Here is a 70,867-nt window from a genome sequence, read left to right on the forward strand (position 1 = left end):
TGTGCCTGCCTGCTGCCCTCAGGGGCCCCACACAAGCAAGGAAAAAAGATAAAAGAAATAGTTAAACTCTTCAGGATGAAGAGTTTAAGTTAGCCTGGGTGTAATTTCATTTTGAAAGAGAGAGCCATCTTGACTGGGAGCTGAACCTGATCAGGTACCAGGAAATATCACAGAATGTACACTTGGCAGCAACAGCTTCCAGGAAATATCACACAATAAACACTTAATAGAAAACAGAGACAATCTCCCTAGCAATAATCAATGAGAATCGGCTGGGAAAATTCTCCCCGAGGTTTCAGATATAGTTTAGAAGAATAGCCATTGTGATCATATGCCTTAGTAACTATGTTTATGTGATTATGTGCCAGAGAAGGTCACCTCGCCCCTTTTACTTAATCCTGTAACGTCAAGGCATGTGCCCCCTGCTTGCTGTCATAGAAACATATGCCCGTTTGCTGTCATGGAAACCCCAATCACAGACTTTCCCTTTAAGAGCCTTGCTCACTCAGGGCTTGGGGCCCCAATTCTCTACTGCTGTGTCAGGGAGACTTGGGTCCCGAGTTCGATCACTCTCATGATGAAGCTCTCTTGTTCTTGCATGGAGTCGTCTCTCCCAGTGGTCTCTGAGGGTCCTGTGATCCTGGCATTACAAGATGTCAGAAATCTAGAAGCTTTTCTCTCATGGTTTAAAGACACAAAGTAGCAATTTGTTCACTAAATAAATTTCTACCTAGACCAGGATCAATGGTTTAGATGGTTTGACTTAAAAAAAACATTAAAAAAAAAAGATTTATTATATATACAGTATTCTGTCTGCACACACACATGCATGCCAGAAGAGGGCACCAGATCTCATTATGAATGGTTGTGAGACACCTCATGGTTTCTGGGAATTGTACTCAGGACCTTTGGAAGAACAGTCAGTACTCTTAACCTCTGAGCCATCTCTTCATTCCCTTAAAAAAAACAGTTTTTAAAAAATTTTTATGTGCAGGAATGTGCTCTGCCCGTGTGCCTGGCACCTATTAGTTGGATAGGATGTCAGAATCTCTGGAACTGGAATCACTGGCAGGTTAGTCTCCAAGTGGGTGCTGGAACTGAAGAACTCTGGTTCTCTCAGGAGCGGCCAGTGCTCTCATCTCTCCACATGCTGGACAGGTTTGACAAGGGTCGAATAAGACTTCTGTGTCCAAGGTTAACTAGTGAACCTGATTTTGATTGTGTGACCGGCAGGTAAACTACAATGTTTTAAAATAATGTATTTAGTTTATGTGCACAGGTGTGAGGCTGTCGGATCCCCTGGAACTGGAGTTACAGACAGTATATAAACACTGTCTAAATAAGTAAATAAGACACTGTCTAAAAAAGTAAATAAATCTTTACAAAAAAGATCTTGAGAGATGTTGTGTGAGCAGGGCCTGGTGGCTCACACCTCTAATCCCTGCACTTGGGAGGCAGAGGCAGGTGGGTCTTTGAGTTCCAGAACAGCCAGGGCTATAGAGAGACATCCTATCTCAACTCTCCCATACCTACTGGGGTGGTTTGAATAATAATAGCTCCAGCAGATGAATATTTGAATTACTTAGGGAGAGGCATGAGGAGGCCTTCCTGGAGGAAGTGTGTTACTGAGGGTGGACTTTGGGGTTCCAAACGCCCAGGCCAGGCCCAGACATAGCTCTCCAGAGCCATGTCTGTCTGTATGCTGCCATGCTTCCCACTGTAACAATAGTGGACTTATTCTTTTTTAAAAAGATTTATTTATTTACGATGTATACAGTGTTGTGCCTGCAGGCCAGAAGAAGGTGCCAGATCTCATTATAGATGGTTGTAAGCCACCGTGTGGTTGCTGGGAATTGAACTCAGGACGTCTGGAAGGGCAGCCAGTGCTCTCACCCTGAGCCAACTGTCCAGCCCCGATAATGGACTTGTTAAATAAACCTCTGAACCTGGGCACAGCCCCACTTGACCGTGCTCCTCCACAAGAGCAGCCATGGCCACGGTGCTTCCTCACAGCAGCAGAGACCCAGCTGACCCCCGTCTGGGGTTACAGATGCTCCCTCCACATTCAGCGTTTCTTCTGGGTTCCGGGCGCTGAACTCGGGTCAACAGGCTTGTGAAGCAAATGCTCCTTCAGTCTCCTTCCCTGCCTCCCACTCTCTGCTCCTCAGGTTTAAAATGTCGGGGTTTAGCCAGGGTGTGGTGACACATACCTTTCTACTGTAAGTCACCAAACGCGATGGGAAGTTTGTTGTTTCAACAAATGAAAATGGAGGAGTTAGGGGGCACCTTTAGGATGTAAAGTAAATAAGCTGAAATTTAAAAAAATCCCAATCTTTTGATTTTACCAAAAAGACTCAGGAGCCAGATGCTGGGGTTGAACTTTGTAACCTATATTTCTTCTAAAGTCTATAGTTTTGAGTTTTAGGTCCAGGTTAAGCTAAAGCCTCTTAGTACCTTTCCAGAGAACGGAGGAATGTGACCCTATCTGTGAGGACAGATATAAAAAAGCGAGTGAGCAATGACTTTCACTCAGTAAAAAGAATGACCAGAGCCTTGTCTTCGAGATAGTGTTTCTTAGCAACCAACCCAGATGGCCTCAATCCTTCTTCTGAGTAGACCTGACCTCCAGCCAAAAGCCCGCAGCCCCAATCTTCAAGGATGAGCTAACCACCCCCACCTTTAATTGCAGCTGCATCCACACTTGGCAGGACTCGCCAAGCTTGGGCACCTAAGACTAACCAATTATCTTACTTTATAGCTTCCTCATCCAATCCTGAATTGCCAAGACTGCAACCTCAAAAGTTCCCCGCTTTATCCTTTAAAAACCCAAGGGCTTTGTCTCCCAGTGCGACTCCTTGCTGACCAGCAGGGGTGACCCCATTGCTCAATGGTCAAAATAAACCTCTTGCGATTTGCATCGGGACTCCCGAGTTCTCTTCATTCCTTCTCAAAATTAGGCTCATGCTGGGCCTAACAGGGTGAAAAGTTCCTAGCTTAGTGAAGCAGAGAAAGCTCCCAGCTGACCTTCCTACTCAGCTGACATCCCAGAAGCAAAAAGCCAAAGCCAAAAGCCCTTTCTTCTTCTCCATGCTGTTCTAAATGCCCTTCTCTTTCTCTTCCCCTCCCAAGACACAGTTTCTCTGTGTAGCCTTGGCTGTTCTGGACTCACAGAGATCTGCCTGCCCCTGCCTCCCTTGGTGCTGGGGTTAAAGGCCTGTTAGCCCACACCTGGCTTAAATACCCTTTTTTCCAGGTCCCTCCTTTTTATTGAGGCCCTTTCAGCTGGATTCTTGTTTTACCTCTTGACCTGGGGTTGACTTTATTTAGCTCTCAGATTAAAGGTGTGTACAAGGGCCTAGTCATACCTAGTCACCTGTTTACAATAAACAAAAGGTTCTTGGATTAAAGATGTGTGCTGGGCTGAGCCAGCCCACTAGTAGAAACAGGTTTTTACAGCTCATAATCTAAGGATCAAATATCCCACAACAAAAGTTCTTTAGTACAAAGCCAGACTGCCTGCCTTTGCCTATGTGCTGGCATTAAAGGTGAGTGCCACTACTGTCCAGCAAGCTGTATTTTATTTTACTTTCATTTTGTTTCTTTGAGACAAGGTTTCTCTATATAACTGCCTGGCTGTTTTGAACTTGCTTTGTAGAAAGGCCGGCCTCGAACTCACACAGATCTGACTGCACCTCCCATCTGAGTGCTGGGATCAAAGGCCTGTGCCACCATGCCCGGCTGCAAGCTTGAATTCTTAAATTTTCTCTTGGAGACCGGAGAAAGAAATCACTCATTGGTTAGGAGTACTTTCTTGGTGCTCTCGTAGAGGCCCGGCTTTGGTGCCCAGCATATAAATCACAACTGCCTGTGACCCTAGCTCGAGGGATTCCAGCACCCTCCCTGGGCCTCTGCAGACACACACATGTCACTTAGTCATATATAAAAATGCCTTGTTAAAAGTTAAAAATTTATTTGGAGCTGGGCCTGAGGCAGAGGCAGGCAGAGCTCTGTGAGGTCAAGGCTAGCCTGGTCTGCACAGTGAGTCCCAGGAGGATTAAAAACTAAAGCAGTATGTAGCTAAGTGTGGTGGTGTGCCCGCATACCCACATGTGTGGACACACACGTGTGCAATTACACATATATGTGTTTGCAGGGTGGACAGAAGTTAGAGGTTGCAATTGTAAGCCTCCTAGCTGTCTCCACTCTGTTCCTGAGACAGGGCTCCTGCTGGACCCGGGGCCGATTCCAGTGATTCCAGCTTGTGTTACAGTTGAATGTAACACAAATCCAGTGTGTGTGTGTGTGTGTGTGTATTATATTTGTATGTAAAAACAAGGTTTTCCTGCCCTGACTGAACTGGAACTCACAGCCTCCTGATTGCTGGGATTACCGCTGGGGAAATAGAAACACTAGGAAGGCGATTTGAGAGTATGATCATTTAAGCAGCACAGAATGGATTGCAGGCGAGACTCTTCCCAAAAAGCAATCTAGGGTGAGTAACTGGACAACAACAATCCATGTCTGTCTCCTGGCAAGTACGGGCGGAAAGGGCTTGTTTCCGCAACTTCAGGCCATCACCGAAAGAAACCAGGAAGAAAAAAACGATATGGTTTCCTTAGGAAAACTGAGCTAAGAAGAAAATTCTGTCATTGACCATCACAGACAGGGGAGAGCGCGAACGCAGTCCCCCACTACCACAAATTATGCAGTCGAGTTTCCCGCATTTGGGGAAATCGCAGGGGTCAGCACATCCGGAGTGCAATGGATAAGCCTCGCCCTGGGAAAACCACCTTCGTGATCATGGTATCTCCCCTGCCAGGTAAGTATGAGTTGCTTTCGCCATATGTAGGCTCTCCATGGTTTTCCACTTTCTTCTGGGTTACGGTCGTTCCTTTCATGCCTTCCTGTATACCACCTTCCCTTTTTCTTACAGTGCCTCCTAAAGCACACTCTTCTCCATGTAACTCTTAGGCAATCAACGGTGTGAAAAATTTGTGTGTGGGGAAACCGGCAGCCTCTGCGAGCATGCTCATCTACATACACCACGCCTCTGTGGGGACGAGAGCCAACGAGTGTTGAGCCCTCATTGCGACTCCGCCCACTGCGGCGGAGAAAGGGCGGAGCGGGCTGGGCGTGGCGTGGCGTGGCGTGGCGGGTCTAGGCGGGGCGGGACGTGGCGTGGCGACGGATAGTTGCGAATGCGGACTCTCAAGTTTGGAAATCGAGAGCTACCTACCTAGCCTGGAGCTCCCGGGCCGTCCAGGAGACGCCGCACAGACTCTGGGCAAAAGGAAGTTCTCGCTCCTTGTGTTTCTGCCGGCGGAGGGAACTTACCCTCCTAGAACACAATTCTAGGAGAGTCACCCTGGTTAACAGAAAATCTTTTTTTTTCCCCCTGTGGTGTTTTACCACATACTACTTATTTGCACACAACCACTAAACCCAGTAAGAACCCCGGGGAGAAAGGCCTAGAACAACTCTGAAAAATAAACGAGGCGGGAAAGGGGCCCCGACTGTAGTCTCAGCTCCCCGCAGGTCAGCGGAGCGAAGTCAGCTGGGCTACACGGCCAGCTGCAGGCCACCCTGGGCCAGGGAGGCCGTCTCAAGAACTACATCAAAGGAAGAAAAAGGAACCCCATGAAAAGACAACTGCTGTTTTCAGGGGAAAAGAAAACACGCGCAGGCGTGGAAACATGACCCTCCTCGGCTCCCGTCCTCCGCAGCCTGTCCCTGGCACGGCCTGCGCATGCGCACAGGAAGGACTGAGGACACGGGCGGAAGTGGCGTCCCGGGGACGCTTTAGGGAAGGTGCCTGCGGAGTGCGCGGACACTCGCGGCGAGTAGGCCTCTCGGGGCCGCCATGAGCCGCCTCCGGGATGACTACGACCCCTACGCGGTGGAGGAGCCGAGCGACGAGGAGCCGGCTCTGAGCAGGTGGGCCGCTGCCCCTCGGTGTCCGGCCGGCCCTGGCCGGCCGTTGCGCTCCCCGCGTCAGTCAGCGGAGCCTGGGCCCGCTGTCGCCCGCTGCGCTTGCAGGGGCCTCGGGATGCCTGGTGGAACTGCCCCGTCTCTGGGGACCCGGGACTGGCCAGCAGTGCGGGAGGAGGGGATGTTCCGGAATAACGGGGCCCGAGGCGTAAATCTTCAGATGGAACCCTGCTTCTTACTGTTTAATAGCACTGAGACCGAAGGCAAGTCAGTTATCCTCGGCTTCGCATTTTTACACGGAAATTCAAGTGCGTGACAGTGTCCTGAGTTAGTGAGGACCACAGCACTTGGCATGAACTGCTCATCTTTAAGACTGTCAAATAGAAATAAGGGAATACTGAATGGACATTTTTTTTTTTTGGTTATGATAGCGATAAATACAAAATTCTTGTCTTTCATAAGTTTACTTTATAATGGGGGAGATGAAGTGCATATCTTCGAAGGCCATCGTAGATGATGACCTGTGATCGGCGCTGACGAGTTCCATGATGTGATAATATAAAACAGTATGAAAATAAAAAGTGATAATTGTGGAAAGGAAGTATTTACCCTTTTGAGGGAACTTGTAGTGTTTATACATATGTGTAAAACACATCCATTTCTTCTTTTTTCTTTGCTGGGTAGTCAACCCGCAGTTAAAAAAGAAATCTCTGTTTTTGTTTTTTGAGATAGGGTTTCTCTGGGTGGCCTTGACTGTCATGGAACTGTAGACCAGGCTGGCGTCGAATTCACAGTGATCCTCCTGCCTCTGCCTCCTTGAATGCTGGGACCAAAGTGTGCACCTGGTGCGCTGCTCAACAGTTTTAGTTTTTTGAGTCAGGGTTTCAGTTGGTAGTTCTGCCTGGTCTAGACCTCACTCTGTAGACCATGCCTCTGCTTCCAAGTGCCGGGGTTGAAGGTGTGGGGCCCTCTGTCTGTTTTGTTTCTTCCTATGTTAACCTAACTTTTAGAGCAGTGGTTCTCAACCTTCCTAATGCTGTGGCCATTTAATACAGTTCCTCATGTTGTGGTGACCCCCAACTGTAAAATTATCTCATTGCTATTTCATAACTGTAATTTGCTATGTTATGAATTGTAATGTAAATATATGATATGGAATGCTTTGGGGGTCGAGACCCACTATTGAGAACCACTTTAGAAGAGTTATCTTTTGGGGCCTGGGACGATGGCTTAGCTTGTAAAAAGCACTTGCAGTGTGCAAGCCTGAGGCCCCGAGTCCTATTCCCCTGAGCTCATGTAAAAAGCTCGATGTGTTACCATGTGTCTTTAATCCTGGCACTCCTTTGGTGAGATGGGAGGTGGAGACAGGAGACAAGAAGCTGGCGGACCAACCAGCCTGCACTGCACTGCCAGAAACAAGAAAGACCCTTCCTCAGCAAGGCAGAAGGCAAGAACCAGTTTCTCAAAGTTGTAGTCTGACTTCCAAATGCAGGTGCACACATAAATACAAATGCTATATGAATACTAAAACAGTGGAGATACAGAACATTGTAGCATTACGAGATCCCTCTTACTGCCTACAAGGATGCTAGTCTCCTTTTTCTCTGCTCTTGGTACTCATGTGGCTGGCCTCAAACTCACTGCACTCTCTCTGCCTTGGCCCTTTTTAACCTTCCTGTCTTCTGAGTATTGGGGTTAGAACTGTGCATTGTCACTTAGCTCCCCTCTTGATGCTCTTTAGTAGTCACTCTCAGTTCTTTATTGCCCTTGTATCCTGCTGGACCCTGTGATATCATTAGTCTTTTCTCCCCTCGCCATTGTTAGGAATGTATATAAGCAATGTCCTCCAACCTCTGACATGGGTTTTTTCCTGGAGATTTAGCTGGGTGGTGTATATAGTAAAGCCCCCTCCCCTTTTCTGTGCTCAGGATCAGACCCAGGGCTTTGTACCTGCTAGGCAAGTGCTCTGTCACTAAGTTACATTCCAGAGTATTGGGGTTCTCTCTGTTTTTTCTTTCTCTTTGGTCTGTAGAGGCAGGATTTCTCTGTGTAGCCTTGGCCGTTTCTGAACTAACTGTAGACCAGGCTGGCCTTGAACTCCCTGCACTGGGACTAAAGGTGTGTGCTGCCACCCTCCCTGCTGAATCTGTTATCATTCCTGATACAGGGTCTCATGTGTCTCAGGCTGGTGGCTTCTGATCCCCCTGCTTCTACTTCTCAAGTGCAGGGATTACGGATACATCACATCTGTTGTGATGTTGGTGCTCGCACCAGCCTGTGCCTACCAGCCAATCATTCTATCAACTCAGTAACAGCTTCAGCCTTTAATTATTAGGTACATAGTACATCTTGCATTAGAAATGTCATGGACATTTAATTTGTTCTTGTTTTGCGTGCCTGAGGATGTTCTTGAACTCTTCACCCTCTGGCCTCTTAAATTCTAGGATTGCAGGTGTGTACCACCATAGCTGGTTTAATTCATTTAAATACTGTAAATCACATTTTAAAAATTTTGTGAAGCCAGGCACAGAGGTGTGCCCCTGTAATCCCAGCACTCAGGGAGGCAGAGGCAGGCAGATCTCTGTGTGGGTTCAAGGCCAGCCTGGTCTACAAAGCCAGTCCAGGACAGCCAGCGCTACACAGAGAAACCATGTCTCTGGGAAATTGGGAGCACATGGGTGCCATGGCACATGTGGAGGTCTGTCCTCCCATGTGGGTCCCAGGGATTGAATCCTGGTCATCAGGTTTGGCGACAGGCACTTTACCTGCCACTGAGCTGTCTTTCTGGCCCTGACTTAATTATTTTTTGTTTGATTTCTCCTAATTACTTACTTATTTTATTTTTAAATTTATTACAGTTCATTCACTCTCCTAATTATTGTTATAATTCTGTGGGTAAGAAACTGACAGAAGTTAGTTAGGAGAATTTGAGTGTAATTTTCTTAGGGCTAGTGATGCAGCTCAGTGGTAGAAGAAGTCCTTAGCGTGCATGAGGCCTTGGGTTCAGTTACTAGCGCAGGAAAACAATCACTGTACATAGTCTCTGTAGTCACAGTTTTCTGTAGTACTGTGTCCTTTAAATTATGATATTTAATTGTTAACTAACATTTTATACTGATGTAGTAACTGTATTTTTTGTTTGTTTTGTTTTTCAGGACAGGGTTTCTTTGTGTATCCCTAGCTGTTCTAGACTCACTTTGTAGATCAGGCTGGCTGCAGACTCATAGAGATCTGTTTGCTTTTGCTTCCTGAGGGCCAGGATTAAAGTTGTGTACCCCCAGGCCCGGCTAAGTATATATGTGTGTGTGTGTGTGTGTGTGTGTGTGTGTGTGTGTGTGTATTATTTGTTTATTTGTTTTACTTAGATGAGTGCTCTATCTGCATGTACACCTTCATGCTAGAAGAGGGCATCAGATCCCAGTAGAGATGGTTGTGAGCCACCATGTAGATGCTGGGAATTGAACTCAGGTTCTCTGGAAGAGCAGACAGTGCTCTCAACCACTGAGCCACCTCTCTAGCCTCCATATTTTTTTTTTATTTTGTTGTAGTCCAAGAATAGTTGCACAAACTATTCAGACAACTGATCTCAGTCAGCTATGGGTGGTTTATTGAACACAACACCTCAAGATTGACCATGGTCAGGAACACAGAGGACTCAGGAGCCAAACTGTGACACTGGTCTGCTCCTCAGGCTTTTTATAAGGAAAACTGCAGCCAAGTAACAACCAGGTAACAAATCCATAACCAGGTGTAGGAAACAAACTATAACTAGATAACAACCAGGTAGCAAAGGGAGGGCAGCAGTACATCATTTTGAGTAGCTAGACAAAGCAGGTCTAACTGACCTTCAATTTGATTGGTTCTGCAGTTGAGGGACTTTACAGAGTGTCCAGGTAACAAAGTATACAAAGTTTAAGAAATAAAACCGTAGAGCCATAATCATTGGAAGGCAGAGCCTGAAAACTTGAACTTAATTTCACCTTATAATCAAGATGGAGACTAAAAACAAAATGGCTGCTATTATGCTAAAGACTGAAGCAGGTCTCAACAATTTAAGTAAATTCTCAGTTCTGTGAAGTTAGCTTTTTAGTTGCTAGAATTATGAATTGGTAACATGGTATTGGAAAGCAGTGTGATAACACAAGACAGCAGAAAGAGCTGGAAAGATGGCTCAATGGCTAAGAGCATTGGTGGTTCTTCCAGAGCACCTGGGTTAGCTTCCCAGCACTCACATTGTAAGTCACAACCATCTGATTGTAGCTCTGGGGGATCCAGTGCCCTTTGCTGGCCTGTGTGGCCCCAGGCAACACAACTGATACACAGTTACACATACAAGCAGAACACATACACACAGACAGAAGATTAGGCTGCACTTGTGGCTCATGTCTGTAACGCAATGTCCAGGAAGTAGAGTTAGGAGGATTGCTGCAGGTTTGAGGTCAGCTTGTTTCTATAGTGAGTTTCAGGTTATCCAGACCTATGTAGTGAAATCACCCCTGTCTCAAAAACCCAAAACCCAAAACAAACAAACAAAACAAAAACCCCCCAAAACCAGAACTGAAAATAATAAGGATTAGGTGATCTGTCTCCTGTTAATGACCATTTTTGTTTGTAATATGATAGGTGTATCAGATGTAAATTTGTAAAACCTAAAAAATTGCTGTTGAGCAGTAAGATGATAGAAGTTTTTAGTGATTGTGTTTTATTTTGTGGTGTTATATTTCAAACTTAGGACCGCACATGCTACATGAGTGCTCTACCACTGAGCCATATCCCAGCCCTGGTTCTAATTTTTTTTTTTTTTTTTTTAAGACAGGGTTTCTCTCTGTACCATTGGCTAGACTCACTTTTGTGGACCAGGCTGGCCTCAAACTCACAGTGATATGCCTGCTTCTGCCTTCCTGAGTGCTGGGATTAAGGGTGTGTGCCATCACACCCAGTAATATTTTTATATTTTCTGTGCTAGTTCTGAAGATGAAGTGGATGTGCTTTTACATGGAACTCCAGACCAAAAACGAAAACTCATCAGGGAATGTCTTACTGGAGAAAGTGAATCATCAAGTGAGGATGAATTTGAAAAAGAAATGGAAGCTGAGTTAAACTCCACCATGAAAACAATGGAGGACAAGTTATCCTCTCTGGGAACAGGTATACTTTGCACTTAATTTTCAGAGATATCCTGTAAAGGATTTCGTTCTTTTGAGTCTCTAGAATTTTGTATAGGTGCTTAAGAATCTCTCTCTCTCTCTCTCTCTCTGTGTGTGTGTGTGTATGTGAATGGTGCTGGTGTTGGGGTTAAACCTGGGTCTTAATGTTTGCTTGGTAAATTGTTGTACCACTGAGGTAGAGCCTCACTTCTTTTAAATTTTTGAGACAAGTTCTGGGTGAGTTACCCAGTCTGGCTTGAACTCACTGTAGCCTCTGTGATCCTTCTGCCTCAGCCTCCTGAGTGACAGATCCTCACCACCAAATTTGACTAATACTGCACTGTTAAATGAAGGGATGAATGTGCTTGGCAGTCTGCCAGTTTTCTTTGATGACTAACCTGTTATATATTATTAATTAGGTACTATTTAATAGCAAGTCCTGGTATTATTTCCTTCTGTAGTTAGAATAAAAACCACAGCTGGGTGAGGTGGCACATGCCTTCAGTCCCAATACTTCAGAGAGATCAGGGCTAGCCTGGTCTACAAAACAAGTTCCAGGTCAGGCAGTGTTACATACAGAGAAACCCTGCCTGGAACAAACAAACAAACAATTTAAAAAAAACCCAAAAGGCATACAAAAATAATTTTAGGTTGTGATGGCAGATTTAATGGTGTATCACTACAAATTCCTGTGTCTTTGCAGTGGGTAGTAAATAAACATTTTGTTCATAGATTTTTTTAAGTTTTATTTATTTATTTTATGTATATGAACACTCTGTTTTCATGGACACCAGAAGAGAAATCAGATTCCATTGCAGATGGCTGTGAGCCACCATGTTGTTACCGGGAATTGAACTCGGGACCTCTGGAAGAGCAGTCAGTGCTCTTAACCGCCGAGCTATTTCTCCAGCCCCTTGTTTTTAGATCTTTATATATGATTTCCTTGACTTGAAATTGGTTTGTGAAAGCAAGACTGGTTAGAATTGATTTTTGTATTGGTCTGTGCTGTAACCTGAAGAACTGGAAGGTGTAATTGAGGCACAGGAAGAGTCAGGGCCACAGGTGTGTGATGATGTAAGCTGGAGGAGGAAGTGTGTACTCTTGGCTCATCTCACTGCTTACTGCCCCTTACTGATTCAAGACATCCTTTCCTGTTCTCCATGCTGTATTGTGTCCTTAAAAGGTAGCAATACGTATGCTGAAAACCTGGAAATATGCATTTAAACCTCAGTTAGGTCTATGGGAAGGGAAAAAGAATGCTTTTCCCCTAATTTGGTAAACTCATCAGGGAGTGATTCCCTGTAGGTACATAGGGCACAGAAATCAAGTAAGTTACTGGGATAAATAAGAATATTTTACTATACAAATGAGTTATGAATAAATTAACACTATTTGAAGTGGTGGAAGTATATGTGGAGGTTTTTTGTGTGCATGTGTGTATCATCTGTGGTTGAGTTTGTAAATTTCACTTCTGGTTTGGTAGGGTCTTCCTCAGGAGTTGGCCAAGTGGGAGGAGTTACAGCAAAGTACTACGATGAGGTATATTTTGATTCTGATTCTGAGGATGAAGACAAAGCAGGTAAGAAACATTTTGTTTAGCAGGTGTATTTTATGAATAATATTTGCCATAACATTTATTTGATTCTAGATTTTCCCCTCAGTTTTGTATTTGAAACTTCTATGTTAATGGTGTTTTGCCTGCATGGTTATCTGTGTGCACCATGTGCGTGCCTGGTGCAGGCCAGGAAAGGGTATTGAATTCCCTAAAAATGGAGTGATAGAAGTTTGTGAGCTGCCGTGTTGATGCTGGAAATCCAATCTGCGTCCTTTGGAAGAACAGCCAGTGTCCTAACTACTGACCCATCTCTTCAGCCCCTCTTAATTTTATGTTTAAGAAACTGAAATTATAGCCTAAGCCAAGTGTGATGGTGCACACCTTTAATCCCAGCACTCAGGGAGGCAGAGGCAGGCAGATCTCTGTGAGTTTGAGGCCAGCCTGGTCTTGTAGCACATTCAAGGTCTATGTAGTAAGTTTAAGTCCAGAGCGACACAGTATGACTCTGTCTCAGAAGGAGATTGGATGCTATTGATGGGGTATGTGTTGTGGGAGTGGAACACAACAGGACTGATAAGAAAGGCGAGGGGTACAGATATGAGCATTCATTTACAATAGCACTTCTCAACATGTGGGTCTCGACCCTTGTGGGTCGACCGATCCTTTCACAGGGTCGCCTAAGACCGTCGGAAAACACCTATTTCCTGTGGTCTTAGGAACTAAGATACACTCCTCTGTCCATCTCCAGGCAGGTCGGCCCACATACGAGTACCCGGTGTGAAGACATCATCGGGCCAACCCCATCATGTACACGCAGATAGAGGTGTATGTGACAGGGCTGGCGCCATGTTGTGCTTATGCCGACCAGTGTAGAGAACAGCTACTGTGCTGAAAGCAGCAGTATTGGAGGTAAAACGACACTTCATGAATTAGGATTACTGGGTTAATGTAAAATCATCAACTATTGCCAAAAAAAAAAAAAAAAAAAAAAAAAGATTCTGAACCAGGGGAACTTTATCTGGATTGGTTTTTATATTCAGCTGTGGTTGATGTGAATACTGCCCCCTTGTGACAGCAACAGGTATGGTAAAAAACAAAACAATGGTAAATCCTAGGAAACTTTATGAATTGTGTTGACCAAACTATGCCATTTATGTTTTGTGTTAGTAAAGCTATTGTGATATCTTATTTTCATTAGAAAACTATCCCATGACAATGGATCACATAGAGAAAAACATTAGGAAAATACAGTGAAGATTTTTTACAGTATGGTTTTACTTTAATAATTACAACAGGAGTTGAAAAACTACATGTTATTTGTTGTGAAATTCTATCAGCAGAATCTATGAAACCAAACAAACTAAAATGCCATTTTGATAGCAAGCATTGGAGCTTTGCCTACAGGTGTACCCACTATTTTAGAAGGAAAGCTGGTGGACTCTAGAAAGCCTTATCTAGCCAGGCAGTGGCGGCACACACCTGCAATCCCAGTACTCAGGAGGTAGAGGCAGGCAGGTCTATGTGAGCTTGAGGCCAGCCTGGTCTACACAGAGCTCTAGTTCTAGGACAGCCAAAGCTATACAAACTCTGTCTCAAAAAGAAAATTCATATTTGGTGGCACTCAGAATCGCCAGAGTGATGAAACCTCATATCTTTGCTCACATCTTTGCGGATTTCCTGTTGCCATTGTTGGAGTTATGATCAGAGTAGAATTTGTTACAAGGTCGAGTGCAGTAGCTTTATCTAATGACACTGTCCATGGAAGAATAGATGACATGGCATGACATGGCTGCTGTTATTCTTGATCAGGTAGCCCAGGAAATGAGATCTGCTCCACTTCCAGTACTTCAGCTTGTTGATGCTACAGATGTTGTAGTTCACAGTTACTGGTTTACATGAGGTTATTAATGATGGCGACTTTAAAGAGAAACAACACCTGTTGCACACGGTGTGTTTGACACAATTGATTCGTTTCTGAAAGTGTGTAAGATCTCTTGGGAAATATTTGTTGTGTTTGCGCGCAAGGTGCTAGGATGTCCATCTGGATTTCCCAGTGAATGAGTCACCAAAAGTCATCAGAACTCACTGATTCATCAGCAGGTCTAGCAGCGAAGATGCTGTCGCCATGGGAGTTCCCAGAGGAGAAGTGTCTTTAGCTCTGTCAGTTTTGTAAACAGTTTTATAAAAGTTTTATAAACAGTCGACTGTTTTCTCAGCTGCAAAAGTTGGATACACTGGACAAAGCTCTGATAGTTCATACTGAAGTGACATGGCTATTGAGAGGAAAAGTTTTTGAGCTTTATGAGGCACTCAGGATGTTTTTAAATCAGAAAACAAAACCACAGTTGGAAGCACTTTTCGGCAATCGTAGTGAATTGCAGAAAATAGCTTACCGGGTTAACATCTTTGCCATCTTGAAGGTGTTAACTTTATCACTGATGCAAGGACCAAATGCAGCATGCCTTGATTTGTCTGAAAAGATCTAATCATTCCAAATGAAATTTTAGCTTTAGCAAAAAAAAAAAAAAAAAAAAAAAAAGGGATAAAAAGAAAATGTACCTGTTGAGTGTCTTATCTGCTTTCTTTGAGGAACATGACCTTAAACCGGACGAAAGGATTGGGATGATAATTTCTCTGAAAGAACCCTTGTACATGCTTGCAGACAAAATTTTATCATATTTTCCAAATCTACCTGATAACCCCATTTGCCCTTGCCAGAAGCCCATTCATAGTAAGTTGAAGGTATTCCTGAGACAGCACAAGAAGGGTTCATTGAATCTACCAGCAGCAATGTAGCAAGCACTGATTTTTCCACAATACCAGTTACAAAACTCTGGATCAAGTGTTTGCAAGTGATCAAGTAATCCTGTTCTGTCTGAGACTGTATTGTGCCTTCTTTCATTCCCAACAACATATCTTTGTGAAACAGGGTTTTCCATCTTATTGCTTATCAAATCTAAATACAGAAGACTTGTGAAAAAAACTGTTCCCCCTTCACCCCCTAGACAAGGTTTCTCTGTTTAGCCCTGACTATCCTGGATCTTGTTTTGTAGACCAGGCTAACTGCAAACTCAGAGATCTACCTGCCTCTGCTTCCCCAGAGCTGGGATTTAAGGTGTGACACCACCACCCCCAATTCACCAGGGAAAGAAGCAGTCTTAACCTTCACACTGATACACTGGATTTTTATGCAAACTGTCACAAAACATATCAATGTAGTTTACTGTTGTTATACTAACACTGTTACCCATCGCTACACCATACTTCAAGACAAATTTCACTTATTTGTAATTAGAAATAAATATTTCACAATATATAGTTACATATTGTTTTTGTGATTAATCACTATGCTTTAATTATGTTCAGTTTATAACAATGAAAATACATCCTGCATATCATATATAAATACACACACACACGTTATGATTCATAACAGTAGCAAAATTGTAGTTACGAAGTAGCAATGACAGTAATTTTTTGGTTAGGGTCACTACAACATGAGGAACTGTATTAAAGGGTTGAATGAAGCATTAGGAAAGTTGAGAACCACTGGATTAAAGGCATGTATCACCATATCTGGCTGGACATATACATGTATATAAACATATACATTATGTGTAAACATACACATTTTTATACATATATAAAATGTATTACATACTTTTTTCCTTTTTCAAGATAGGGTTTCTTTGTGCAGCCCTTGGCTGTCCTGGAACTTGCTCTGTAGACCAGGCTGGCCTTGAATCAGAGATCCACCTGCCTGTGCCTTCCTGGTGCTAGGATTAAAGGTGTTTGACACCACTGTCTGGCTCTTATGTTTTTATATTTACCTCTACCTATTTGTTCTATATCAGGGTGCCCTCCACTCATGGAGATCCAGCTGCCTTTGTCCTGCCATACCCCCCATTCCACAGTGTGTTGTGGGTTATTAATATTTAATATTGATTTATCTTTTAGTTAAACAGCAGTTGTTCCTAAATCAGCTGTATACCCAAATCGCCACACAGAGACTAGGATTTATTTAATTAACCTAGAGGACAGTGCTGGGCAGTAGTTACTCCATTCTAAACCTCGAGGCCCTCTCATTCAGATTTCCCACATTATACTTGCTTTTAGTTATATCTTAGGTCTGGTTCATTTTTCCTCAAAAGTTTGAAGCCTTTCCCTGACTCCTCCCACTTGCTTCTTTCCCTTCCCCCTCGGGGCCCTGTTCTCTCCATTGCTCCGAATTGGCTGGTTGTTTTATTGACAATACAGAGAACAAATGGTGGGATGTTTACACAAACTTGAGACAGGCAATGCTCAGAATAAACATAACAATGCAGTGTCCAGATTGAAGCCAGATAGTGGGATAGAGAAATCAGCATTTGAATGAACAAGGGTAAATTGTATACTTTCCACAAGAACATTATACCAACAGCAGTGCTGGGATTAAATGTGTGTACCACCATATCTGGCCTAAAAGCACATTATTTTTTTCAAGACAGGGTTTCTCTGTGTAGCCCTGATTGTCCTGGACTTCACTTAACTCTATGGACCAGGCTGGCCTCAAACTCAGAGATCCACCTGCTTCTGCCTTCCAAGTGCGGGGATTAAAGGTGCCCGCCACCATCACAGCCCAGCTAAAAGCACATCTTGTAAGTCTACTCTTTTTGTTTTACATATTCTGGGTACTCCAGAATGTTAGACAAGGGGCTAGAGCAATGGTTCTCAACTTTCGTGTTACCGTGACCCCTTAATACAGTTCTCATGTTCTCCAGCCATAAAAATTGTTGTTGTTGATACTTTGTAACTGTAGTTTTGCAATGTTATGAATCATAATGTAAATATTTGAGTTTTCTGATGGTTTTGGTGACCCCTGTGAAAGGGTCGTTCAACTTTCAAAGGGGACACAACCCACAGGTTGAGAACCACTGGGCTAGAGCAATGGCCCAGAGGTTAAGAGTACTTGCTTTTCTTGCAGAGGGCTTGGGTTCAATTCCTAGAACTCAACACTGCCCTAACAGCTGTCTGTAACTCTAGTTCCAGAGGATCTGGGGTCCTTTTTTGGCTTCAGCAAGTACTAGGCATTCATGTACTTACATAATTCAGGCAAAATACTCACATATATTAAGTAAAAAACAATAAACCTTAACAATTACCATTTGGTTTTAAAATATTCTTTGCTCTGATTTTAGTATTGATTTGAGAGATGGTCTTAGAGTGTAGCCCCGTCTGACGTGGAATTCAGTGTGTAGCACAGGTTGGCCTCAAAGTTGTGACATTTTCATGCTTCTGCATTGCAAATGGTAGGATTATAGGTGGGAACCACCATCGTCTAGTTTAGTAATGTTTCATGTTTGAGAACTTGTGATGAGCTTATATGTGAAAAGTAGTTCATAGGACTAAGGGTGGAGCTCACCTGGTATGCACAAAGCCCCAGATGTGATCCCTAGCAGTGAATAAGCTGGGTGCAGTGGCACACACCTAAAATCCAGTATGTGGGAAGTGAAGGCCGGAGTTTCAGAAGTACAGGATTATCCCAGGTTACATAGTGAATTTGAGGCCAGCTTAGGCTACGCAAGACCCAAATCACATTCTTAACAGTCTTTTTTTTCTTAATTAAAAAATTATTCTGTATGTGTATGTGTTTATGGGAACTTATTCTACAATTTATGTGTGGCTGTAGAACTTGTGAGAGTCATTTCTCTTCTACCATGTGAGTCCCAGGGATTGAACTCAGATTGTCAGGCAGGGTGGTAGACACCTTTACCCAATGAGTCATCTTGACCTTCTTCCTTGTGTTTTTCACAGGGTCTCATATAGGGTAGGCTGATCTCAGACTTGTTCTGTAGCCAAGGATGACCTTGAGCTCAAGATCCACCTGTCTCAGGTTCCCAGGCACTGGGGTGACAGATGTGCCCAGGTAGTTTTAAGTGTTTTTTTTTTTTTGTTTGTTTGTTTGTTTGTTTTTTTGACAGGGTTTCTCTGTGTGTAGTCTTGGCTATCCTGGACTTGCTTTTGTAGACCAAACTGGCCTTGAACTCACAGAGATCTGATTCCCTGAGCCCAGGGATTACAGGTGTGCACCACCACGCCCAGCTGAAGTGCGTTTTTTTGAGACTGAATTTTCATTATTTGAATTTAGCCCTTTGGCCTCCTTTATCTTTTATTTTAGTGTCTTAATTGGACAAGACTCTTATTTGAGGATAGCTTTATTTAATTTTATGCATTTTGGGGAGTAGGGCGCTACTGTTGTGGCCAGGGTGCTCTCTCATTGAGTGGCCCAGGCATGGCAGTCCTACTGCCTCAGCCTTCCAAGTGCTGGGAGTGCTGGCTAAAGAGACGCTTTAGGCATCTTTAAAAGATAATGTACATAGAATAAATACACAGTATGGGAAACAGGAGCATCATTTTGTATAAACTTTAGACATACTGATCCATATTCTTAACCTTTTAAAAATTAGCACAAGTGACTAAGAAAAAGAAGAAACAACACAGGATTCCAACAAACGATGAGTTGCTCTATGATCCTGAGAAAGATAACAGAGACCAGGCCTGGGTTGATGCACAGAGAAGAGGGTAAGAATTTAAGTCTATTTTGACAATCTTTTTTTTTTTTTTAAATATTTGTTTATTATATCTATAATATTCTGTCTGCATGTACACCTGAATGCCAGAAGAGGGCAACAGATCTCATTATAAATGGTTGTGAGCCACCACATGGTTTCTGGGAATTGAATTCAGGACCTTTGGAAGAGCAGTCAGTGCTCTTAACCTCTGAGCCATCTCTCCAGCCCTTTAGACTCTTTTTGAGAAGGTCAGAGTGGCTTTTTCAGTACTTTCCCCTTTACTCTATGTGTACTTGTTTTCATGCAAACACACCAAAAAGTTGGAGGAGAAAACTTGAATGCCTTATTTGAAAATAAACAGCAAATTTCAGTTAGACAATTTTATGTATGTATGTATGTATGTATGTATCTTTTTAATTTATTTTTTATTTATTATAGTTTATTCACTTTGTATCCCAGCTGTAGCTCCCTCCTTTATCCCCCCCCAACCTCCTTCTCCCTCCCTCATCTTTTCCCATGCCGCTCCCCAAGTCCATTGATAGGGGAGGTCCTTCTCCCCTTCCCTCTGACCCTAACCTATCAGGTCTCATTAGGACTGGCTACCTTGTCTTCCTCTGTGGCTTGGTAAGGCTACTCGCCCCCTCAGGGGAGGTGATCAAAGAGCCAGCCACTGAATTTGTGTCAGAGACAGCCCCTGTTCCCATTACTATGAAACCCACTTGGAAACTTAGCTGCCATGTGCTACATCTGTGCAGGGGTTCTAGGTTATCTCCATGCATGGTCGTTGGTTGGAGTATCAGTCTCAGAAAAGATCCCTGTGCCCAGATTTTTTTTTTGTTCTGTTGCTCTCCTTGTGGAGCTCCTGTCCCCTCCAGGTCTTTCTATCTCCCTCTTCTTTCATAAGATTCCCTGTATTCTGCCCAAAGGTTGGCTATGAGTCCTAGCATATGTTTTGATACCCTGCTGGGTAGAGTCTTTCAGAGGCCCTCTGTGGTAGGCTCCTGTCCTGTTCCCTGTTTTCTCCCTCTTCCGATGTCTATCCTGTTTTCCTTTCTGAATGAGGATTGATTATCTTACCCAGGGTCCTCCTCCTTGCTTAGCTTCTTTAGGTGTACAGATTTTAGTATGTTTATCCTATATTACATGTCTAATGTCCACTTATAAGTGAGTATATACCATGTGTGTCTTTCTGCTTCTGGGATACCTCACTTAGGATGATCTTTTCTAGTTCCTACCAATTGCCTTCAGATTTCATGAGTTCCTTGTTATACTGGGTAGTATTCCATTGTGTAAAAGTACCACAATTTCTGTATCCATTCCCCAAAAGAGGGACATCCGGGTTGTTTCCAGATTCTGGGTATTACGAATCCTTTTTGTATACTTGAGCATCTTTTGGATATATGTGTAGGAGTGGTATAGCTGGATATTGAGGTAGCACTATTCCTAATTTTCTGAGAAAGCGCCAGATTGATTGCCAAAGTGGTTGTACAATTATACATTCCCACCAGCAATGGAGGAGGGTTCCCTTTTCTCCACATCCTCACCAGAATGTGTTGTCACTTGAGTTTTTTATCTTAGCCATTCTGATGGGTGTAAAGTGAAATCTCAGGGTCATTTTGATTTGCATTTTCCTGATAACTAAGGACGTTGAACATTTCTTTTAAGTGTTTCTCTGCCATTCGATGTTCCTCTATTGAGAGTTCTTTGTTTAGCTCTGTACACCATTTGTTGATTGGATTACTTGATTTGTTGCTGTTTAACTTGAGTTCTGTATATATTCTGGATGTTAGTCCTCTGTTAGATACAGGGTTGGTAAAGATCCTTTCCCAGTTGTTCTGTTCTGATGACAGTGTCCTTTGCTTTACGGAAGCTTTTCAGTTTCATGAGGTCCCGTTTATTGATTGTTGATCTTAGAGCCTGTGCTGTTGGTGTTCTGTTCAGGAAGTTGTCTCCTGTGTCAGTGAGTTCAAGGCTCTTCCCCAATTTTTTTTCTAACAGATTTAGTGTCTGGTTTTATGTTGAGGTCTTTGATCGGTATATATGTATTTAAGAAAGGGTTTCTCTGTGTAACTTTGGCTGTCCTGGGACTTGCTCTGTAGACCAGGCTGGCCTCCAACTCCAAGATCTGCCTGCCTCTGCCTCCCTGAGTGCTGGGATTAAAGACACATGGCACCACCACCCGGCTGAATAAACAGATTCTCATGTAACCCACACTGGCTTCAAAACGTAATATGTAGTTGGGGCTGGCCTTAAATTCCAGCTCATGCTGCCTCCACCTTCTAAATGCTGTCTACAGTGACAGGTGTGTCTCACCACAACAATTAGCTGTTGGGTTATTGATGAATCTAAACTGTTATAGTCAGTCTCTTCACTTAAGAAATGAAATAACTTTTTATTGTTCTTGTGAGACAGGCTCTTGCTATGTAGCTCTGGCTGGCCTGGTACTCATTCGTGTTGTCCTGGCTAATTTACAGCAATCCTGCCTCAGCCTCCTACAAGCTGGGATTACAGGTATGTGCCACTATGCCTGGCCTTCCCTCTCAACCCTACCCCCATGGTACTAGGGATTGTTTGAACCTAGGCTCTTAAGCATGCTGGGCAAATGGATCACTGAGCTGTATCCTTAACCCCCATTTTCCTTTTTAAAACAAAGTCTCAGGAAGTTGTTCAGACTGGCCTTGAAGTAACTCTGTAGACTAGTGGGTCTGGAACTCGCAATTCTTCTTCCTTAGTCTCCTGGGAAGCAGGAATTATGGGCCTGTACTGATAAACTAAGTCCGTCCTTCCTTCCTTCCTCCCTCCCTCCCTTCCCTCCCTCCCTCCCTCTCTTCCTTCCTTCCTTCTTTCCTCCCTCCCTTTTTTTCCAGACAGGGTTTCTTTGTGTGTAGACCAGGCTATCCTGGAACTCCCAAGCACTAGGATTAAAGGTGTGTGTCACCTTGCCCAGCTAAACTAACTTTAGTGTTTGGTTTGGTTTGGTTTCTTTTTGGTCTTTTCAAATTAACTTTTCCCATGTAGACAGGTTTTAACTTTTTGTTGTTGTTGTTGTTGTTGTTATTGTTGTGAAGCTAGGGCCTTGAAGTCCCAGGGCTACTCCTGCCTCAGCCTCCCAAATGCTGGGATTATGCATGTGCACTAACATGCTTATTTTATAATTTTAAGTTACTTTGAGCATCTAAATTGTTAATTTTATTTTATTTTGGCTGCTGTGGAACTATGTAGACCAGGCTGGCTTTGAGTACACAGAGATCTATCTACCTCTGCCTCCCAAATGATTGTTGTTGTTGTTTTTTTTTAATCCCAGATGCTGGGATTAAAGGCTTGCCTCACCTTACAGGCCCAAGAGCAAAATGTGTTTGAGGTTCATTTACATCTGAGGTTCAACTTCTTTTTATGGCTGAGCAATGCCATTGAATGTATGTATCTCAGTGTTTTGTCCACTTGTCCACCAAGGGACATTTGTGTGGTGTCTGCCTGTGGCTGCCATGAACAGTGCTATCAGCACAGGTATTGGGCTGAGTCCCTCGTTCTGTCTTTGGTTACAAACCTGGGAGGGGCATGACAGGATCTGGTGGTGATCCTGTATTTTTACTTTTGTGTGTGGTGCTGGAGAGGGAATTTATGCTGTTGTGCGTGCTAGGCAAGTGCTGTGCTGCTGAGCGTCACTCTCAGTGCCCAGCAAGTCTAGAGGATCCACGTTGCTGTGGGGTCCTTCAGCTTCTTTTCTTCCAGTGTCCTTTCCCTCTTCCTGATTGACTCCTGCGATGCTTTCCCCAGTGTCTCCTGGTGTTCAGTTCCTGAAGCTTCCTTCATTTTGTTTTCTGAGGCAGGATCTCCTAGGAAGCGTAGGTTGGCCTGGGATTTGCTGTGTTAGCCCAGCCTGGCATTAGGAGCTTTTGCTCTTCTTGCCTTAGCTTTCTGGATTCATTTTACTTTTCTTTCGTTCGTTCCTTCATTCATTCATTTTTTTGGTTTTTCAAGACAGAATTTCACTTTTTAGCCCTGGCTGTCCTGGACTCAATTTGTAGACCAGGCTACCTTGAACTCACAGAGATTCACCTGCATCTGCCTCCCAGAGTGCTGGGATTACAGATGTGCATCAGCACATCTGGCCATTTATTTATTTTTAATTGGTTATTGGTCTGTGTATCCACGCAGGCATGCTTGCTCAGGTTAGTGGACAACTTGTAGGGATCATGTGAGTTCTCCAGCTTGAACTGGAGAACTGGGTTAGTGCCAGCATCTTTACCTGTTAGGCCATCTTACAAAATCCTGCACCTTTACATTCTGAGACATGCTGTCGCCTGAACCTTGAGCTCTGCTCAGCTGGCCAGTGACCTCCAGTTATCTGCCTGTGTCCATCCTGTGTCCCTGCAGCACTGCCATGGGCTCGTGCTCTGTGCCCCTGTACATTTTATGTGGGTGCTGGAATCTTAGCTTAGCTCCTCACATTTGCACAGCAGCACTTTTCTGACTAAGTCATTCCCCAGCCTCCTGCCTCTCCTTTTGTGTGTTTTGAGACAGGGTATTTCTTTCAGACTGGTCTGGAGCTCACTGTGTGGTCCAGGCTGTCTTTGAATTTGTGGTCTTCCTGTGTTGTCTCACTAGTGCTAGGATTACTGGTCTGGGCTGCCTTGCCTGGCCAACTGAAGTTCTTGACTGCAAAGGTGAAAATAGTTTCTTAGAGTCTCCTTGTTTTTGGCATCTGAAGTATTTTGAAGAGTCAGGTGTGAGAAACTTAGCTTCCTGTTAGCATTCACCTGAGATTTTCCTCACAATCACAGTAACTTTATGGTTTGTTAGGTTTAGCTTTTATGAGACAGATCTCATTTTAGCTCGCACTGGCCTTGAACTCTGGAACCTCCTGCCTCTGTCTCTAGAGTGCTGGGATTATAACATCCCACCAAACTTTCTTCTTTGGAAGAAAGCTACTGTGTCTATTTCAGACTTGAGTGAGGAGTTAGCTTCCTTGAGATTTGATTCGTCTTTTTTTTTTTTTTTTTTTCTTTTTTGAACCACCCCCTTCACTTTCTGTTTCTGCAGGATGTTTCAGATAGATCTTGTAAACCATATCCCTAGAGTTAGCCATTTCTGTTAGAGAGATGGCTCAGTGGTTAAGAACACTCGTTTCTCTTGTAGAGGACCTGAGTTTGGTTTCCAGCATCCACATGGTGGCTCATCACCGTCCTTAACTCCAGTCCCTAGAGATCCCACACTTTCCCACACCAGACATGCATGTAGTACACTTAGACACATGCAGACAAAACATACTTAAAATACATCAAAGATGTAAGTAATAATAATGAAGCAGTTAGCCATTTCTCTGATTCCTTCTCTGCACAGTGACATTAGAAACCAAGATTTGGTTGATTAATGTATTTTTCCTTCTCAATTTTATTTTTCTGTTTTAGCTATCATGCTTTGGGATTACAGAGAGCATGTCAGAAACAACAGCCTGTTCCGAACAGTGATGCTGTTTTGAATTGCCCTGCCTGTATGACCACACTGTGCCTTGATTGCCAAAGGTAAACGTATCACATACACACTAGTGAGTGTGCCCCACCCTAAAGCAGACCTTCCTGAAAACCAAACAGCTTCGTGGCCCTCTGCTTAAGTCATGTTCAAGTAAAAATTTATTTGACAAAAATGTAGAAAAAGTGATAGCTATGATATGTGATATAGTTGCAGGAATCTAAAGAGCAGAATTGGTTTTATTCAAGTGTATAGTTTGCTAAAAGTTCCTCTCTCTGTGATGCCTAAAAAAACAGGAGTGAGAGCAGGGGTTCAGCTAAGTCAGAAACAGGGTGATTGAGCAGAGAGCTAAGGTTGAGTTGGCTCCATACCACGTGGGTATGTGGCGTGTTCCAGTCTGATGTTAACTGAGAAAGCAGAACTAGCCAGGTGGTGGTGACACACATCCTTAATCCGAGCACTTGGGAGGCAGAGGCAGGCCTGGTCTATAGAGCGAGTTCCAGGACAGTTAGGCTACACAGAGAACTCTGTCTCAAAAAGTCAAGAGAGCGTGACAGAGAGCAAAACTGCAGCAAAGCCCCCCCCCCCCAAAAAAAAGCAGTTTCCACTTACACAGAACTCCTTATCCAGCTCAAGCAGGAGCTTCTTAGTCTTTTATTAGTGTTAATCCAGAAGGAATTCAAGGCCTTGCAGAGTAAATTTCTATTTTCCATTCCCTGAATAATGGAAATGAAGCTGAGCCAATTTCTCAGTCTGTCACTGCTCTGTTGCTGGAGGGACCCTTTTTGTCCAGTTTTTGCCGATAAGACCATTTGCACAGTGTAGTGATGACAGTGTGTTCCTTTGAGATGGGTTCTCACTGTGCAGCCCTGACTGGTCTCTAACTGTCTTTGCACACCAGGCTGGCCTTGCACGCCCACCTGCCTCTTAGGTGGCGTGACCGCAGGCCACTACTAGACTGCGGGTTTTTTCAGTCAGAGCCTCACCATGTAACAGCCTTGCCCTTCCTGCCTCAGCCTTTTTGAGTGCTGGGGTCATAGGCATACTGCACATGCCCAGTGAGCTGGAGCGCTGTGGCTCCCAGCAACAATTCTAGATTTATGTTAGTGCGTGCATGTGTGTGCACCATGAGTGCTCCTTAGAAGGCAGAAGAAGATGGTTGGAACACCTAGAACTGGAAATTAACAGACAGTTGTGAGCTGCCACCTTGGTGGGAAGCAAGCCTGGCTTCTCTGAGAGAATGAGTGCTCCTAGTGGCTGAGCCTTCTCCATAGTCTGTTCTTTTGTTCATTTACTTAGTGTGCGCGTGTTTGCACACGTGCTGTGGCATATGTGGAGGTCAGATGACAATTTGTGGGGAGTTGGTTCTTTCCACCATGTAGGTTCTGGGGATTGAAATCATAACCAAGCTCAGGCCATCACGTTTGAAGCAAGCGCTGTACCACTGAGCTGTGCTCAGGGGACTATTTTTTATTTTATTTTTTAATATGGAATGCTTCAGAAGTGTACATGTCATTGCCAGGCATGGTGCTACAGGCCTTTAATTACAGCACTTTCAAGGTAGGGGCAGGAGGATCTCTCTGAGTTCAAAGCCAGTCTGGTTTACATAGAGAGTTCCAGGACATCTAGAGCTGCCTAGAAAAACTGTTTCTCAGAAAAGAAAAAAAAATTTCATGTCATCCTTGCACAGGGGAGATGCTAATTTTCTCTGTATTGTTCCAGTTTTAATATATGTGCTCAAGGGACAGTTGTTAAAATTTGTAATTATTAGTGTAATTATTAATTAATAGTATTTCAAACTTTTGCTGGCATAGCGGTTCAGGCCTATAACCCCAGCATTTGTGGATTGAAGCTGGATGGTTGTTGTAGGTTGGCTACAAAGTGAGAACTTGCTTCAAAAAACCAAAATGGAGGCTAGAGAGATGGCTCAGAGAGGTTAAGAGCACTGGCTGTTCTTCCAGAGATCCTGAGTTCAATTCCTAGCAACCACATGGTGGCTCACAACCATCTATAATGAGATCCGATGCCCTCTTTGGGCATGCAGGTGTACATGCAGATAGAGCATTAAATGAATGAATGAATCTTTTAAAAAATGGTCTGGGAAGATGGCTTAGTGGTTAAGAACACTTGTTGCTCTTATAGAGGACTCAGATTCGAATGAATGAATGAATAATAAATCTTTTAAAAAATGGGCTGGGAAGATGGCTCAGTGGTTAACGATAGTTGTTGCTCCTGTGGAGGACTCAGATTCATTCCCCAGCACCCCGAAGCCAGGTAATCCAACAACCTCTTCTGACTGCTGTAGGTATCAGGCCTGCCTGTCATGTACATACATACAGGCAAACACTTAGACACATAAAGATAAATTGTTTTTTTGCAAACAAAACAATATAAACATCAAATAATTCAAGACAGAAGATTAAGTTTCTGATTTTAATTGAAGTGTCTGGGTATGGTGGTGTTACCTTAATTTATACTACTTCCTCCAATTTGATTTTAGATTTGATCCAGTTAAGTTTGTCTGTATATATAGAAAGTTGTTGTTTTTGTTGTTGAGGTTTTTGTTGTTGTTGTATTGTTTGTTTTATGAAACAGAATATCACTATGTAGAGTAAGCAGTCCTCAAACTTTGGGCAGTCCTTTCTCATCTCTAATGTAGTGGGATTCCTGAATCCTGTAAAAGTTCTCTAGAGTTTGGTTCAAACTGAACAGAACAGCACATGCCTGTAATGTCAGTATTTGAAAGATGGAGAGAAGGATCTTGAATTCTTTTTCTTTTCCTTTTTTTTTTTTTTTTTCTTCAGTTTTTTGCAAGTCAAGGTTTCTTTGTGTAGTCTTGGCTATTCTGGCCTTGTAGACACTAGGCTGGTTCCCTCCCTGAGTGCTGGGATTAAAGGCAGACACCACCACGCCTGGCTCAGAGTCCTGAATTCTAAACTTACTGTAGCTACATATCAAGTTCAAGCTCAGTTTGGACTGTATAACAAGACCTTGTTTTGAAAAGATAAACTTTGAGGTCTGGCTCCATCATCTAGGTCTGGCCTAGATGATGAAGGTGTGACTAAGCCTGACAGTCTGAGCTCACCTCCACTCCAACAGCCACATCATAGAAGAGAGCAGGCTCCCTCTCAGTTCCACAGAGACTGTGATGGCTGCCCGCCTTTCCAGCTCCCACCTCCACAGATCCAGAACTGGCATGATGGTGCACACCTGCTGTCCCAGACTAGGAAAGGCAGAGGCAGGAGAATCAGGAGTTACATAGCAGATTTGAGGCCAGCCCAGGTTATGTAAAGACCTGCCTCAAAAAAATCTTAAATAGTATCCATCAAGTTCCAGCAACTTTTTTTTTTTTGTCTAAGTTTAAAAAACAAATTTAAAAACTTTTGTAGAAATAATTTTTTTATGGGATACAAATTGTTTTTCCCACTTTATTTTATTTTATTTTATTTTATTTTATTTTATTTTTCAAGATAGGGTTTCTCTGTGTAGGTATGCATCACCACTGTCCAGCTTTTCCTCTTGATTTTTGTTGTGATGGGTATAAATGTTTTGCTTGCATATGTATGTCTGCGCATCATATGCGTGCAGTAACCACAGAGGCCAGAACAGGTGAGCTGCCGTGTGGGCAGTGGAAATCGAATCCAAATTTGCAAGAGCAGCCAGTGTTCTTAACAGCCAAGCCACCTCTCCAGCCCCTAAAAATTGTTTTTAAAGCAATAGAAAAAGAATCCAGAGCTGGAGAGATGGCTCAGAGGTTAAGAGCACTGGCTGTTCAGTGGCTCATAACTATCTATGATGATATCTGGTGCCCTTTTCTGGCCTGCAGGCTACATGTAGGTAGAACACTGTATAAGTAATAGATAAATCTTTAAAAAAAGAAAAAGAATCCAGTTTTATACTCAGGTGGCAGAGGCAGGTGGGCCTCTGAGAGTTCCAAGAACACATAGTGAAATGTATCCTGTCTTAAAAGAAGGAAAAAAAAAAGTATATTTAAAAACCCTTCAGGGTTGGAGCCAGGCATGGTGGCATATGCTTTTGAGCCTGGTAGTCAGGAAGCAGAAGCAGGTGATTCTCAGTGAGTATGAGGCCAGCCTAGTTTACATATGGAGTTCCAGGCCAGTCAGGGCTACATAGGGAGACCCTGTCTAAAAAAAAAAAAAAAAAAAAAAAAAAAAAAAATTTCAGTGCTGGAGATTAAATCTCAATTGTGTATTCTTTTTCATTGAACTATATCCCTAGCCCAGCAATACATTTCTACTTTATTTATTTATTTGTTTGTTTGTTTATGTTTTTTTTTTGAGGCAGAGTCACTCTATGTAACCCTGGTTGTCCTAGAACTCACTATGTAGACCAGGCTGGCCATGAAATCACAGGAGATCCTCCTGGCTCTGCCTCCCAAGTGTCGGAGTCGAAGTTGTGTGCCACTGTGCCCCACTGACATTCCATTTAAGGAATTATTTCTCCGTAGAGTGGTGCTACGTGCCTGCAGTCTCATTATTGAGTGGTTGAGACAGGAGGATTGTGAGTTCCAGGTTTTAGCTTTGGCTGCTCCATCTCAAAAAATAAAAAAGATGCTCCACTTTGTAACAACCTTTTCAAATTTCCTTAAATTTATATTTCATTCCCTTATCCTTCCTTTGGTGGATATTCATGTAGGTTTTGGTGTTCAAAGTCAATCTAAAATTGACAGCTGTTAAATACAAACTCTCTGTTTCATTCTGCTTCTAGGCATGAATCCTACAAGACTCAGTACAGAGCAATGTTTGTGATGAATTGTTCTGTCAACAGAGAGGAGGTTCTAAGATATAAGAATCCAGAAAACAGGAAGAAAAAGCGAGGCACAAAGAAGATGAGGTCTAACCCCGAAGATCCCCCAGAAACAGAAGTGGAAGAAATCTATCACCCTGTCATGTGCACAGAGTGTTCAACTGAAGTGGCAGTCTATGACAAGGATGAAGTCTTCCATTTTTTCAATGTTTTAGCAAGCCATTCTTGAACAGTATGACAAGTAACTGTTCAGCGCTGTGTAGAGGGCAAATATGGACTCTTGTTTTCCTCTTTCTACTCGTATCATTCAGTGACATTGCGTTATTAAAACAGTATTTCATCTTTAGGAAAAGGAATGGTTATCAACCTCTATCTCTTCTCCCTTTTTTCTTTTTAATTTTCTCATGAGTGATGATGGGACTGATTATCCAATCCATTTCTGATGATTATTTGGAGACTTCTGGGTTTCTTATTTATTAAATTAGCTTCCTAGAATTAAACAGTTTTGCAATAAGTTTTTGTTTCTTAATGTTTGGTCCTTTTTTTATTGTTATAAATAAAATACTAGAGGTTGGATGTCTAGCTTGTCTTTGCTACTTTGTGGGTTCTTCTTTTTTCCACCTTTTATCACCCCCTACCTCCACCACCACCCATGGTCTCAGCCCATCACTAGATAGGAGAGAAAGAAGGATAGAGGGGAGAGACAGATCTCTGAATCTAAAATCTTTCTTTCTTTCTTTCTTTCTTTCTTTCTTTCTTTCTTTCTTTCTTTCTTTCTCTCACTCTCTTTCTTTTCTTTGTTTTTTCTTTTTCTTTCTCTCTCTTTCTTTCTCTTTTCTTGTAGCTGGTCTTTGCTACTTTGTAAGTTCTTCTTTTTCCCACCAGTTATCCCCCTGGTTTCCCCCTATCACCAGATAGGAGAGAAAGATCGGGGAAGGGAGAGAAAGAGATCTCTGAATCTGATTTCTTTCTTACTGTTTCTTCTTTGATTGTGATTACTAATAAACTGCAGACAAGCCCCTGAAAGACCTACAACCACCAATCCTGCCTCTTGGGGCCTAGCATTTATATACCCTCTGAAAAGTTCCCAGCATTCCAAACGTCACAGAGTCAGAGGAACTTTCTCCATCTGCCTCTGCTAGAGCATGAGGTGGATCATAGTCAGCTGTTAAAAGCAGCCACATACCCCACACCTGGGATGGAAACAAAAACATATATTACGAAGCAGCCGCATATCCCCATGCCTGGGATGAAAATGAAAACATGTATTTACGATATTCACCAAAATTCCAGAATTCTCCCCAAGTGGCTGCTTACAGAGAAATGAGTTTTTATGTTTGGCAAGATGGCTCTGCACTTGGCATGCAAGCCCGACAGCCTGACTTCAGTCCCTGCATCCATTTGTGGAAAGAGAGAATCGAATCTTGAAAATCTTTCCTATGACGTAAACACATGCTTCAAATACCTGTAATTCAAGAACTTGAGAAAGACGAGGAGGGAAGGAAGTTAGTTTCAGTGTGTTCGTTTTTAGAATATGTTGGTGTGTATATGGAAGCAATATAGGGGCCAAGTTTAATATATGCGTAACATTTTTAGTTTCAAATTAGCACATGGTACTATGTTACAGAGCAGCACTGCCAGTCTGAGGAGTGTAACCTTGTCTTACCATATTCTAGCTTTGTAAGATTTTGTTATTTTTATTGCAAGCCCTACTTCCTTCTCAGATTCTGTAACCACCCTCCAGTGCACCTCATCCTCCCATTTAGTGGGATGTTCTCAGTGTCCTATAAAATCACCTGGAGAAAATATTAAAAGCCTGCTGTTGGGGATGATCTTTTTATGCACTGTGTAAGGATTGTATATTCAAATACTGACTTACGTACCACCAGAGAGCTGAGTACAGGCAGAACTTTGTAATGTTATTTTTTGGCTACATCATATTTTGTAAACACCTGATTGGTTTAATATAAAGCTGAGCGGTCAGTAGCTAAGGCAGGAGGGGAAGGGCAGGACATCCGGCAGAGATAGGAACAGAGGAGGAATTGGAGGAAGAAACAGGGTGCTGGGACTGAGAGACTCAGGAGAGGTAAAGAGCCACGTGGTAGTTGTAGATTAACATAAATGGAATAATTTAAGAGCTGGTTGGGGAACCAGTCTAAGCTAAGGCCAGTTTAATAATAAAAGGTCTCTGGCCAGGCGGTGATGGCCCACACCTTTAACCCCAGCACTTGGTAGGCAGAGGCAGGTGGATCTTTGTGAGGCTAGCCTGGTCAGCAGTTAAGAGCACTGGCTGCTCTTCCAGAGGACCTGGGTTCAAGTCCAAGCAAACACATAGTAGCTCCCTTCTGACACCCTAACACAGACATACATCCAGGCAAAACACCATAAAAGAAATTATTATTATTTTTAAAAAGCCTGCTTTTGGTTTCCTTTGAAAGTTTGACTCTGTAACAAGCAGGAACCCACAACATATAAATATGTAATTTGATGGTAACAATGTGTGGTTCTGCCTAGGGGCTGCCTCCACCAGCCCATGAAGTCAGGAGGGGCACAAGACAAGGAGCATGTCTAAAATGGCCGAGGAGCACTGTGCAGGGACACCCCCGGAACCACTTCAGGGACCTAGTTTAATTCCTGAGAACAAAGGCTGTATGCTCCTTGGGGAGTGGATGGGGCTCCAAGGATAGGTATACATAATTGGTTAAAACTAGGCACTTCAAGGATGCTTGATTTGCATTATACAGCACACTCCTATCCTCTGAACAGGAACACAGAGTACCTAATTATCCTATAGACAAAGGGAGGAGAGAGCTGAGAAGGGAGCTGTGTCAAAGGCCATATATCAAATGTAGTTTAGGGGCATCTGTGTATAGACACACTCTCCAGATGAAGTCAGGTAGAGAGCAGGAGGAACTGCTGGGGAGAGGGAGTCCTGCACCTAAACGACGAGCTCAGAATGGCTCTCTGGACTTCGAGGACTGCAGCCTCCAACAGCAGGGTCCTCCCAACATCAAGGGAGAAGAACAGAGCTATCGAGAGAATTTCATATACTATTTGTGCTAAGTTGATACTAATTGGAGCTACTTTAGGATGATATTTGCAAATCCCCAGGAGAACCATGGCAATATTACCAGACAAAAACATGGAAAATGAGGGGTTGGAGAGATGGCTCAGCAGCTGCAACACTGCTCTTTCAGAGGACCTCGAGCATCTGGTTGTCTTGCTTCTGTCTTCCCTGCTGCCATTATAGGTGGCCAGCACATCTACCTCTGACTCCATTGTAAGTGGAGCACAAAATATTTGTTTAAAGGGGTTTAAAAAGATTTGGATCTGGAGTTATATTTGCTGATCTCACTGAAGTTAATTGTTCCTTTATCAGCTTGGCTCAGTGTAGCAAGTCCTATTGCTAAGTAGCTTGATCACAGACACACAATAGCACACATTCATGGCCTCTTTGTGTTTTTATAAGTTAGGAGCTTGGCCTCAGTTAAGCAGTGTATTTACTCAACCTGAGCTCACAAAAGCTGTCAACAACCTGGTTAGGTCATACTCTCACTGAGAGATGTGGCCAGCCAGGTGTCTGTTCCCAGTGTTTCAGGTTGTTGTCAGAATGTGTGTCTTTGTAGCCACAGGACTGAAGTGCCTTTCCCCCGTGCTGTTTGTTGGTCAGGAGAGATTAATGTTTCCACTTTGTGTGTGTGAGTATGTGTGCGTGTGTATTGATTAGCCAGGAGCTACTCTCAGCTCCCAGAGGCTACTTGCCTGCAGTTGTAGGAATACACAAAATATTAAATGTCTCTTGTTAAGTATTTCATTTATGTTTCAAAGGAACACACACACACACACACACACACACACACACACACACACACACACTTCTGTGCTATGTGTTTCCTATGGTAGATGTTGGCTTTGCTTTGTTTTGTTTTTTCTTCTCAGTTCCTAACCTGAACTCCTAGACCCTTGCCTGTCCTTTCCCACAGTTCTGGGAGGGGGCATTGTCTTAGGCATTCTGAACTCTTAACATGGTTTGGAACAGAAAGAGCAGCTAAGGGGAAGAGGCACACTATTATGAACAGTGGCTTGCACCACATCCCCATCTGAATGCTCTTTATTTTTTGTAAATGATTTTTTAGTAACTTCTTCTCATTCTCCATATTTGACTATCACCGACTCACCGATTTGCTGTTTTATTTTAAGCTTTTTTATTACTTTGCAAATTTCACGTCATGCATCACACTCCCACTCATCTCCCCATCTTTTTGTATCTGCCCTTGCAACCTCCCCCCACCTTCAAAAACAAAGCAAAACAAAACATCCTGTCATGGAAGCTGAAGTATATACCCTTTGTCCACACAATTTTACTTACAAATGTTCATGCATCACTGGTCTGGTTGGAGGCCTCTGGCTTCTGCTACACTATCAGTACTGGAGCCTCACGGACTCCTCTCAGATGTCCTGATAATGCCCTCTGTCCTGGAGATCCTGCAGCTTTGGCTCTGCAGGACCAGACCTTCACGCACCCCAGCAGCTCATAAATAGGGTAGATGTTGGAGTGAGCCAACTCAAAGCCCTGGGTGTGGTCTGGGTGGTAGCTGAGTGGGTCGCCTGCCAGCTCTCCTGCACACATGCCACCAGGGCTGGCTCTCCAGCACTGCCTGGCTAGCTCACCCAGTGCCTCTGCTGGCAAGGGGCAGGGACAGCTCTTCTGTTCTCATGGCCAGCTCTCCCACCTGCTGCAGGTGGCCAGGGGCTAGGAGAGGGGAGGGCATCTCCCTCAACCATGCTCTCCTGAGCTCACACAGGGCAGCCAACGGGTCAGTTCTACTGTGCTGCCCGGGTGGGGTGAGGTGTGGGACCTACTCTCCTGAGTGCTGCAGCCAGCAAGGGTCGGGGCCAGCTCTGCACAGCCCTTGGACATCCACATGATCCCAGACAGCAGCCCAGACCATCTGAATGGCTCTTGGTAATGTGAGCGATGGACATCTTCACAGATCTCTGCTGCTGCATGCCACAGACCAGACATGTCCCTCAGGAGCAGCACAGTGACTTCACCGTGGCTTCAGCTGGAGGTGGCCGGGCAGGCTACTCACATCGCTGCTCCTCTCCACTCTTGTATCTCCAGTTCCACCTCTTCATAGTGTGCAAACCGTTCCTCTTCTGCTATCCATGGTTCCGCAAGAAGAGGAAGAGAGACATCGCGGCAGTTGCTCTGTCTTGCCATGTAATGGCGTTACGTTATGATACTGGCAGAAGACCTTCATCAGATGCAAGCAGATGATGATTCAAAGTTTTCCCCACTGTCACGCCTCAGTCCTCAGAATATGGGCCCCAGAGTCCAACTGTGACTCAGAGTAGGAAAGTGTAACAAAGGAAAAACCATCATTCCCAGGGACAGACCTCGTTCTGGTCGGTCACTGCATTAATCTTGCAGTTTGTCTGGACGGGAAGTTGTAAAGACACTTGCGAACCTCGTCTAAAGGAGGAAGTGACTGCCACCACAGGGCTGTGATGTGCTAACACTGTGAGAGGAGTCTTTAGTTTGTTTTATATTGAAAGCCCATCTGAAATCCAGGTAGCATGACCATTTGAAGATGACTATTTTTTTTTTTTAAAGTTTAGTGGTCAAAAATAGCCCCGAATGTGGTGTATTTTTAGCCTAATGTGTAAGAGGTCTGAAAAATCAGATCTCATGGCTCCATGACTACACAGTTTTATAATTTTGTAGTGGAAGAGTTTGAGAGACATACTGCCTATGGAGTCTCTCCAGGGGACCAAATGTCTGAAACGGTGAGTTCGGAGTGGCATTTGAGATGCAGAGTTGAAGGCTTTCTGTATCATGAAGTCTTGAGAGTGGCAGTAGAAGCTGAGAAGCCACAGTAAAGGTGTGGGGAGTGGAGATCCTGGATGAATATTTAAAGATGACTGTCCACACTGGGCGTAGAACTCCCTCAAGGGTTAGAAATGTGCCAGTCTACCAGGGCCATCTGGGATGCTTGGGGTCTAGGGAGGTCTAGAAGCTGGCTCATTCAAAATATTTTGTGAGACAGGATCTCTCTACATAGCCCTGACTGTCCTGGAACTCATTATACAGACCAGGCTATCCCTGAACTCATCGAGATTTACCTGCCTCTGCCTCCAGGGCGCTTGGATCAAAGATGTGCACCACTGTGATCAGCCAATTTCACTTGTAATCATGTTTCTGCATCTCTGTGTGGGTATGTACATGTATTTACAGGTGCTTGAGGAGGCCAAAGGCATTGAATGGCCCTGGAGCTAGAGTCACAGGCTGCTGCGAACTGCCTGAACTCTGGTCCTCTGGAAAAGCAGTACATGCTCTGAACTGCTTAGCCATTTCTCTAGTTCCCCACTCCCCCATTTTTTTTTTTTTAATTTACTTTTGGGGCTGGACCACGACCATCCATAACTCTAGTTCCAGGGGATCCCATGCTCTCCTCTGCTCTTCACAGATACCAGGCATGAATGTGGTATACATGCATTCATGCAGACAAAACACCCATATGCAAAAGCAAGATTTAGTTAGAGAGAGAGAGAGAGAGAGAGAGAAAGTATGTGTGTGTGTGCCTGTGTGCCATGTGTGTGCAAGTGGCCTAGGAGTCCAGAAGAAGGCTTTGGATCCTTCAGAGCTGGAGTTACAAGCAGTTCCTTTGGAAGATCAGGAAGTTCTCTTACCCTCTGAGCCATCTCTCCAGCCCTTCATTAGGAAATGTTAAATTGCCGATGGGACAGTTGGGATGTAGCTCAGTTGGCAGCGCGCATGGTCAACACCCCTGAAGCCCTGGCTTAGATGCTTAGCACAACATCATGGAACAGAGGAGACTTTTCCTTGGGAAAACTGTTAACTGTCTTCATAATCATGGTGGCTCCTCTTCCAGGCAAGCATTTCCTTCCAGGTCTCACTTGCCATTTTTCTATTATTATTTCTTTGGGGTCAGCTACTGTATAGTTGCTCTTCATTGTCAAAATGGCTGAATTTAGAGCCACCATGGAAACACCCTTGGGTGTGTCTGTGAGTGTGCTTCCAAAAAGATTTAGATGAGGGAAGGCCTAGCTTGAATGTAGAGGCACTATCTCATAGGCGGGGGTTTGGGAATGAACAAAAAAGAGAAAGCAAGTTAAGTACCCCTATTCATCTTTCTCTGATGCCTGATTGCAGATGTAACATGACCAGCTATCTCACACATCTGCCCCCATGCCTTCCCTGCCCCGGTGGGCTGTGTCCTAAGGAAGGAAGGAAGGAAGGAAGGAAGGAAGGAAGGAAGGAAGGGAGCCTTTCCTTTCTTGAGTTGGCTTTTATCATGTTCAGTATGGTCTGGTGCTTTGTATTTAACTAATCGCCCCGTAGCCCCCAGATTCTTACTGTTCTAAGAGCAGACCTTCACATATATCAAAGTGACTTTGTATAACCCTGCCTCTAAATAATCCCCAATTAGCTAAATAAAATTGCCTGAATACCTGGGTTGGGCAGAGTGAGGTAGGTTATCGGACTTGTAGGACAGAGGATCATGGGAGGGAGAGGAGGGAGGGAGAGGAGAAAAAAGGGGGCAGAACTGCTATTGGTTAGCATGAACAAATAGCAGATGGCCAGGAGGAGCCTGCTCTGAGGGTCAGTGGTGGAGGAACGCAGCCCAGAGGAGAAACGTGCAACTGTTTATGAAGGTTGGATGGGAAGTAGTCCAGGAATTTATTTATTTCTAATTAATTAATTATTTATTTATTTTTTTAGACAGGGTTTTTCTGTGTAGCCTTGTCTGTCCTGGATTCACTTTATAGGCCAGGCTGGCCTCAAACTCACAGTTATCTGCCTGCTTCTGCCTCCCTGAGTTCTGGGATTAAAGGCGAATGCCACCACGCCCAGCTTAGCTAGGAATTATTAGAGCAATTGGCATGAATGTGGGGCTGGGAAGTAAAAGGTAGCTTAGGGGGATAGTTTCTGCCCAGCCCCAGGTTTAAGGCCTATTAAAAATCTAACAAGTGTCTATGTCTTTCATTGATGTGGTAGAGGGTTACATAATAACCACCATAATAATCTATGGATTAATTGTAAACATGAATAACTTTACTTACCACGATGTTATCAGATACTTTGTTACAACAAGAAAAATAACTAACCGGAGGAAATGGATCAACCTAACTCTGTGGTTCTTAGGCTTTTAGACTAGTTTGTAGGGGAGATGGAGAGGAGTTTGGAGCTGCAGGCTAGAGAGGCCTTAGAATGCTGTTAGGCTTAGATCCTGTTAGGCTCTGTTTATCCCCTTCGAGGCAGAGTCTCTCCCTACATCTGGTTTTCTTGGGCAGGCTGAAAATCAGCAAGCCCCAGCTATCTTCCTGTCTTTTCCTCTCTTGAAGCTGGGGTAACAGGCATTTTTCAGCAACACCCAGATCCAAACTCAGGTCCTCATGATTACAGAGTAATTGCTCTTGACCACTGAGCCGTTTTTCCAGCTCCCTGACTTGTTTTGAAGCCCATAGAACGGGCCCCTCAGGTTGGATTTTCAGTTGCAGAAGTGTTTTATTCTCCTACAACTATTCTTTTCGTTAGGCTCTGTTCTTTCTTTGGATCTGTTTGAAGTAGAGCCTTCTAACTCTATGCTCATGCTTTTAGGTTTCCCGAAGAAAAGCTTATGGTTGGTGGGGGGTGGAAACAGTCTCATGAGGCCAGTATTCTCCGCATCCAGAGCAGCGGTTCTCAGCCTTCCTAAATCGGCCACCCTTTAATACAGTTCCCCGGGCTGTGGTGACTCCCTAACCATAAAATTACTTTGTTGCTCCTTCATAACTGTAATTTTGCTACTGTTGTGAATCGTAATGTGAATGTCTGTTTTCTGATGGTCTTAGGTGACTCATTTGAAAGAATTGTTTGACCTCCAAAGGGGTCGCGACACACAGGTTGAGAACCGCTGCTCTAGAGGCTGAGGCCGGAGTGTAGGCTAGTTTACGCTACGCAGTGAGCTCCAGGATGGCCTGGGACTTTGTTTGGAGTGCTCCAGACGGAATCATGACATGGATGTGGCCCCGAGTCTCCCAGGAGGTCCAGATGCCACTGAGGCAGCAGTGACCTCTCAGACAGAAGGTCTGCGCACCGTGGGTCACAGAGTCCTGAGTGACACAGAACGGTTGTCACAGGGTATCTGGTCCAGCCAGGGGTGCAGGAAAAGGAGATTTTTCTCTGCAAGAAGTGTTACTGCACTTTCAGCTGGGCTACCAGCGGCAGGCCAGGGGCAGCGGGCAGCTCGGGGCTCTGAGACTGAGTCAGGTGACAAATTGGGCAGCTGCTTTGGGACGGACAGCTGGTAGCTGTTGTTCCTGTAGATCTGCACGGAGGCAGGCAGAACAGCAGAAGCTCCAGGCAGGCAGGCGAGCAGGTGGTTCTGAGGGGATTGCCAGGCAGGAGAGACCGGGGGTCCAGCGATGAAGGGGAGCCCTTCTGTCCCCCAGTGTTATAGCTCTGAATTAACAGCAAGTCTCAGAGCCCTTGGATGAAGTAGATGGCGCTCACCACTTTATTTAATGTGAAACAGGGATTTATAAACCTTGGGCAGTGGGGCGGGGATTTAGGACAATGGCAATGCTCCATTTTCATGGAGAAATGGAACAAGCTCATGTGACTGACCACCTGCAGCCACCTGGGTCTGTGTGTCACGTGCTCCTGAGGCAGGCACGGAAAGGAGAGAGCTTTGTCCCTCATACTCAGTTCTCAGTGTTAGTTCCCAAGCCCTCGCACCAGCCCAGTCCTAGGTTGCCTAGTAACCTGACGTCAACGCCCGCCTTCCACCGGAGAAAGGCAGCTGCTCACCATCTCTCTTGTGGTCTCTGCCACCATTCTCTGAATTCTCTCACACGTAACTCCTGTAACTCTTTCCCCTCCCCTTTCTGCAATAAACTTCCTTGTACCACACCTGTTGCGTGGCATGTAATATTTATATCACAACATTCAGGATCAGATTTTTAAATCTCAAGTTTGAGATCTCTGGGGTTCGCACGTGCCCCCGGGGGCACGGTCTACAAGCCCCACACTTGGAGACCTTTTATTTAATTATAAAAGCGTGGTCTTAGCTTCGGCTTTCCCCCCAACCAGCTCTTAACTTAAATTAACCCCTTCATATGAATCTACTTTCTGATTCGGAACTTGTACCACTCCTCCTCACTGGCACCTGTCTCTCTCTCTGTGTCTGCCTGGCAACTCTTGACTCTTGTTCTTTCCCAGAGTTCCTATCCCTGCCCAGAAGTCCCACCTTCCTCTCCTGCCTTTGATATAGGCCATTCAGCTCCTTATTAAACCAATCAGAAGGTGTTGAAGGGAGTGTTTATAAATTATGATGCAAGCAAAGGAATAACAATACGAAGTTCGGGCCTGCAGTCAGCTCTCTTCCGGTACAGAAATCGGCATTTGAATATACAAAGACAATCTTTACACAGTACACAAAAACATCACCTCAACAAAAGAGGAAGAAAATATAAAATCAAATTCAGAGAGCCAGATGTGGTGCTACAGGCCTGTAATGCCAGTGACCAGGATGTTCAGACGGAAGAACTGAGAGTTCAAGAACAGTCTGGCCTATATAAAACCTGTTTGCATACATGTATACTCACACATACAGACACACACACATTAAAGCAGAAAAGGAACAAGGGTGGAAAAATTTATTTATTTATAAGCATCTGTTTCCACATAAAGTGGTGCATGCTACCACTTTGATCCCAGCACTGGGGAGTAGAGGCAGAAAATTTGAAGTTCAAGTCACTCTCTGTTGAATTCTAGGCCACCTGGGGCTATGTGAGAGCCTGTCTCAAACCATATATTTATCCTACATAGGCTAAGATACTGTCCAATACCTTGTTTTGTTTGCTTTTTTCCGGGGAGGGTTCCCCAATTTTATATTCTAGTATACTTATATTGGTTTTATTTAGGCATTTGTGTTTATTCACTGCTTGAAACTCTTTCCTTTTTTCCTCCTTTTCTCCTTTTCTTCTTCCTCTTTTTTATTCTTGAGACAAAGTCTCAGTTTGTATCTTGTCTGGCCTAGAACTCATGCTACCCAGGCTAGCCTGGAGCCTTTGGCCCTCTTGCTGGGGTTACAGGTTTAAGACATCACACCTTGCTCTTTTTTTATTCTCATCTTGTTCTAGGGATCTTATTATTTTGGGGAGCGGGAGCTTTAGTCAGTGTCTCACTATTTAGGTCTGCCTAGCATTGAACTCACAGAGATTCGCCTGTCTCTGTCTGGGATTCAAGGTGTGTACCCCAATACCTCTTTACCCATTGCAGTGATTTTTATGTTTCCAGTTCCTCATATAACTGCCAAACTCTCATTCGGCTCTATCTTAATAGAGAACATAAAGGGATGACTGCACTGAGGAAACCATAACTGAAATATTGTCAGTTTCAAATGCTCACTTATATCTTATCTCTTAGTTCAGAACCTTATCACTTTATCCTCAGGCCTCATTTCACAAATTATACCCTGCTTAACAATGGTGCTCTGTCCAGTATTAACAGATGATCTACAACAACAGTAATGGTCCGTTGGTCTGAGAAGTTTGGGCACTGCGTCAAGCCAAGTTCCAATTTTAAAGGTAAATATTTCCTAGGTGTATGTGTGTGTATTTGTGGGTATGCCACATGTATGCACACGTCCCTGGAAGTCAGACGAGGGTGTCATATCCTCGGGAGTTTATTCTGTAACTCCTGGTGAGCTGTCTGAGACGGATGCTGGGAACTGAACCTGGGTCCTCTGGAAGAGCAGAAAGTGCTCCTAACCACTGAGCCATCTCTCTAGATCCCCTAAGTTCCCTTTTTACTGTAGGACTCCCAAGAGGAAGCTCATCTGCTAACATGCATTATCACGCTTCAGGAAGTTTCCTGATTTTGGGGGGGCACTTCAGTGTAGGAACGCACTGGTACTCCTACACTAGATTTTTTTGTTTGTTTGTTTATAACTTTGTTATTAAAAAGACTTTAAATAAATAGACATCACACACAAAAATTAGCCAGACCCAAAGTCTATACATCTCAATGAACTTACAGTTAACTATACAGTTAGAATAGCCAGTTTTTCGTTGTATGATTTAAAGGACTTTAGTGGTCCTGTCTCCAGTTTCGCATTACCTAAGCTCACAATTTACATTGCTTTTAGTTCTAACTCGCGCAGTTTTCATAAAACTTCACTATTTTTACACAAAACGACCTTCAAACCTTCCATGCTCTGAACTTGACAGACTCTCCTACCCATTTTCCCTACATTCACCTCATGTGTTTGCAGGTTGCAGCCAAATGAATCACGAGTTTTATTTCATGCTCACTGAATAAACGAACTGCTTACCCTTAACCTATGTTCATTCTGCCTGAAGCCATCCCTGATCTGCTTCCTTCTTCAGTTTCCACAGAGCTTGGAAGGACTCCCTGTCTCTGAGCTGTCACCATTTTGTTTGTGATTTGAATGTCCCATGTTTAGCTTGTTGACTCAGCGTGGTGGAGTCTAATTACACTGAAAGCAAAATGTCTTTCTCGACTCATAATCTCTGTGTGTCTGATGATGGCTAAATGAATGTTCAGTGAAAGCTCTTTCAAAAAAAAAATGAGAAAATTTAAGCGCATTAAAAAAAATTAAAACAGTCTTATTATATAACTCTGGAATTCACTATGTATACTGACTGGTCTCAAATTCATAGAAATCTACCTGCCTCTGCCTCCCGAGTGCCAGGACCAAAGATATGTGCCACCATGCTCTGATTCAAGTGCTTTTTGAGGGATTAACCTGAAACAGTAAGAGGGGGCTACAGTTAATGTTACTGAAGGTTGGTAAAGTCCTGTATTAATTTGGGTACTTTGTTGCTTTCCTGACCTTTGGATGGATTCCAGCAGCTTCATTTTTGAAACCAAGATGAAAGGAATGAGATCACATGACTTTTTGCTGTTAAATAAAATTAAGTGTTTAGTTAAAAAAAAGTTGAGAGTTCCAGGACAGCCAGTGCTACACAGAGAAATCCTGTCTCGAAAAACAAAAACAAACAAACAAAAAGGTTGAATTTGGGGGTTTTATATTTCATTACTTGCAAGTCTCATGGAAATAATGAGCATGAAAGTCAAGAGCAGACTGCTGGTGAATGAAAGTCACCAGTGACCTCTGTGAGAGAGTGGGTAGAAATCCGGGCGGCCTGGGGCCTCCCGTCTGTGACCTGAAGCTCTCCCTGTGGCGCCTCTTCAGGACAATGATATCTTGGAAGTATTCTTCCCAGACTGAGTCTTCTCAGGTCTAAGAGGATGTTACTTATGCACCGTATCCAGTACTGATCTAAGAGGTGAGAAAGGAGAAGCGCTTGGAGTTGGCAAAGGGAAAGTGGGACTCTGTGTTTGTTGGGGAGTAAATAGTCTATCAAGTACTTGAAATGATGCCAGAAAATTAGAAAAAAATTAAAAACAGCTCTTTGTTATTCATTTTGTTTTCATATCTTCTGATCTCTAGACTTACCTGTTGTTTTAAAAACAGAAAATCCCAAATCATTTGATTTTACCCATGAAGACTCAGGAGCCAGATGCTGGGTGAAAACTTGTTAGCTCAGAGAGGTAGAGAAAGCACCCAGCAGACTTTCCTACTCAGCTCATGTCTCGGAGGAAAAAGCCTTTTTTACTCAGCTCACATCCTAGATAGAAAAAGCAAAAAACCTCAAAGCTAAAAGCCCCTTCTTCTCCACACTGTCTTAAACACCTTCCTCCCAACCCCTCCTTCTGTTTGCTCCCTGTCAGCTCCACTTCTTGACCTAGGGTTAACTTTATTAAATCCTGTATACAGAAAGCTCTTGGATTAAAGGTGTGTGCTAGGGCTGAGCCACTCCACAACTCAAAACAGTTTTTTTTTTTTTTTTACAGTTCACAATGGGATCAAATATTTTGCAATATTTCTCCCTTTTTGTCTAAATAAAAGACTTTTTCTCTAACATCAATAAACTATATAGTGGGGGCTAGAGAGATGGCTCAGCAGTTAAGAGCACCGGCTGCTCTTCCAGAAGACCTGGATTCAATTCCCAGCACCCACATGGTGGCTCACAACTGTCTGTAACTCCAAGATCTGACACCCGCACAGACTCATGTGCAGCCAAAACACAAGTGCACATAAAATAAAATAATTATTACAAAAAGAAACTATATACTATCAGGTAAAAATTATATTCACACATTCCATATATATTTAGCAACCTTGAACAAAGGTTAAAAATCCTAATGTTAGGGTTTGAGTATTGCTGAAGACCCCAGACTCAGGTAGCATGCAAAGGCAAAGAGTATTTATTCTGCAGAAGTTAACAGTATGCTGGGATCCCCAGTAAGGCAAAATGAAGTGAACACATAGGCTCTTTTGATAGACAGTTAGGGGCTTTGTGTGGTAACTTTTAAACTAATTGATCAGGCAAGATATAAAGGTACAGGTGGATTCAGGATTGGCTGATTGCTTAGGGGTTTTCCCTAGTTATTGGGGACTTTGTTGACTCATTGATATTTGGCTCTTACTCATGTGGTAACCACTGAAACATCACTCCAGCCCCTCATGCATTGACCTTCAATTTGACTGGTTAGGGCCGGCTGTGCTCTACTTTGGGAAGAGCAAGGCCATATATTCATAAACATGGTGTTTGGTCAACTTGATCTGTAAGCTGATTGGTTGTCCTTAGGTTGTGGCTTTTCCAGGAATTCTTTGTCTGAATTCTGAGAAACATACACTTAGGCCTAGGTTAGACAAAGTAGAGAAAATGTTGCCTGTCATGGCATCAGATTAGCCAAACAGATAGATATTAAATCTGCCCCAATTTATTCAACCAGGTCCATCAGAATAGATCAGGAAGGGCTGGAGAGATGGCTCAGTAGTTAAAAGCACTGTCTGTTCTTCCAAAGAACCTGTGTTCAATTCCCAGCACCCACATGACAACTGACGACTGTAACACCAATTTCAAGGGATCTGACACCTTCACACTAATGCACATAAAATAAAAAAAATTAAAAAAAAAAAAAGAATAGATCAGGAGCATCTGGGATGGTATGCCATCCAGACCCCTCAGCTGTGTGACCATGTTTGAGATTGGCTAGTATCCATGGAGGCTACATGACTCTGATTAGAATTGACTGGCTCCTTGGAATTAACTCCTCTCACTAAACAACTAAGATTAACTGTGATACTACAACTATCTATTCTTCAACTCCATTAAAAATTATCTAAATAAACAGGAAGCAGAGAGCAAACAGCTTCCAAAACCATAGAAATGACAGAGACTGCTGGCCACCTGGACAGTCAGCCAAGATTTCTCTATATTGTTGGAGCATCATCTTCAGCCTTCTGGCTCAAATACCTAACAGACTCTTCTGTGAAGCAGGTACTGTGAAGAACTTGCTTACCTTGTCTTTGCAAAGCTTGGCAGTCTACTGCATCTGGTTTGTCCAGTATTATGTCTGCAGTTGAAGCAAGAGCAGTTTCTTGTCCAGTGGCTAGCTTACCGCATAAGAAGCAAACCCCACAGGGAGGTTTTTTGGTGGTCTTTGAAGTGGAATGTGGTTGCTGCCAGGAGTTGACATGTCTCATTGTCAAAAAAGTCTTAAATTAATAAAACATATTTAAATGCCATATTCTATACATCTCTGAGGTTTTGGAAGACCATCTCTCTATGTATGTATGTATGTATGTATGTATGTATGTATGTATGTATCTATCTATCTATCTATCTATCTATCTATCTATCTATCTCAGTATATCTGAATTGCTTGTTTCTAGCAATTATTGTCTGATTAACTTAGAAAACATCTGTGATTAACTAAACTAGTACCTAACAAAACCTCAAGTCTGATTGACTGTTAACTTGCATTTCTCAAATTATCCCAGTTAGTGATATTAGCTTTTAAAAGGACTGAAACTTCACATGGCATTTCTAAGAATTACATAGGTACAATATCTTAAAAAGAGTGATACATAGTATATTGTAACCAAAATATAACATTAATTTGTATCAATATACAAGGATCTATACCAATGTAACCAATTATAATCTTAATTTTGTATCAGTAGACAAAGATCTATACCAATGTAACTAATATAACCTTAATTTTGTATCAATATACAAAGATCTATAAGAATAGATTCAATAATCTACCCTTTATTCCTATTATTCCTATATTATTTCTATGTCCCCCCCATTTTCTTTTCATCCCTTCTCCCCCTTTTCCCTAACACTAGATAGGAGGGAAAGAAGTATAGAGGAAAGAAAAAGAGAAAAAAAATCTCTGACTCTAACCTCCTATAGTTTGTTTCTTCCCTGACCAACTTCAGTAACAACTTGAAATCAACCTCCCTAAAGACAACAAACACAAACGTCTATCACCCATCAAACAAACAATCAAAAAAACACCCACCCCACCTTTCAGGAATGGCGTGTTGTTCTCTTCAGATAGCTTCCTGCTGACTTGGGACGTAGTTTCCTTTTGGAGGTCCAAGAAATTGGAATATGACCAAGTCCTAGAAGAGCTGGCTGTATCATTTGTCGTCCAGTCTTTGTGGGATGGGAAAGTGCAGGGCTTAACCCAAGTCCTGGCTGGAACAGCCCGTGAGGCTGGACAACCTCAGCTCGCTGTTTTGGAGTTGTTCTGGACACAGATTTGTGAGGAAACAGCTATTGAGGCAGTTTGTGAGGTTGACTCATCCGGTATACTTGTCTTCTTTGGTGTCTGGCTCTTTTTCTTCAGAAGTTTCATTTGTCCAGCAGTCTCCAGAATCCTTAGATTGGTGCTTTTATTCTCCTGGAAAGATGAAAACAAAACCCTGCCCCACTCCTAACTCTGGAGTTTTCTTTTTTGGTGGGTTATATCTTTCCCAGGGCAAAATATTTTTGGCAATAGAAAAAGTATTATCTTTCAATTGAAATTTAAAAAATACTTTTGAAAATTTGAAACTAAATATAATTCTAAATGTATTTATTTTTAGGTCACAAAGGACATTCACTTCATCTGCATTTTTTATTTTTTCCAAGACTTTTAGAAATTACTTCTTTCAGACTAGCTCCTAAAACGTCAGCGGTGTATCTAATCCATTCCTCTACTGGTGCCGATCTTTCCTTTAGAGCTGTAATCACCCCTTTGCATTTTGAATTAGCACTTTAAAAGCTAAAGATTTAATCACTATTTTTCTGACTTCTGAGTCTGATTTTATTCTATTTACAACTGAAGTCAATCTTTGTTTGATTCTAATAAATGACTCAGATTTCTTTCCTGATTCTTTAACCTTATCCCAAGCATTTAAAGCTGCTAAATGACATAGTGCCAAAGTGTGATTATCAAATTCAAGGTGCCTTTGTAAATCAGCATATTGACCTTCCCCTAGCAACTCATCCTGGGAAATATCAATACCTCTGGCCTGATTTCATTGTTCTGTGGTCCTACCTTCCTCTTTCAACCATGACTGCCATCGTAACCGAGGACCAGGTTCCAATATTGCTGTTGCCAAATCTTTCCAGTCTTAGGGGATAATCCTGTTCTGAGTTGACCATGGAATTTAAATATGTTTCACCTTGGATGAATGCACACCATAGAAAACGAACTATTTCTTTAATCTCCTCACATCTAATATGTCTATAGAATTCCATTTAATTTCATTATAACCTTGGGGTGCTTCTGGTCTCCTGGTAGACCTTGTATAGTGAGTGGATAAACTAAGGCTGGTTTCTAACCACCTTGGGCCACCCCCCTTCAGTGGCATGGTAGGCTCTTGTCTAAATTACTCTGTGTCTGTGTCTGAGAATTTTTTTCTTTTATTTGTCTCTTTAATTTCCTTGTAAGCCTTGCATCTTATCAATCCACTTTTTTTTTTTTTTTTGAGCGAGTACAGAGAGCCATTATGGCTATTAAGAATAAGTATAAAATACCAAATGACAATAATCATAGTTGGGACAATTTAAGGTAAGCCACTTACCTTTTCATTTTCTGCTTCTGTTTTCCAGCCACACATAGTAGCACTATACAGGATTCTAAAACCTTCTATTATGGTGCTTCCCATCCTTAACTCTCTCCTTCAGGACTTCCCAGGTGACCTACCAAATCTGATGGCTTCTCAGTTTGTGTGCAGCTGGAATGAACTCTCTGTCTGTGGGGTCGTGCCACAGCTGGAGTGCCAAAATGTTCTTATAAAAACAGAAAATCCCAAATTGTTCGATTTTTACCAATGAAGACTCAGGAGCCAAATGCTGGAGTGAAAACTTATTAGCTCAGAGAGGCAGAGCAAGTCCTCAGCTGACCTTTCTACTCTGCTCACAACCCTGAGGAAAAAGCCTTTTTTATTATTGTTTTGTTTTTCCAGACAGGGTTTCTCTTTGTAGACTTGGTTGTCCTGGACTCAACTTGTAGGCCAGGATGGCCTGGAAATCACAGTGATCTGCCTTCCTGAGTGCTGGAATTAAAGGTGTGGACTGAAAGGGTTAGACTAACTTTGTAACCTGTATGTTTTCTAAAGCCTATAGTTTTGAGTTTTAGGTTCAGGTTAAGCTAAAGCCTCTTAGTACCTTTCTAGAGAATGGAAAAATGTGACCCTATCTATGAGGACAGATAGAAAAAAAGGCAAGTAAGCAATGACCTTCACTCAGCAAAAAGAAAAACTCCTGTCTTTGAGATAGCGTTTCTTAGCAATGAACCTAGACTTCTTCTGAGTAGCTTTTGACCTCCAGCCAAAAGTCTGTAGCCCCTAAACTTCAAGGATGAGCTAACCACCCCCACCTTCGATTGCAGCCTCATCCACACTTGGAAGGACTGGCCAAGCTTGAGCACCTAAGACTAACCAATTATCTTACTTTATAGCTTCCTCATCCAATCCTAAATTGCCAAGACTGCAACTTCAAATCTCCCGCAATTTTTCTTTTAAAAACCTAAAGGCCTTTGTCTCCGGGGGCCACTCTTTGCTGACCAGCAGGGGTGACCCCATTGTGCAATGGTTAATAAACCTCTTGCTTTTGCAACGGGTTGTGGTCTGGGGGAGTTTCTGGGAAGGGCACGGTCTTGAACTCCTGAGCTGTGAGACCCCAGGTCTTACATGGACCACCACGCCCGGCTGGAAAAAGCCTTTCTTACTCAGGCCACATCCCAGATGGAAAAGCCAAAAGTTCACACCTAAAAAGCCCCTTCTTTTCCATGAAGTTTTACTTCTCTCAATGTCCCTCCTTTCTGTTTAATCTCTGTCAGCTGGTTACTTGCTCTGCCTCTTCAGCTAGGGTTAACTTTATTTAATCCTGTATACAGAAAGCTCTTGGATTAAAGGTGTGTGCTAGGGTTGAGCCGACCACAACCACCTGTTTACAACAAACAGGAAGTTCTGGATTAAAGGTGTGTGTTAGGGCTGAGCCACTCCCCAACTAGAAACAGGTTTTTACAGTTCACCATCTTGGGGTTCACAATGGGATCAAACATCCTGCAACATTTAAACTAAGCTAGAATTTGAACATGAAGATGAGAAATAATTTCTGGCCTAATTAGTTATGACTATTGCTTAGAAATAACTTCCTTTCGTTCTTTTAATTCAAGGGATCAACTTCTTGACATTTTCCTAGTTTTATTTCATACTTTTAAAAAAGATTGTTTACACCTAAGACCCACGCCATGGGAGAGAACCAATCCGATACTATTAATGATATTCTGCTAAGGTTGCTTGCAGACAGGAGTTAAACAAAGTTGTCCTCTGAGAGGCTCCACCCAGCAGTGTTTTGAAACATGCTGAAACTTACAACCAAACATTAGGAGAGGCGTAGAGAGCCGTGTGGAAGAGTGTGGGGAATGAGAAAAGGACCTGGAGGTTACAGGAGCTTCACAAGAAAACCAACAGAGCCAACTAACCAGGGCGAAGAGGGGCCTGCTGAGGCTGAAGCACCAACTGAGGACCTTGCATGGACTGGACCTAGGCCCCCTACACAGATGGAGCTGATGGGCAGCTCAGTCTCATGTGGGTCCCTAATAAGCTGAGTGGGGCTTTCTGTGACATGGATTCTCTTGCCAGCTTTTCAATTACTTCCCCCTGGAGGGACTGCCTTGCCAGGTCACAGAAGAGGACACACTCTCAGCTCTGATGATTTGATGACCTGTGGTGGATGGGAAGGGAGGCTCCCCTTTGTGGAGGAATAGGGGAGAGGGAAGAGGGAGAGGGAAGGAGGGTGGCACTGGGAGAAGGATGGGGCTAAAACCAGGATGTGAAGTGAATAGATAAATAAATAATAAAGATTATTTGCTTATTTTTTATGTTTATGAGGGTTTTGTCTGCATGTATGTTCTGACACCACTTATGTGTCTGTCCTGCGCGCCTCAAGAGGTGAGAAGAGGGCATCCTACCTGATGGGAGTTGGGATTCATAGTGTGGGCACTGGGAACCAAATCTGGGTCCTCTGCAAAGGCAACAAATGCTCTTAGCCACCAAACCTTCCCTCCGTTTTTCCATTTATAAAATGTAACTTCCTGTAACGTTCAGTGTAAGCATAATATAATACATTAAACCATGGACAACTGGGGCTGGAAAGTTGGCTCAGCTGTTAAGAACACTTGCTGTTCTCGCAGAGGACTCAGAACCTACATGGTGGCTCATGACTGTAACTCCAGTTCCAGATGATCCAATGAGCAGCTGTTTGTAGTCAGTTCTCTTGTCTTTACGTCCAGAAATACTTGGGATAGGGGTATGTGGCCTAGGTAGATGTGTTTTCACGCATGTGCCAGGGCGAAGGGATGAGTTAATACGCACATCATTTCTACAGTTTTCAATACCTCCTTGACTTGGTGACATTTGGCATCCGCGTTCTCTTTGGTTTCCTCATTTCCTCTTGCACAGGAGTCCTGGGTTGCATTCCCACGCAGCCCTACGATCTCCTGGCCCAGAGGGATTCCTGAGGCAGGAGAGAAGGCTTCCTACAGGAGTCCTTCTGGGTTGGTCTGAAGGAACCCGCCTCCCAAGGGCTTGCCCTCTCAAGGACAAGTGTGGACTGAAGCCGGTTTTGCAACCGCCACGGGGGCGCATGGGGACGCAGAGCCGGCGCTTAAACCTAGACCGTTTCCCTGGGCTGGGGAAGCGCTCACCGGGCGAGGCGCGGGGCGGGACCGGAGTTCGCGAGGTCGCCGCCTGGCCAATAAGCACCGGCTAGGCGGGGCGGGCGGTGGCCGCTCGGGTGCGCGCGGGCTGGGCGTACCCGGTGACGCGCAGGCTCGGCAGGGCCAATGGGCGCAGGGTGGCGGCGGGCGGGCCCCGAGGCCTGGGGCTTTAGGAGGTGAGCGGGCCGCGGGCCGGCCTGACGCTGCTGCATCGCGGGAGGCGCATGGCGGGCATGGGGCTGGCGCGGGCCTGGAAGCAGATGTCCTGGTTCTACTACCAGTACATGCTGGTCACGGCGCTCTACATGCTGGAGCCTTGGGAGAGGACAGTGTTCAGTATCCTATGTGGCCTGGCCTGGCCAGGACGTGGAGGGGCTCGCGCGCCGGGGTTGGGGTTCTCGGGGCCGAGGGAGGTGGGACCGCGGAGATCGGGGTCTAGGGCGCGGTGGGGGCGCCCTGACTTCTGCAGGCTGCCCGGAAGGCGGCCTCTCCCCTTGTGATTCCCGGCCGCGCCTGCCTTTGCTTCAGTCCTCTGATAGGAGATCTGGGACGATGCTGGTGAAGCAGATCGCTCCCGGCTTTGGCGTCTTTAACCTTTAGCTATTCTTGATTTGATTGGCGATAGAACTCTAACCAGTTCACCAGGTTGTGAGTACGTGGTCGTGACACTCCCATACAGTTTTGGAAAGCAGTTCATAAGTTATTGGCAGGCCTTTTGGTCTTCAAGATGGCAGTTTAAAAAGTGTGTTTTATTTATATGACTTCTTTGTACCGTAGGTGCAAGCTGTGTCCGGAAGAGTCTTTGTGGTTAGTTGTAGATGGGGTTTCAAACTGCGCTCTGTTGTATAGTTTATATACAGTTAAAGAATTGTTGAATGATGACATTGCTGAGCACGTTGTGTGTACCCTAATTTTAACAGCCCCAGCAAACAGCTCAAGGTTGTGAGGGCTGATGTCTGTGGCCACCCAGTATCCTGCTGATGTAGACTAACTACTAACAGTGCATTCTCTCTTCTTTTCCTTCCCCCTCTCCTTAGTAGAAAGTGACTATTTCAAATCACGTTTATCTCATCCGGGCTCAGCTCCCCATAGTGGTTTAGCTTCCGCAGAAACAACTTCAGAAATACATCGTTGCATTCTGATGGCTGAGGTGCAAAAGCTTGGCTCCAAGCTTTATCAGGGATGCTGGTGTTGAAATAGCATAAGGCTGTTTGGAGCTGACTCTTGAAAAATTTTAGCTGGTTGCAAGGCATTTTTTCTGATTTCCCACATCGCTTATTTGTAGCTTCAGTTTGGTCTTTGGATTTAGTAGGTCAGGTAAAACGTATACTTAGATGCATGCTTTATTGGAAATTTTCAATAGTAGCAGGTAATCTTGACCGAAAATTGTCTCACTACAATTAAACAATGTTTGCAAAGCCCGGTAAAATAACAGTAATGAAAGCCAGGTGTGGTGGTTCACGACTGATTACCACGCTTAGGAGGCTGATTGGAGAAGACTGTTGAGAGTTCAAGGCAGCCTGGCCTACATAGTACATAGTACCAGACAAACCAGGATTACATAGAAAAACTCAAAGAAAAAAAAAAAAAAAGAAAAAGAAACGGTGGTGGGGTAAAGTTTGAAACTGTTTAAGTCAGAGGTTGATGGTAGAGCTTAGTGTAGTCTGTATGCTTTGAAACATTTGTTGGCATGTGGATAAATGCTACATTGGCAGCGGTGTGAAGCTTTATCCCCGCTGTATGTAGTGAAATAGTGTCCTGAAGATGGAGAGAGAAATTACGAAAGGAAACCTAATGCCTCAGATTTAGGTTTTGATGTTTTTGACTAATTGGTTGATGTGACTAAGTGATTTACAGAGTCTTCTAGATTATGGAGAACTGAAATCAACTGTGCTGTGGAATGTTAGAGTTATAAGTCTGTGCTACAGTTTTAGTGTTTTTGAGACAGGATCTAGCTGTGTAGCCAGGCTTGCCCAAACTTGCCTCAGACTGCCTTAGCCTCTTAAGTGCTGGTGGGTGTGGGCCACTGTGCCTGGTGTTGTGTATTTTCTACTGTTACCTCTGGCTTTCCCTGCGTAGGAATGGATGGTCTTCCTGCTTCCAGGAAGGGCCCACTGGATCGAAGAGAAGCCTTAGTGAACCCTGTCTCAAAACAGCAGCAGCAGTAGCTACAAATCATTATGGAAAACTGTCTAGTACCATGGTCTTCAGACTTGGCTCATGTAATACCCCCAGAGAGGGGGAAAGGTGGATGATGTATTTCCTTGCTCGTTTTTGTTGACATACTAGTCTTTTATCGTAAATGTAGCTAGCTAGAAAGAACTTTTTTGTATATATATATATATATATATATATATATATATATATATATATATATATATATACTTTAATATTGTATACTTCTGTTAAAATATTTTTTTCTCGTACAATTCATTGAAAATGTTTATTGCATAACTGATTGGCAAACAGAAAAAAAAAACATCATCTTTAAGCTGCACGGTGGGGCTGTATGCCTTTTGTCTCAGCACTGGGGAGGTAGAGGCAGGGAGATCTCTGAGTTTGAGTTCCAGGACGGTCAGGGTCATACAGAGAAACCTGTTTCCAAGGTGGGCAGGCAGGATCAGCTCTAATTTCTATCAGAAAAAAAAAAAAAAGTGCTTTTTTTTTTCTTTTCAAATAATTGTGTGCATGGCTAGGTATTGTGGTGCGTGCCTGCAATGCTAGTACTTGAGTTAGCTTTGGGAGTATCAGAAGCTAAGGGCTAGCTTCAGCTACATGGTGAGTTTGAGGCCAGCCTTGGCTTCATGAAACCCTGTCCCTCCAAAAAACACAAAACCAAACCAAACCGAAGCAAAATTGTGTTACTATGAAGACTCCAGTGTGCAGGGCCTGGTGCTGCGTGAGATGTCCGCTATCTGAATGAAGGAATAGCCAAAGTTATTAGCGCTTTGTTTGCTGTGTTAGAGGCGCTTTGTGTCCCCAGGAAGTGTATGATTATGAGATTGAAGAAGATGGAAGTGTTGAGGGGGGTGGGAAGACCTGGTGGCTCAGGGTCTTAGAGGCCTGAAAGCGGATCACTGATCATCCTAAACTGTCCTGACTCCCTGTCTCCTCACTTGCCAGTTTCTAAGCTTTGGTTTGTTTTTCACTGCCTTTGTATTGCGAATGTGAGCATACCCACCAGTTGGACTCCTTAGGCTATTAAATAATATTTTCTTTAGTAGCTTTTAGGAAAGGTGTGAGATAATGGAGATTATGCCTGAGGTCTGGGACAGTCCTAGGTGGTGCTGCCCCTGGTCTGTGCTCCAGAGTGCTTCAGCTTGTACCAGCCATTTTTTGGAGAAAGGGTCTCACCATATAGCCCTGGCTGCTGTGGGACTCACTGCATAGCCTCAAAGTTAGAGATCTGCTATCTCTTGCTTCCCGAGTGCTGGGATTAAAAAAGACATGTGTCACACCACACCTGGGCCAAAAAAAATATTTTTTCCTGTTTTCAATATAGGGTTTCTCTGTATAGCTCTATCTGTACTGGAACTTCCTCTAGAGGCCAGGCTGGCCTTGAACTCAAAAGATTTGCCCACCTCTGCCTCCTGAGTGCTGGGATTAAAGGTGTGCACCACCAAATCCTGGCTTTTTTTTTTTTTTTAAGTAAAGAATAGAGATGTTTCATATTTAATAACTAAAAGCTGGGCTTCAGAGCTACCTGGCAGAGTATATGTTGGAATGCTTAAAAGTTATGGAGTGTTTGAAAGAAAATTTATGATCAGTAATTGTAAGTAGAAATTTTACTCATAAATTTTGGCCAGCATACATTCTGTGTGTTCTGAGCAATCCTCACATAATAGGGTTTCTTGGAAAACAGTGTTTTGACAGGCCACTGGAACCCCGTGTAACTCACTAAGCAGGCCCTAGTGGAAACACTCCTTGTCATCTTAGGGAACAACTTGATTAGCCCAGGTAGGTAGCTCAGTGTGCCTGGAAGCTGCCCCAGGGTTGTGGCAGGAATTGAAGGCTGGCAGCATCAGCTGAGAGCTGGGCCACTCTGGAGATGTGTCTCCGCTGCCGATGCTAATTTCTAATTTTCCTAAAATAGAACCCATAGGAGTGCTGCCTGTGCAGCAGCTGAGCTTAGATGCTTCCTGCTGAAGGTTGTCAGTCTTTACCCTCTAATGTGGCTTCCCTGACAGATGAGAGATTCCACATAGGGGGCTGGAGAGCTGGAGCAGCAGTTAAGAGCACTGCTATACTCACAAGGACAAAGATTACGTTTTTAGCACCCACAGGGTGGTTCACAAGTTACTAAGTTCAGCTCCAGGGGGATCTCAACTGCTTTCCCCCCAAAAAGAGAAAGGAAGAAAGGTCCCATGAGATGATACAGGACCAGTTGCATGGAAGCTGACTGCTATTCTAGAAATACGGACTGTAGCATGCCCCGTGTTCATTTCAACAGTGCTTCCGAGCTTGTGTGCACGAACTAGTGCGTGTGCAAAGGGCAGCTGTTGGGAGTGGATGCTCTCACCGTGTTGGTTGCAGGATGCACCTCAGGGCATCAGGCTTAGCAGCAAGGGCTTTACCCACCTTCCCAGCAGCGTATATATTTTGTTGTTGTTCTCTTAGTTTGTAAAGAGTGTGGTGCAAAGTTCCGGTTAGTGAAAGCAACGTTCTTTCCCAGGTTCTGTAACCAGCTCACTATAGACAATCCAGGGGAGGGGCCCTGCTCCTTGAACACTCATGTCTGATGCCGACGTCGTATGATTTACTGTGACCTGAGAAGGGCAGCTCAGGTGACTGACACAGGCCTCTTACATTTGCTGTCACAGAAGGCATCCAGAAAAGTATCAAGACACAGTTGATACATTTGAGGAAAATAAACGTTCTAAACATTTCTATTGGGGATGCCTTCCAGCTACTTGAGGTCAAGAAAGTGAAGCTGTTTGGAGCTCAGGTTTGTAGGGGCAGCTGCTTTTGTGTGGGCTTGGCTTTTCACTAAATATTCTCTGCAGTATTCCAGGTTCTTGTCCCCTACTCCCCAGGTGGCTCTTTAATGTTTAACGGTTATTTATCAAAACTTTTGAATACTTTTAAGGGATAATTAGCATTTTATAATTGGTTTTTACAAGATTGGATTGTTCTAGGTGTAGTGGCGCACACCTTTAAGCCCAGAATTTGGGAGGCAGAGGCAGGCAGATCTTGAATTTGAGGCCAGCCTGGTCTACAGAGGAAATGCCAGGGCTACAGAGAGTCCGTGTCTTAAAAAACAAAAACAAACCCCCGACTTAAAAAACAAAAACAAACCCCCGAAAGGTTAGGTTGTTAGAAGCTTTCTGATGTGAGCAATGTGAGCAGAGACTTAGTCTTGGGAGTGCTGCCCAGTGTAGAACAGAGTGAGCCCTCCCCTGGAACAGAGAGAACCTGCTTTCTGGTTTTCCAAGTCTTGTGAATGGCCAGGGCTGGGTTATTCTTTGGGGCAGGCAGTGCTAGTTGCTGCTCTTGCTTCTGATGAATGGTGGTTGTCTTTAAAGCATTTCCTGACGTTGTTATAAGATTGTTTTTTTTTTTTTTTTTTTTTTTTTTTTTTTTGTTTTGTTTTGTTTTTAATTGCTGGGGTTAGCCTGTTTTTTTTTTTTTTTTTTAGTTTAATTTTTTTTTTTTCTCCAGCTGAAAACTTACTAGCTTGTTTTTAGCTGGGGATTTTTTTTTTTTTTTTTACGGGATAAAGCTTTATCATATGATTGAGCTGTCCCAGAACTTGCTATGCCTGGTTGCATTTGCATTTATCCAAGAGTGTAATAATGGGTTTACGTTACATCTTGGCTATAAGGAACCTGTTTTTCATTCAGCCTTTGTACAAACATTTGTCTTCGGGGCCTGCATGCTTCCTGGCACATGTCTGCTGGTGTGGAGTGATTTATGGGGCAGCTCTATCATATGGTGTGGCTTTATCCCGTGGTGTCCTTCAGCTGGGAGCAGAGGCTCAGCAGGGCCCAGTCCAGCCCACAAGCACTTAAAAGTCAGTGGCGGGGACCAGGTTTCCTTTTTTTTTTTTACCTCTTTAGTTGTTTGAGGTTACATACATCCTATTCAGAAAAGGCCCCTCTACTCTATAAATCTGACTTCTGAATAGCTACAAGGACTTAAATAAGCAACTACAAAAGTGTGGTAAGCAGAAAGATTGTGTGTGTGGGGTGTGTGTGTGTGTGTGTGTCCAGTAGAGGGTGACTTGAAGGATGACTGAGATGTGCTAACTAAATGTCCTCTCTTAATAAATGGGATCCTAAATGTTATGAAGAAAGAGGAATCTCATTTATTTTTCCTCTTGTATTTAGAACTCTAAGCCAGAAGGTCAGTGGTACCCTAGGATTATAGTACAAATCCTAACACTTAGGAAGCACGGCAGCGGTGGGAAATGCCAACAGCCCTGAGTTAGGCGGAAGTGTTAAACCCTGGAAGAGCAGTTTTACTGAGAATTATGTTGCCTTCTGCAGGAAGAGAGACTGGATTGCTAATTCTCACAACTCTCAGAGAGGTGATGTATCTACATTTTATGGTAGAATCTTTGACCCGGGTAAGGATGGCAGGGCTACGCCTCAGGGCCATGCTCTTTCTAGCACTCACTCTTTGTACTTTACAGTTACCATTTTAAAACTATGTGTGTATTCATGTGTGCAAGATGACCACACACCATGGCACACTGTTGTGGAGGTCAGAGAACAACCTTGAATGTTAACCTGTGCCTTTAAGCACCAGATAGGAAATTATAGCTTCGTGCTGTAAACGATACGTAGTTACCTTTGTTTGTAAGGACTCATCAAGGAGATGAAGTCACATACAATGTTTGTGCCTGGCAGTGTTGGTAGCAGGTGTGTTGGCATATTCATAATGCCAGCACTTGGGAGGCTGAGGTGAAGGAGGGAGAGTTTGAAGTCACTCTGGGCTATATAACAAGACTCTCTAAATAAACAATAAAACAAACCAAAAACCAGGTCAGACTGAGACCAAACCAACTATCCAGACAGACTAACATAAAAGGAACTGCCAGTTTAAATGGTGCCAAGTGTATTCTCACTCTCCAGGGATTGTTTAACTCTCAGTTCAATATGTTGGAGAGTGTTTGAACTTCATGGCTAAGGTTTCACAGATAGAATGTGTAGGACGTCATTTGTCAAACATAGTTGTGGGGCTGGAGAGATGGCTCAGAGGTTAAGAGCACTGGCTTTTTTCCAAAGGTCCCGAGTTCAATTCCCAGCAACCACATGGTGGTTTATAACCATCTATAATGATATCTAGTGCCCTCTTCTTGCCTGCAGGCACAAATGCTATATAAATAATAAATAAATAAATCTTAAAAAAAATAGTTGGGTGTGGTAGTTCTTGCCTATAATCCCAGTGTTTGGGAGGTAGAGACTAGAGGATCAGGAGTTCAAGGTCATGTAGCCTAGTGATTCAAGGTCAGACTGGGCTAAGTCAGACCCTGTCTCTAGGTTTTCTTTTAAAAGTTTTAGATTATATATACTTATGAGTGTGTGTGTGTGTGTATGTGGAGGACAGAATTCTCTGTGTGTCAGAGAATAGACAGGGTTTGGGCGTTAGTTCTCTGTACCCCCTGAGGATAAACTTTAGGTCATCAGTCTTAGTGCAAGGGTCCCTATCTACCGATTCATCCAAAGATCAAAAATACCAGCTTTTTTTGCTGGGCATGGTAAAGCATGTCTTTAATCCCAGCACAAAAACAAACACGTGGTTTTTCAGTGTAGCGGAAGTTCTATACTGTTATTTTGTTTCAAGTGTGTCAGTGTATAATTAAATCTATTTTAAGTACTTATTACTGAAGACTTTTTTAATATTTTGCAGTAATTTTAAAATTTAGTTTATGAACATCTTTTTGTAATGTCATTTATTATTCTGGAGATGATTAGAAGAAATGAGATCAGGAGATAGAAACATGTTTGAGGAGTATAAAGATTAAATTTTATGAAGGTTTTATTTTGTGGAAAATGTCAAAGCAGTTTACGACTGTGCAGTTAAATTCAGATGACTGGGGGCCAGCATGATGGCTCTGTGGGTAAAAAGCACTTCCCATGCAGGCCTGGCGGCCTAAACTCCATCCTGCAATCCACAGTAGAAAGGGAGAACTGACTTCCCAAAGTTGTGATCTGAGCTCTATATCCATGTGCCTGCCTGACTGGGTGTCCTGTCTCTGTCTGTCTGTCTGTCTCTCACACACACATCAATAACAAAAACCTAAAATGCAAGCCTGAAGAGAAGGCGCGATGGCTAAGAGCACTTGCTGCTTTTGTAAGGGCCATAGTTTGATTCCCAGCACCCACACTGGCAGCTCACCATGGTGGTGCAGGGGATCCATTGTCCTCTTTTAGCCACACACAAACGTTGGGATTCAGAATCAAGACAAGCAGCCGAGGTGCCTATTTAACCAGAGCAGACCTGGCCTTGAGGTTCTAGCATCCTTCAATTCCTTCCTGTTACAGGACATAGCTGGCACAACCCACCCTCTACGCTGGACTCTCCAGCCCAGGGGTGGGGACTCCCCCCTGACAAGGCTTTTTATATAATCCAAACATTTTGGTTCCCTCCTCCCTCTCCTCTGTGCTTCCTCTGCATGGGACTTCACTGACCCCCACCTTTGAGGTTGGTGAACCTTCCTGAGAGCTGTCCCCAATAAATAAACCTGCCTCTATACTTTAGCTTGGCTTGAATTGGCTCATTTCACGAGTGGAGAATACCTATCAACACAAGCACACCAACACCAATCTTTGTATCACTGTGCAGCCTTGGTTTGCCTGGAGTTCCCTATGTAGACCGACTGGCCTTGAACTCAAAGAGATCTGCCAGCCTCTGTCTCTAGCTACAAAACAAATCTTTTTTTTTTTTAAAAATATATTTTTTTTTTTTTTTTTTTTTTTTTTTTTTTTTGCTGTTGTTGGTGTTTTTCTGTATGGTCTTGGCTGTTGGGGAACCTACTTTGTAGACCAGGGTAACCTTGAGTTCAGAGATTCATCTGCCTCTGTCTCCTTTGTAGACCAGGCTGTCCTCAATCTCACAGAAATCAGCTTGCTACAGATAAGTCCTAAGTGGGGGTTGGGGGAGGAGACTATAATAAGTTCATAAGTTCAAATGAATTTCAAAAATTTCTGTTTTTGCCAGGACTCATGGTTGTTTATTCCATTTCTGAGAGCTATAAACTACACTAGGTCCAAATACACAAAACAAGTAAGGACTAAAATTGCCTTCATCATTTATTATTGAGGTGAGGAAAGGGGAGATGAGATATGGGACTTTTTGTAGGTATTGGAGAACTGGGAAGTCTTAGGTAACTTGAATGTGGGAAGAAGGAATCAAAGAAGCTTCTCATTGCATGAGTAGGCAAGTCTTTATGTGCACTGCAGAAGTTAACAGGCTGGGAATGAAGCTTAGTGCAAGTGAGCTAGTATGCCCAAGACCCTGGTTCGATCCTCAGCACTGCGAGTCAACCAAAAACCAAACTAACAAATCAAACCTCAGATAGATGTTTAGAAGAAAATCAGGCTCCACTCTCAGCCGTCCTACATACAAGCGATGGACAGGGGAAGACACAGGATGGTAATGGAGCTGAGAGCCCCAGGGAGACACCTCAGTCCGGAACAGGAGGGTTAGTGTAGCAAGGACCAAGTCAGTGCCCTAGTTAGCTGCTGGGTTTAATGGGCCACTGGGGACATGAGGCATGGGTGGAGGTTAGAGAGTCAGTAAATGGGCATTCTGTCTGTTTCTCTTAAAGGAATGAGATGTTGAAGAGAAAGGTGGAGGGTTAAGGATGAATAAGGTCAGATGCCAGTGTGGTAGTGCCCTGGGATACAGAGGCTGGTAGGCCCCAGGCTAGCCTGGTCTATATAATAAGTTCCAAGGCTACACAGAGAGGCCATGTTCCTCCCTCTTCTCCCCCACCCCCCCAGGACAGACCGAAGGGAGAGTACAGTGTAAGGTTAAAAGATGGTCCATGATGTTAATGAATTTGAGTCTTGGGTTGACCTCTGATTCTAGTGACAACTTTTAGTTTGGCCCTGGACAAGTCACTTTTTCTCAGCCCTGATGAATAATAACAACGTTGAACATCTCATACAAAAGCTCTTGGTTAAGAAATTTGCCAGCTGAACTGTTATAAAAGTACTAGTTTATTGCACACTGTTGACCCTATCTTCTCGTAAAAACAAATGATGGGCTAAAAAGACTCAGTGGCCAAGTAACAGAGTGAAGACACCCCTCGTACCCCTTGCATCTGTGTGAAAAACCAGCATGTTGGTACATGCCTCCCCATGACCCCAGTGCCAGGGGTGAAGCTCCCAGGCAGTGCCTTCTGCCACGGGATAGTTTAAATGTAAATTACTTCGATCATACATTCTTTCTTGATGTTACTTAAATTGGTGGACCTTATGAAGTTAGTAGATATAATTATATTGTGTGCACTTGTTTCTTTTTTCCTCTTCAGCTTCTCTTTTTCCCCTTTATTTTATATGTATGGGCATTTTTTTGCCTGCGTGTGTGCCTGTGTACCATGGAGGCCAGAAGAGGGCATCGGATCCTCTGGGACTGAAGCTACAGAGCGTGTGAGCTGCTGTGTGGGTGCTGAGAATTTAACCTGAGTCCTCTGGAAGAGCAGCCAGTGGTCTTAACAGCTGAGCCATCTCCCCAGCTCCAGTGTGCACTTGTTTCTTAGGTCGAACACTATATACTTACTTTTGAGCCATCTGTTGCTTTCATCACTGTCTAATATGGATAGTAACAGTGCTGACTTTTCATGGTGCTGGCAGAGGTCAAAGGGGCTAAAAACCGCTTGGGATGTTGTAACGCTGAGCCTCTCACTTCTGCACTATTAGTTCTTTGTACACACTTGATAAATGTAAAGCGTGCTGTGTGAATGAGCGCTTCACCGGGGATGGGTGGTTGCTGGAAAAACTGTGGGATCCCAATAAGTTTCCTTAACCACCACGCAGACTCGATGCTGGTCTCTGTGGTGGGGATGGCGCTGTACACCGGCTATGTCTTCATGCCCCAGCACATCATGGCCATACTGCACTACTTTGAGGTTGTGCAGTGACAAAGATGTGACCAAGATCCAGAGTCCCTGGGGAAGATCCACCTTGCCAAGTTGGAATGAAACCTCATCAGATGTAAGATGCTCTACAATGTCAACGTGGCCGACCTTATAGATACAGAGACTGAAATTCATGAGTAGAACAGGAAAATCATCCTGACTCATGTGTTGTGTTCTTTCTTTTTGATTTTAAAAGAGGCTCTTATACAGTAGCTTTTGTCTATTTTAACATTGTAGTCGTTTGTACTTTGATATCAGTATTTTCTTAACCTTTGTGACTGTTTCAATATTATCCAGTGGAAGCTTTTCTTACTGTAACTTTGAGTACATCTTAATTGCCTTCTATTTTTAAAACCCAAGGTCATTAGTTGGGCTTTACTGTTCTTGCTATTGTATGGCATATACATCTGCCTGGATATATTTCTACTCTTGACCAAAGTTTTGTAAGAAACAATACAGAATTTAGGGACGGGAGGGAGGATACTTTGAGAACTACTTACAAAAGATTTATCTGCAAGCTTGAACTCAGGAGTATGGTTTCAGCTCCCTAGACTCTTAACAGCACTTGCTCTAAAACTATTGAAGTGTTTTTTAGTAATGACAAAGTAAAGATCTTGCTAAAATTAATACAAGGAACATTTCACCTTTTAGATATTTAATTCTTATGTGGACTTATTTCCAACCAACTTTGATGATTCTCGTGCTTAGATAGTACTGGAGAGCTTTTCCATAGAAGGCGATATTGATGGTGTATTCGTTTAAGAGTTAATTTGATGATTGTAACAGGTGCTTTGAAATGCATTTGCACATTGTGACAAGATGCAATGAGATGAATTGTTCAGAACCATAGCCAAAAGAAATGTAAACTTGCTTAAAAATCCTTTCACTCTTTGTATTTTTTTAAAAAGGTTTTTATTCCTTAGATGTAAAATGACTACTTAATTTTTTTTTGATGTAAACTCATTAAATCAAAAAAATTTAGCAGTGTATCTTTTCTCTTATGGTTAAATATTGATCAAATAGTTATTTTGTGGTTGATTGCTGGATTGCTGGAGGACTAGGTAAGCAGTCACTATATCTTTGGTTTTTGTTTTGTGTTATTTTTATTTTTGTTTTTCAAGACAGGGTTTCCAGGACAGCCCTGACTGTCCTGGAAGTCTCATTGGAGACCAGGCTGGTCTCAAACTCAGAGACCTTCCTGCCATGCCTGGCTAGAGTGCATTTTCTAACTACCAGAACTTATGTTCAGAGACATGTTAAGATGTAGTTACTGGAGCGGGAGTGATGGTGCATGTCTTTAATCCCAACACTTGGGAGGCAGAGACAAGTGGATCTCTGAGTTTGAAGCAGGCTTGGTTTACAAGGTGAGTTCCAGGACAGCCAGAACTACACAGCTTTGGGGGTGGGGGTGGGGGAGGTATTTCTTGGCTCTGAATTTTAAGGACAAGGTTTTTTGTTTTTTAATCCCAAAGTTTCAAGTTATATATAAACTTTCAGTGTTTGTTGAAAGTAGGTTAATCTCATTACCGTTAGGTTGGGATGGTAGGACTAATATATGACTACTTTGGTTTGAAATAGTTAAAAGTTGGGTGTGATTATATGTGAGTCGTATTCAGACTAAAAACTGAATGAGAACATTTAGCTTAGGATTTGCTCAGTTAATGCCCGCTTTTGCCCATCACAAACTGCTTACAAGTAGATGTCTCATGTCTCCCCAGTGAGTTAAAGATAGAAGGTACCCAGCTTGCCTGTCTGACCATCGTCTTAGAAATCTTTAATTATCCTCATCCATTGCTGAACTCTATTAAATTGCCATTGTGTGGCTAATGACTGGCATAACACTGGCCTCATGCCAGACATATTTAACCTTCATAGGAAATCAAGATGAGTTAGAAGAAGGAAGGGTGCATACACTGAGAAGTGTTCAGGGAGATACATTCTCACCAGTTGGTGCTACAGTCTGGCCTGTCGGTAAATAACAACCGGAGTGGTCGTTTCCACTTTCTTTTCTTTAAGATTTATTAGACTTGCTCCATGCCTGCTTGTCTTTCTGAATATTTCACGGGTTGGGGGAGCTACCTTCAGACTATGTTTTCAGAGATAAATAGGGAAGATGGAGAAACGGCCAGTGTCTCCCATCAGAGCAAAGGGCAGGTTTGCTCAGAGCTTTGGTGGATGAAAGGTACCCCCTTTTGAGCAAAGGCCTTCATTGCATGGCTCTGTTGGAACTGAGGTGCAAAAACCAGAGCAAGAAAAATTTAACACTTTGGTAACGGTTATAACAAAGTCCTCTGTCTTCAACTCCAGGACTTCAAGGCTCCGCCAGCATCAGGCTAACATGTTAGCTTGTAGGCAGATGAAATCCCAGCTGCTCCCCAAGCCTTCATCAGTTTGGGTGATGAGGGTAGGGTGCTGACAGATGGTCACCTTGAGGAGGTAATGGTGCCAGAAGCCAGGTTTGGAGATGAGACAGCTCTCTAAGGTGGAGAGTAAACACTTCTGACCCACTATTAGGGTTAGGGAAAAACAGATGCCCCAGTATCCTATGGGTTAATTAATGATTAGAAGTTGTGTGTGTTAATGAAAAGTAGGAAGGAAACAGGCTGCCTAATGGTAGAGGTGATTCTAATGACTGGAAGGGGAAGATGTAGAGAAAGATAACTCCCTTGACTTCTAAGTCTTTAATGGTGCTAGCTCGCTGGTCTGGCAGAGATATCTTTACCAGGAGGCTTTGGAAACTCCTTGTGACTCTGACATGATGCTATCTTTTGGATGTGTTGCCTAGAGACAAGGTAGGAAGCACCAAACACATGATCAAAAGGAAATGTCAAGAGTACAACTGGTGGGGGCTGGAGAGATGGTGCAGTGGTTAAGAGCTCTGGCTGCTCTTTCAGAGGACCCTGGTTCAATTCCCAGCACCCACATGGTAGCTCACAACTGACTGTAACTCCTGTTCCAGGGGATCTGACACCCTCACACAGACATATATGCAGGATAAAGACCAATGTCCATGAAACAGAAACAAATAAAAAAAAATTACAACTGGGGGTTGGGGATTTAGCTCAGTGGTAGAGCCCTTGAGGCCCTGGGTTCACAGTCCTCAGCTCGGGGGGTGGGGGTGGGAGGGAGACAAAAAATAAAACTGGGTAGGCTCCATCAGCATCTGTTTTACAAGACGTGATGGCTATTGTCCTTCACAATTTCATCTGCTACAAAACTGCCCATTCAAGGATTGCACCCATGCTGGGCCAGGTTCGCTGCTGGGGGGAGGTTTAACACCGATGGTTTCCCTTGACCTGTGGCTTCTGGTGAGCCTCCTTGGTATCAGCCCTACAGAACCAAATGTGGAGATGCTTAGAAATATCTATTCAGGGCTGTTGCTTGGGCGCATCGTTCTGTTGTCCTTGGCAACAGCCACATCATAGATGTGTCAGAAAGGACCCTGTTTGTGGTGCAAAAGGCAGACTGAAAATGTCAGTGAAGAGGTCACACAGTGTGAGCTATCACTTCCGCCTCCTCCCATCTTTCTCTTGGCAAAATGAGCACATCAGACTGTGCCCTCCTCTCCTAGCTATCCCCAGGGCTCACTGTGTTGAAACCTTTTCAGATTATGGCATTATGGTGACCAAATGACCAGCAGAGTCCAACCACACTCTTGAAGCCCTTGCAGTGATGTGTCAAGGCTCTCTGGGTCATTTGCAGCTCGATAATTACATGGTTTTTTGCTTTTGCCACAAAGGGCACTGAACAACATGCTCATTCCAGTTCTCAGGGAAAGTTCATACTCCAAATCAGAAGTCTGGTATTGCTGAACTTTGGAATGACCTCTTTCCTCTTTAAAAACCCTAAATTGGGGTTGTGGCACATGCCTGTAATCCCAGCACTTGGAAGATGAAGGCAGAAGCATCAGTGGTCAAGGTTTTTCTTAGCCGCTTAGTTTGAAGACAGCTTGAGATGTGGACCCATTTCAAATAACAAAACATGGCTGGAGAGATGGCTTGGTGGGCAAAGGCATTTGCTACCAAGCTTTGCAATGAGTTCAATCTCTGGACCACAAATTGTCCTTGGACCTTCACATGGGCACGATGACATCTTATCCCCCTCAAAAATAAAAAGTGTGAAATAAACTAAAAGAAAAGAAAGAAGAGAGATGGCTAAGTGATTAAGAGCACTGGCTGCTCTTCCAGAGGACCCGGGTTCCCAGCACCCAGAAGGCAGCTCACATCTGCAACTTCAAGATCTGACACCCTCACACAGACATAAATGCAGGCAAAACACAAATGCACATAAAATAAAAATAAACTATTTAAAAAAAAAAAAAAAAAGAATGAGATACACAGCTGGACGTGGTGGCCCACACCTATAATCCCAGCACTGAGGCAGAGGCAGGCGGATCTCTGTGAGTTTGAGCCCAGCCAGCCTGGTTTACAAAGCCAGGACAAAGAAACCTGTCTCAAAAAAGCCAAAAGTTAACTAAGTGAATTTCTGACTGTAGCTCTTTCACCTCTTCCTGGTTCACATCAGTTGGGAAAGAAAAGTACTTCAGAGAGAGTTCACCTCAGCTACTTCCTGCTTTAGGGAGGTCAATCCTCAGCTACTTCCCGCTTCCTGATCAGGAGAGCCTATTGCTATTCAAAAAATTGGGATTCCCCCCGACATTCCTGGGCACCATGCGTCTCTGTAAACTACCTGTGTATGTCACAGGAGTCTCACCCTAATTCTGGCTGTCTTCCCGGTATCCCTGCTGGATTTGTGTGACCCCGAGGTCAACAACCACATTCTTGGTTGAGTACAGGGCTGTGAGAGCTAACCATGCAGGCCAGAGTGGGTGGTATAAGTTAAAAAATTTAAGTTAAAAATGTCTTAAGCCGGCCTCAGAAAGACAACTTATTTTCTCTTACTTGTGTTTTCTCAAACTTACATTGTTATATGAGAAGACACAAGTAGGAATAACGTTGCTCAGGGAGACACAGGTTACTTGCTAATGGGAGGGAGTGTATGACCAGGAAGGTGTATGGTCAATATAATGTATACATAGTTGAAAATATTAAAAAAAGAAAAAAGTTAGCTTTCCTACACTTGATTTTTTTTTTTGTATTTAGAAAATTCATCTTATTATTGTATTTTTAAGGCTGGGTCATGACAATTTAATTATCTTCAGCCACAGGCCTCTTTCCTAACCTCACCATTGCTTTTCCCTTTTTCCTTATACTTTTTATTACTTAAGACGATTTTAAATTAAAATATATTTTGATTGTATTCTACCCCACCTCCAAGTCCTTTCAGATGCTCTGCTCATCCCTCCCACTCAACTTGAAGTTCTTTTTCAAAAAAAAAAAAAAAAGGAAAGAAACTAACAAACCGGAACCCAGTACAACAGTCCCCCACCAAGAAAACAAAATAAAGCACCTAAACAGAAAACAAAAGCAAACCCCACCAAACTGTAACCAAATAAAAGCACACACATGGAACCTGGAGTCCATTAAATGTTGCTCACTTTACTCCTAACACGAGGCCTACCCCCGAGGGATTGTTACACCCACTTCACATCATAGGAGAAAACTGATTTTTCCCTCTCACAAAAGGTATAAGTGACAGTTCAGTTGTTAACTTCTACCTTATGGCTAGCTTTTTATTCATTCATTCATTTAAAAAATATATATAACAATAAAATATATAATCATATTAAAACCATAATAATTGAAGTTAGGATAAACCAACAGAAGGAAAAACGCCCAAGAGTAGAGGCCTCCTTTTTCACACAAGCAAGAATCCCATAAGAACACTAAACTGGAAGCCATAACATATATGGTCCCCCCCTTCCAGACAGGGTTTCTCTGTGTAGTCTTGGTGCTCCTGGACTCACTTTGTAGACCAGGCTGGCCTTGAACTCACAGAGCTCTACCTGCCTCTGCCTCCCTGAGTGCTGGGATTACAGGTGTGCTCCATGGTGCCCAGCAAGGTACTGGATTTGTCAGGCGCTGTAATAACCTTTTGCTCTTTAGAACACACCTGATGCCTCCAGGAAAGACAGTGAAGAGGCACACCTGTTCCTGAAGGTCGAAAAGCCATCAGTTGGTGAACCGGCTGAGTTTCCATCTTTCCATATGACTGTGACCATGATTCTGATATTCATTTCCTATACCTTAACAAGAGTGTGTATGATGAAGTAGATGATAGCCCAGCTTCTATACCTCCCATGGAAAGCACTGCTGACTACTACTCATTGGATTCTACTCACACACACCTGCTTCCGTTGCCATTGCTTAATCATTCCGTGGAGTGAATGAGTTTGTTTAATGGCAGAGATACATAGAGCAGTTTGGACAATCTCTCCAAAACCGGGGGTCAGACTAACCTAATCTGGAGGTTCTGAGGCTAATCAGTTTCCCGTGCATCCCTGTTGGAGGGAAATGTCAGCGTCTGCCCGAGGCTTTTATTTCCTGTGAACAGTTATCTGTCTATCCTGACAGTACACACACCGGTTTAGAAAAGGCCTTCAGACAGTTAAGGAAATAGCACTGATAGATCATGTGGTACTCTGATGACCACAGAGATTTCTACAAAATGAAGCAATTCTGCTACCAGAGATCTCTCTAGGAAGGAATCAGGCTAGTTATTTACACTCTCTGCCATTATACATCTAACTAGAAAGGTCAGTGCAGATTTGGCTGGTGTCACACACGACCCCACCTTAACTCTGGAAGGAATTCAGGCTGCCTCAGCTCACTGACTGGGAGTGTTAAGAGTGAAAGATTGTCTGCAGTTTCCTCCTCAGTGATGTCTGTCACTCCTGTGCCTGGATTAATGTCTCCAGCCAACAGAAACTTAAAAAACTTAAAAAACAGTCACCTGGACGAATGGGGTAAAGTTGGGTGGGTTCAGGATCTTAGACCCACGGCTGTGGTCAGGACTGTAGTGTTGTCTCATCTTGTTCTCCCTGTCCAGTCTGATGGATGTTAGGTCTCAAACCCAGGATATATCAAAGAGGACACTGGCCACCAGGTTCTCCCAGCATCCCTCAGTGCCTGCCTGTCACAGGGCCCTCCTGGCTGGCACACCCTGCCCTCTACACTAAATTTCTCTAGCTCTGGGGCTGGGCTGCCCTTCCCCAGATGCCCTGCCCTACATAACAAACCATTTTGGTTACCTGATCTTTTTTTATATATCCCTCACCCTCCTAGCCTCTTGGTTTGCCTCTCCCCTCTCCCTTCCCTCTTCTCCTCACCTGGGCCCAGCTCAGTGTGGTCATGTTTACTCCGGACTCTTCCAGATGTCCCTGCCTCAGTAATGGGGCATGTGGCCCGAGAACTTGTAAAGTAAACCCTTCCTCCCCAAGGTGTTTTATTACAGCAATGGAAACCCAAACTACGACATGGGATCCGCAAACATCGCCACCAGCTTTGTGTCAGCCCATGGCATTTTCTCTCTCTCACTCTCTCTCTCTCTCTCTCTCAACGGGGTTTCTCTGGGTAGCCTTGGCTGTTCCTGGCTTGACCAGGCTGGCCTGAAACTCAGAGATCTGTGGGCCCCTGTCTCCCAAGTGCTGGGATTAAAAGTGTGCACCACCACCGCCTAGCTGGTCCTAGTTTCTCATGATCAGTTTAATTAGGGTGATTTATAGAGGGGGATAATAATTATAGGGAAATTCTTAGAATCGAAGAGGATACAGAAAGCACACAACAGGACGTACCAGGTGTTGGGGAGCTCACAGGCCATGTTGGGAAATTACACTTGGTGGACCTCTTGTGTTTCTTTGTGTGTCTGTTGAGATTTTTTATGGACCTTGATCAATCAAGCTAACCTGATCTCAAAAAACAAAACAGGCTTTGGCATGGTGACAGACACCTGTAATTCCAGCACTCAGCATCTGCGTGGTGGAGACAGGAATTTCAAGTCTTGGGGCTGGAAAGATGATTCAACGGTTAAGAGCACTGGCTGCTCTTTCAAAGGGCTGCCTTTGATTCCAAGCTCCTGCATGTCAGCTCAGAGCTGTCTGTAACTCCTGTTCCTGGGGACCTAAAACCCTCCTTTGGCTTCCACTGGTACCAGGCATGCACGTGGTACACAGACAGACAGACACCCATACACAAATTTAAAATAGATCTTAACAAACAAACAAACTTTTAAAGCCAGTCAGCCACAAAGTAAGTTTGAAGCCAGCCTGGGTTACATAAGACATAGTCTCAAAAAAGCAAGCAAACTGAACCAAGCAAAATATGCTCTCTAAGTATGTACATATAAATATGGTGCATATCAGAAAATATGCACCATGAAAATGTGTTCAGGGCCAAGCCTGGTAGCATATGCCTGTTCTCCTAGCAGCTTGGGAGGCTGAGGCAGGATGGCATGTAAATTCTGGGCCAGCCTGCTGTGCTTCAGGCCACGCTATGTGGTTGTATCCTTGTGCAACTAAGGCCCTGCCTTTTTTTTTTTTTTTTTTTAAGGTGGCTAATTTCATCAGTAAAGAAAGAATACCATAAAAGCAAGCTATCTTGTCACCTTTCAGGATAGCGGAGGCTTTTAAGTTAGGGTGGGCCGGGGAGCTAGCATCGTCATGCAGTGGTGATAAGTCTGAGATGGCCTGTGATCTCTGCTACTTGGCGGAAAGGAACAATGTCCTTTGGAGCCCCCTCTCCTGTAAGTGGGCAAGACCTGTACTTTGCTTCTGGACAACAGGGATGGCATTCCTGTGATTACATTTTATTGCTTGTGATCCTAGAGGGAGGTGGAAGAAAGAGGGGGAGGGAATGAATGAGAGAGACAGAGACAGACAGGGGTAGACAGAGAGAGAGAGAGAGAGAGACAGAGGGACAGAGAGACAGAGAGACGTATAGAGAGAAGCCAAGTGTCTGCAAGCTGCTTCTCGGGCTTAAGGGTTAGTTTCCAGCTGACACTCGTATAGCAGGAAGACAACGATTTCTGCCAAAACCTGAGTAAGCCTGGAGAAGCTTTCTCACTGGGGCCAACCCCCTAGTGGGATGTACCATAACTGACACTCTGAATGGGCTTCTGTGAGACCCTGGGTGAAGGACCCAGCTTCTGACTCACAGGAACTGTCTGGTTTTTTTTTTTTTTTTAATTTATTTTAAATGGTTTTTTTTGTTTGTTTGTTTTTTAGATTTATTTATTTTTAAAAATTTTGTGTGTGCCTGCATTTTTGTCTGTGAACCATGTGTGTGCAATGCCCTCAGAGACCATCAGATTCTCCTGGAACTGGAGTTACAGATAGTTGTAACCTGCCATTTGGGA

At 43.6% G+C, this 70,867-nt stretch overlaps 2 protein-coding genes, 1 non-coding gene and 1 pseudogene across 5 annotated transcripts; 2 read left to right on the forward strand and 2 right to left on the reverse strand.

The window, feature by feature from the left end:
• Nucleotides 1-4,663: 4,663 nt before the first annotated feature.
• On the reverse strand, nt 4,664-4,827 carry LOC129677943 (U1 spliceosomal RNA). The gene has a single exon (XR_008720295.1). It is a non-coding gene; the product is annotated as a U1 spliceosomal RNA (small nuclear RNA).
• Nucleotides 4,828-5,776: 949 nt separating this feature from the next.
• On the forward strand, nt 5,777-29,996 carry Eapp (E2F associated phosphoprotein). Of its 3 annotated transcripts, XM_055608613.1 has the most exons (6): nt 5,777-5,934; nt 10,895-11,076; nt 12,559-12,654; nt 19,077-19,191; nt 24,593-24,706; nt 29,382-29,996. In XM_055608613.1, exons 1-6 carry the CDS (start codon nt 5,861-5,863, stop codon nt 29,647-29,649), a joined length of 849 nt encoding a protein of 282 aa, XP_055464588.1. In that variant the 5' UTR covers nt 5,777-5,860; the 3' UTR covers nt 29,650-29,996. The 3 variants fall into 3 exon arrangements, with proteins under 3 accessions (XP_055464588.1, XP_055464589.1, XP_055464590.1); XM_055608614.1 differs by lacking the exon at nt 24,593-24,706; XM_055608615.1 differs by lacking the exons at nt 19,077-19,191; nt 24,593-24,706 and having other exon boundaries at nt 29,382-29,512.
• Nucleotides 26,309-26,399, reverse strand: LOC129677945 (U6 spliceosomal RNA; annotated as a pseudogene).
• A 20,679-nt stretch (nt 29,997-50,675) lies between the features above and the next one.
• Sptssa (serine palmitoyltransferase small subunit A) lies at nt 50,676-62,596 on the forward strand. The gene is made up of 2 exons (XM_055608628.1): nt 50,676-50,865; nt 61,515-62,596. Exons 1-2 carry the CDS (start codon nt 50,754-50,756, stop codon nt 61,616-61,618), a joined length of 216 nt encoding a protein of 71 aa, XP_055464603.1. The 5' UTR covers nt 50,676-50,753; the 3' UTR covers nt 61,619-62,596.
• The last annotated feature ends 8,271 nt before the right edge of the window (nt 62,597-70,867 follow it).

This window comes from Psammomys obesus, unplaced genomic scaffold (assembly GCF_907164565.1).
Source record: "Psammomys obesus unplaced genomic scaffold, mPsaObe1.curated_primary_1811, whole genome shotgun sequence".
In the NCBI taxonomy this organism is placed as follows: domain Eukaryota; kingdom Metazoa; phylum Chordata; class Mammalia; order Rodentia; family Muridae; genus Psammomys; species Psammomys obesus.

What these genes read in the sequence shown, in the direction of transcription:
- Sptssa (XM_055608628.1), top strand. Translation starts at nt 50,754, where the DNA reads ATGGCGGGCATGGGGCTGGCGCGGGCCTGGAAGCAGATGTCCTGGTTC. An exon ending in TTGGGAGAGGACAGTGTTCA is followed by an intron (nt 50,866 to 61,514) that starts GTATCCTATGTG and finishes ACCACCACGCAG; the next exon opens with ACTCGATGCTGGTCTCTGTG.
- Eapp (XM_055608613.1), top strand. Translation starts at nt 5,861, where the DNA reads ATGAGCCGCCTCCGGGATGACTACGACCCCTACGCGGTGGAGGAGCCG. An exon ending in GAGGAGCCGGCTCTGAGCAG is followed by an intron (nt 5,935 to 10,894) that starts GTGGGCCGCTGC and finishes TTTCTGTGCTAG; the next exon opens with TTCTGAAGATGAAGTGGATG. An exon ending in GTTATCCTCTCTGGGAACAG is followed by an intron (nt 11,077 to 12,558) that starts GTATACTTTGCA and finishes CTGGTTTGGTAG; the next exon opens with GGTCTTCCTCAGGAGTTGGC.